General features: G+C 32.7%; 4 protein-coding genes across 4 annotated transcripts; 2 read left to right on the plus strand and 2 right to left on the minus strand.

The window, feature by feature from the left end:
- Window positions 1-375: 375 nt before the first annotated feature.
- LOC132721191 (uncharacterized) lies at window positions 376-4638 on the minus strand. The gene is made up of 2 exons (XM_060705450.1): window positions 4519-4638; window positions 376-3818 (listed from the first exon to the last, which is right to left on the minus strand). The coding sequence occupies exon 2, from the start codon at window positions 3815-3817 to the stop codon at window positions 1712-1714; it is 2106 nt and encodes a 701-aa protein (XP_060561433.1). The 5' UTR covers window position 3818; window positions 4519-4638; the 3' UTR covers window positions 376-1711.
- Window positions 4639-8675: 4037 nt separating this feature from the next.
- Window positions 8676-10459, plus strand: LOC132721187 (turripeptide Pal9.2-like). Its single transcript, XM_060705446.1, has 4 exons — window positions 8676-8812; window positions 9493-9591; window positions 9844-9993; window positions 10258-10459. Exons 1-4 carry the CDS (start codon window positions 8779-8781, stop codon window positions 10347-10349), a joined length of 375 nt encoding a protein of 124 aa, XP_060561429.1. The 5' UTR covers window positions 8676-8778; the 3' UTR covers window positions 10350-10459.
- A 9650-nt stretch (window positions 10460-20109) lies between these two features.
- LOC132721192 (N-acetylglucosamine-6-sulfatase-like) lies at window positions 20110-37681 on the minus strand. Its single transcript, XM_060705451.1, has 12 exons — window positions 37495-37681; window positions 36843-36902; window positions 36099-36302; window positions 34547-34612; window positions 33850-33948; window positions 33229-33402; window positions 32511-32593; window positions 31452-31570; window positions 30001-30104; window positions 25927-26136; window positions 23561-23671; window positions 20110-22546 (listed from the first exon to the last, which is right to left on the minus strand). Exons 1-12 carry the CDS (start codon window positions 37648-37650, stop codon window positions 22394-22396), a joined length of 1539 nt encoding a protein of 512 aa, XP_060561434.1. The 5' UTR covers window positions 37651-37681; the 3' UTR covers window positions 20110-22393.
- A 2174-nt stretch (window positions 37682-39855) lies between these two features.
- Window positions 39856-54584, plus strand: LOC132721193 (low molecular weight phosphotyrosine protein phosphatase-like). The gene is made up of 6 exons (XM_060705452.1): window positions 39856-39986; window positions 43586-43659; window positions 46508-46624; window positions 48022-48083; window positions 49015-49114; window positions 54407-54584. The coding sequence occupies exons 1-6, from the start codon at window positions 39947-39949 to the stop codon at window positions 54488-54490; spliced, it is 477 nt and encodes a 158-aa protein (XP_060561435.1). The 5' UTR covers window positions 39856-39946; the 3' UTR covers window positions 54491-54584.
- Window positions 54585-72089: the final 17505 nt, after the last annotated feature.

Here is a 72089-nt window from a genome sequence, read left to right on the forward strand (position 1 = left end):
GCAATGTATGGTTCGAGTTAAATACACAGGAATATAATTACAAAGTATTTGAAGGATTAACCGTGATTATTACACTGCGCTGCAAGAAATATTGATACATATTGCCATTCTAACGTGCTAATAATTCAGAGCTGCATCAGTACTAAGGGTGTAGTACTTAAGTACCAGTACTTGGCAAAATATGCAGTATCAGTACCAGTACTAGATTTTAGCTCGGTACTGCAGTACCAGTACTTTCTTTGGGAAGTAATTAAGTATCAGTACCATTATTTTTATATATTCATCAAAGTTTGAATAAATACACAGTTTCAAACAATAATTGCAAATATTATTCAGTAATGAAATAAAATCATAATTTACTTTAAAGTTAACATAACATTTTTACAACTTTATTGTTTTAACATACTTTTTACAAACAATATTTACAACATATATTCATGTCATATCTTATTGTTAAGTAACCAGTCAACTGTAATACAATGCAATTATCTTTATTTAAAACACAACAGTCTTTTGTTGCCTTTCACACCTCTGTTCAATTTATACCAAAGTAAATAACAACTTTTTATGGTGCTAACAATATCACTTGAAATAGGATTATTTAGAATAGAAGCAATTAACTAGTTATTATTTTGCTCTTTTACTAGTAAATACATTTTTAGTAATAAAATATTTTAATAAGGATATTTTAGGATAAAGAGTTATTGAGTCTGTGTATCTCAATTTAATTTTTACTTAAAGTCTTTGGTGTTTTTTATGATAAATACTATGTTAACATTTGATGGAATATTGCAGCAATTATCTATAGATTTTATAACTTACTTTTTCACAAAAAAAAAAAATAATGTAATTGACACCTTTATTTTATGAGAAAAATTGAAGCTTTTTTTTATCAAAACCAAAAGTACTGCTTAGTAATGCAGTAGCAGTACCAGTAGTAGCAAAATTTTGTGATAGTAATTCAGTATCAGTACCAGTACTTGCAAAATCGCTGCAGTAAGTACTGTTGTACCAGTACCAGTAATGCAGCTCTGCGTGCTATTGACGCCATATGGCATAAAACATGCCCTCCTTTTAGCTCATTTGTGCTCAGACTGAACTTTGTCATCGCCAATTTTTACAGTTTGACAAAATAATGATAAACAGCACAAGTAACGTGATACATTGGATGTTAAAAATTCATTAATTATTAAAATTTTCATTATAGTGCAAGATCAGGCTGTATTAGAAGTAAAAACTATTCTCGCTAAAATTAAATTGCATCCCTACTTCTAAGTCGTGCTGATGTGCTGCAATATTACAATGGCCAAGGCATGTTCATGCCAGTTTAAAAAAAATGTCACACATACATGTAGAACAATTTAATTTAATTTAAATCCCAGACACCAAGTTTTGTATTTTTACTGACTCTCCACAAATGAAATAGACGTTTTTATTAATGTAACGAAAAACTTAACAAAAATTTAAAATATGTTTTCATGAGCAATGTGGTGCTTAAATTTTTAATGTCTAAATGTAAAATTAGATAATCAAAGTCATTAAAGTTGGATTAATTCTTTCAATTTAAGATTAATGGCATTCCAAAATAATATTGTTATAAAAATAAATGATGACAGGTCTTTTTTTGACATTTGAATCAGTTTGATACACACAAACAGTATACGATCATTGTAAACAAGCCATAAATATACTGCCTAATTTTGTCTTCATTTTATTGGTTAACCACTAAGCCAGAAAGGAGCTTACATATATGGATATATGCTGCATTGTTTCTTGCCCTTTGTTGCAGAGAAAGCAGGTAGCAGTTAAATGCTTTTTGTGGTCTGTTTTCTTGTTCCATACATTGTCCTAAAATGTTGAGAGCTGTTTCTCTATGTTTAAGATTTTTATCAGTTTCTATGGTTCTTATAAGTTTACTAAGCGCTTGTTGTTGAGCTTGATGCCTTTGTAGATGACTGTAGATCTTGTATTGTAGGAAGTACAGGAAAGGTAGAGAATCAACTACAGCCCAGTCCATCCAACAGTCTTTATACTCAAGTCTGTGTATCATGTCACCTTGTGTAGATCTGAACATTTCATATTGTAGTTCATGAGGAACACAGTTGATCTCTTTTTGTATGAATCTGACACACATTGCTGTAATATGTTTGATACAGTCCTCATTTTGTTCACTACATACTCTCATAAATTCTGCTGTTACAGAAGGTTTAACCTTTATCCAGCATCTACAGAGAGGTAAAACAGGAAGAGAGATATATTGTTGCTCAGTGTTTCTCAGAATTAGTTCAGCTTTCTCCATATCTCCTGTACTGTAGAACACTGAAGCCAATTTAAGTTTGCTTGATGCAATATCTGAGTTTAAACCAGCTGATAGGCAGATCAGTTCTTGATGTGACACTTGATTATTTTCAGCAATGCTTGATGATGCTAGGATAGATCCATATGTTGTAAAAAGAAATGGTGCAAGAAACTTGAATGCAATATGTTCTAATCTATTACCATTATCACTGAAGTTCATCAATTTAACTATATGATGCTTCATTGTTCTAATGTTTTCGTTGTGTAAATGTTTTAAAATAAGCATGTGCTCTACACTTATTATGGTTGCAATATCTATATATACCCAAGTGAAAACTTCTTCATATATTTCAAAAGAAGAAGGAAAATAGTATGCTCCATGTGGTACCCTGTACAGTTTAACTTGAAGTCTATGGCCGAGATCATCAATATCAATACTAAGTAACTGTTGTCTATCATTCTGTATAAGTTCACAAATATTTTTTAAAAGTTCATTTTTTGTCTCTGTCACTGTAAATTGCCCTGCCATCAAATTATTTTCAGGTATAATGAAATGTGAACAACTATCATTCTGTATGCAGCTGTGTAATTCCAATAAGCAGAATGTTAAACATGTCAATAAATTGTAATCTTTCCATATACTTGGTTCTCTCTTTTTTATACAATGTAATAGGACTGTTTTACACATAAAACTTGATACATTGACCTCATCTTGAGAATTAAGGAAGGACTTAAGAATCATTTTCAGTAACACATAGCACCTTATTTGTGTTATATTTAGATTATTCATTAGACATCTCTCTGCCAATATTGAAGATATTCTCCATTCCAGTTCAGGATATTCACTGACCTTACTTCCTGTTGGAACAACAAAACAATCAGTACTAGCTGCATATCTTATCATCTTTTGTGTTGGCCATCTGCCAATTCCTTGTCTCTCTGACAAACCTGATGCTGATTGAGGCCATGATTTACATGGAAAAGCAAATACTCTATCTAAATCACATAATCCAGGTTGTCCTTGTTGAGCAATAGATGGTCCATGCTGAACTGCACCCACAAGAAAATTATTAATCATTGTGTTTTTATACAATATTCTTCCTCTTCTATCAGTAAAATGGTGTACATTATGATTGACAGTGGCAGGCAGAGGTTCATCATCTTTGAGCAGTTGCAAGAAACAATAGCCGGGGGTAGTGTTCTCATCCTGTATCATGAGGTAGTTAAACTTGCCGTGTTCCCACTCTGACCAGTCTTGTATTATATTGTAATTATGCCGACAGTTTAGCACATCCGTGTCTGAATCAAGTCCTTTAGTAGTTGTTCCTTCACTCTGACTCCCTAGAAAATAGTTAGTTTCCTTTTGATCGGTTAATCTGGACGTGATATTACCCATAGTCTCTCTCAGCATGAAATGTCTTCTCCTTCTCATCACTATATTTTCATTGACACCAATGTCGTGTAAAGCCTCTGATAACATCAGTGATAGGTTTTCGCTGTAGTCAGGTTCTTGAAACATTCTGTAATATATTAGTAAAAGAGAACATCGTTCAATACAGCTTACAAATTAATTTTATAACATACTTCTATGTGTTAGTTATTTGTACTTAATGTCCTAGAACAGAACTGAACAGGAGAGCCAACCCTGACATTATAAAAAGATATGATAAATAAGTTGGCTCGATAGATATCAATTTATCAAAAATATTGTATATTTTTTTCGCTAATTGGTTGTGGTATTTTTCTTCTATTATGTAATTTTTAATATTTGTTTTTCTGAATTTTGATATAAGAGACTGATACTTAAGTTAATATAAATTAAACACTCATTAAATATTCATGTCACACTTTCTAACCTGATTAATCCAATATAAATGTGAAATATTATATATAAAATAAAGTTTTAAACTTACTTTAAATATTGAATTTAATAGTACTGTATATCATAGAAATAATCAATATATATATATACAGCACATACAGTATTTATTGTGAAAAAAAGATAATATAAAAATTTATTATGTATATTTTCATGTTATTGAAATACAAAATTAAAATTTACAAATATATGTAATTTTCTTTTTAGATTGATGAAGGGAGACACAAAAATTAAAAAAAAGCTCAGTCTGAAATATTGCCTTAACTATACTTTCTTACATAATTCATTCTACCTGTATATAAATGTGAAGATGTATGGATATAATTAAGTTTTAAACTTACTTTGAATGCTGTATTTAATACTGTAGTACAAGAAAAACGGTTACTTTCCTTTTGACCAGGTAGATGGAATTTTTCTATTTTTACTTCCTCTTTTGGTTTTGAATAAAATGAAAGGGAAATAATTCACTTCCTCTTACAGTTATCTCAGTGATCTCCCCTTACAGGATTGCGTAAGGATTTAGCTCAATACAGGATTGGAGCAGTACCTCTAGACGCTTGCAGAAATCATGATCACAAAATAGACAAATATCGTTTTTTTCGCTGATTTTAACATTTTTCATGCATTATCATACATATAAAATCAGTGTGAAAAGATGAATTAGACCTATTAACGTTCATTCCGTTGCGTAAAAAAGCTAGATTTTGGCATTTTACGATTCAAGCGCCTTGTCCGGTATATACCGGAATACGGTATTTAGTGTGGTGCTCCAATCCTTTATTTAGTCTCACTCATTGCGTAACCGGTGCGCGGAGTTTGTTGTGAAAAATGTCCGTAAATTATATCAATGTAATGAAGGACCTTATTTACAAGGATCTGAAACTCCCAATTTTATTGTCGAGCAACTTTGCCGGCGCCAAGTGTAAAAGCCCGTTTACATCGTTTACTTAACAAATCAAAGCACAGAAGGCGCTGAATTTGTTTGGGTCGCAGAATGTAAGAAAGGTGCATGTTGTGAGATTATATGTTTAGTGCCACCAATGCTTTCCAGCGTTTTAATTGTAGTAAATTGGCTATAAGACTAATTGCAACACTGATATTCAATCCAATGTTTATTTGACTTTAACAATTTAAAAAAATGAGTTACCTTTACTGGGATTTGAACTCCAGACCTCTCGCTTCCTAAGCGAGCCCGAAAACCCTTCAGCCACGGTTAAATTTATATGTGAACGGCCTGAAGAAAACCATATTATTCTAAATTAGGGCTTGTAACGACTTTTAACTGTTGTTTAACACAGATGTAAATAATCCTGAAGCTTACTATAAGCATGTATATTTATAAAGAATCAAAGGGCTACAAGTTCTTTGGTATTTTCTGATCTTTGCAATCTAAATCGTACTGTATATCTGTATGCATTTTCCTGTATAAGTTTATTTTTATGTATTATAATTCATTTTGTAAGGCACATACGGAATTCTGCATAACTAGAGTTGCATCAAAAAATCATTTATGTACTTTTTTTACGACAGCCACACTTTATCCTTGTAAATCATGGCTACTTCCTTAACAAAAACAATTAAAAAAAGAATTTAACAATCCTCGACTGGGATTCGAACTCGAGACCTCTCACTCACTAAGCGAGCGCGTTACCACTGTACCACGGAGAAGTTATACACTTTATCAAGTCATTCTAAATTTAGAACTTCCATTGCATTCAGGTTTGTAATCCTTATTAATTTCGAGGTATTTTGTTCAGGGTAAACCTGTTGTTTAAAATTGAAGTAAATATTTTAGCGAAAATCCTCTCGCCCAAACAGTCCGACATGTAGAATCTATATATTCCACTACTCGGTTTGTGTAGTATTCGGTAATCTACATGGCTAAAAATAGTATTTTCATTGATAAAATCATATTCATCCGCGTAATTTGTGATTGTGCATTTATTGACAATTCTATAAGCCAACACTATTGTTTAACTTTAAATGCGTTGTAATTTGTTGGATACTTGTAACATAATAAAATATTTCTTTCTTTTAAATCGCTAGTTTTAAGCTGTTTTGAGAACTACTTGTTGTTAGGTTTGTCATAAACTTCTGTGTCAGAGATTGAATGTCCGCTTTGTATTTAGTTATTTTCGATCAGAAAATACCAGAAAACAATATTAGAAATCTTCGACCATTCGGGAATAACTTTGCTTAAAAATCGATGCGCCTGTCTTTGACCATCTTTACGCAGTGATCTCCCCTGAATTTTTCGGCTTTAGTGTACATACAAAAGGGAAGTAACCGCTTCAAAAAAGTGGACTACTTTCGGCATTTGCAATTAAGAACATTAGACTCTGAAATTTCGCTACCATTATTTGTTTGGTCTGACGACCCAAACAAATAAAAACTTATAGTTTTTCCATTTATAATCAGATTTTCGAAATTTAAAGTTTATTTTGAAGCAAAATACTTGTTTAATACAAATATCTATTCTATTTTTTAAAACTACAACCCATCTGTCCGAAACGACAATTAAAAAAAATAACGAGGCGAAATCCCGGTATATTTGCATTGTTTATATAAAAGACTGGAACGTACTTGTAATTTATTATTACAGTAACATCATAAGTTCAATTTCAAAATACAATAAAGGAAGCACAGACAATCAAAGCTGCAATATTTCATGTTTATTGAGTTATTTAGTGGTATTTATTGACACACCATTATTTTAATTTAACGGACTTTACAATTCGCCAAATATGTAGAATAAATTTGTTTGATTTTTTTTTGAAAAAATAATAGTGATGAGATATTTCATATTGTCATATTCATAGAATATTCAACTGCTATTCATTATTTTTTTATTTTCTTAAATCAGTTTTCAAATGCCGGCGCAGTGAACTATTGAGTTATTTTGTGGTATTTATTGTCATGGGTAATATTACGGACTTTACAATTTGCCAAAAATGTGGAATAAATTTGTTTAAATTATTGGTAAAAAAAATAGTGATGAGATATTTCATATTGTCATATTCATAGAATATTCAACTTCTATTCATTATTATTTTTATTTTATTTTTTAAATCAGTTTTCAAATGCCGGCGCAGTGAACTTTAGACAATCATCGTTGCAGTGAATAACTCTCCTGTGACTGTCTCGATTCCGGCTTTTTTAATGTCACTCGTTAATTTTAATTATTATCAGTAGACCTTTTTATTTTGAATGCCAGAAAAAGCTATTTCAGATATATTTTCAATGTAATAGTTGCACACGATAATAATCTTTACAGTTTTAGCCAGTATTATGCGAAATAAAAGTAATTGTTGATTATTTATATTATCATATGAAGGGGTAACAAGTGATAATTTACAGGTGACAAGTGATAATTGAAACACTTAACTTAGAAACTTTCATTACTAGGTTACATGTGACAATTGTTACACTTAATTTTCATATACAAATACTTTTTTCCATACATCTTTGCCTTTGAATGTACATTGAATTTTGCCGTGGTATGTGTAATAAGAGAATGCCTGAAGAGGATACATGTATATGTAAATACAATACAATCTTTTTTCTTTATATTATTGATGAAATTGAACATGCGCAACTGTATCTGTATCGAGTCATTTCATTGTGAAATAATGAAAATAAACATATGACAAACTATCATTTGACGTGAATTCTTAAGGATAAATATGTAAATAATTTTTTTCAAAATAAAAAATATAAGAAACTATTTATCGGATATACCTACCGTATGCAGCTTTCGCGACCATAGACACTTGGTTTCGGGATAAAAGCTTGTAGAACTCAAATTTGATTGAATGTAACTCTAACACCGTCATTTTTCCGTTGTTACTAAAATGTCATTTTCCGATATTACTAAAAACATTTTAGTAACATCGGGAAATTAACGGTTTTAGAATCGAGACATCTACTTAAAAAGCAGTTACATTCAATCAATTTTTAGTTCTACAAACATCTCAAAAGGGCTTTTATCCCTAAAACCAAGTGCATATGTTTGCGGCTCCGTAAAAATGGTATTGCACGGCCGGGCATATATTTTGACGTGATGTCATTTGCGTTATAAAAATAGCGTGTAGATGCGCTAAATGTTAGCGTTATACTATAGAGGCGTCATTGAAAAATGTTTCTTTTTCTCTTCAATTTTTATCTTGGAACCCACCAGATTTATGCAATGATTATAAAGTTTCTTGCTTAGTGAAACAACGGCTTGCCCCGGATAGGGTTCGACCCCTCGCGGTAGCAATCCTTAGATTACTTGTCGGACGCGTTAACCGCGACACGTTAACAAACTGTTATTTCAATCGTTAAATAACGTTGAAACAAGACAAGGACCAGGGTCACTTAAAGTTTAATTGAACTATACATGTATATATAATAATATATAATAATCCAAGCTGAGCCTGACCGATTTTTCGTGTGACTTTTTTCATGTATAATTTCCCACTCATGACTGTTCTTCCTTTCATATTTATAAAGACAGAAGCGGAAAATCGTGACAGGGTCACGTGGGCTTAATAAAGATAAGACATGTAATTGTGATATTAAATAGAGAGCGTCAAGTATCATTAGATCTTGACAAGTTTAACATGAGAGTGTTTGTTCTACTTTGTATTGTACAAGGTTTGTACGTATTTTTGTCTCTAATCACGGATTTATATTACAATATAATGTACATGTAATGTAAATCCGTGCTCTAATGTACACATTATTCTAGAGTATGACTAAACGTTTTGCTAGGATAACAATAGTTTAGCTTTACTTTTTTTGTGCATTTGAAATGTGCTTTCAAGGACATCTTCATCAGACATGACTAGATTTTGTCTTAGAAAAAAGGTCCTCCTTGGGAGAAAGTGTGTAAACGGCCGAATATCTCAGTCTGTACAGCCGCGGTTCGGTATTCCGATTGTCCCGGGTGTGTTGTACTTTCGGTTTCTACAAACATAATAATAAATATAGAAATTATGTATTGTTAGCTTTTGTAGCTATGAATTCACTCATTTTAGGTGGACTATTACAACAAATATTTGAAATAAACTTGTCAACAACTTCCAGCATTAAATTACTATTTGTTTACATGATTATTTTCTTAGCGTAGGTTAGACCGAAATACCGCATCCGTTCTGTGTATTCATACTATTGTGTTCGAGGTCCGTGTGACGGATATAAAAGTTACAGGGGTAACGCATATACTATAATACTTATTCAATTTTTGTTTGTTTAAAGACCACTAACAGAAATCTTTAAACCTATTGTCCTTTGACATTCAATCTAATGTATTTTTCATAATCTTATTCTACCAGGAAGTCTAGGGGCAGCCCTTGTTGGACAAAGAGCCGTATGTTCTGACTTTTGTCCTGAGAATTACGCTCCTGTTTGTGGGTCGAATGGAAAAACTTACTGTGAGTTATTTTTACTATCATTGTCTTGGGAAAAATTAAAAATGTTTATACAGTACAGTTACGTGCAGTGTTGAAATAAGGAAAAATATAATTTAAGAAATAACAACCAACTCCAACTTTAATCAAGGTATCACTTTCATTGTTCTGACATTTCTCTTTCTTTACAATCAGTTCTACACAGGGGAATTCTTGATAAGTTTTCAACATTCATCTAAATGTTATTTGCGCTTTTTATCTTTGATGTCATTTCAGCCAATCATTGTTTCTTAAATGCCGCCCATTGTCATGACAACACAATTACGTATGTGAGTGACGGAGCGTGTGGAGCTACAAGTAAATGTCCGCCAGTGATGTGCTTATCGTTGTACGATCCTGTTTGTGGGTCAGACGGGAAAACTTACAGTAAGTTATTTAAGCTGAACGTGGTATAACATACAAAACTAATCAAAATAAGTCACCTTTCGTTAGATTATTAAGCAGCTCCTTAACAAAAACAATTCAAATTACGTGTGTAGTTAAAAACATATCTCATGGGCTTTAAAGAAGTTATTAAAGCGAAATTACCCACCTTAGCCTACAAGACCGCAAAGCTCCTAAACTTTGGTTGCTTTAACCATGTTATCTTAAATTTACAAAAAATATCACTTCTTTTGTATCTGTTTTCAGGTAACTCGTGTGTGTTTAACGGCGCCAACTGTCACGGAGACTTAACGGTTGCCCATCATGGTGCATGCAACGGAGCACTTGTTGCCAGCTAAGCAGCTATATGTTATTATATATGTTATGGTTCATGCTCCTGGATAAAAACGATTACATAATGATATGAATTGAATTTGAATTGTGGTATTAAAAACCATTCTTTACCGAACTGTTTATGTTATACCGGTATATATTGTTGTCAATCAGTTATGAAGTTTGACGTTTCAAAATCAAGGAGTAGAATTTCAAGTAAGGAGGAGTACACTTTGTGTTCCATTCTTATCATAGTTTGCAGGAATATTTGAAATGCGTTGTGTATATTGTCAATTGACACATGCATATATATTTTAATTAGTGGCCACAACTCAATTTCAACATGATTAGCATGTGACAAGTAAATGTTTAATATTGAATTCTAACCAACAGTGTATTTTCGCATGGTTTGCACGTTCAACAAAAGTTTAGGAGGTTATTTAAATACATGTGATTTTAAACATGGCTGGGTTGCATTTTGATTTGAGAGAGGAGGAAAGAGCTGATTGCAAAATTCCTTGGTTATTGGGTAAATGCGCGTCAGAAATAAAAGCTGGTCTAGATTTAGTTTATGGAGAAAATGGCCTTCCATTGTCAGGTGGGTGTCAATGTTTAAGGAAGGTAGTACTAATGTTAAGGATGATCCCCGCCCTGGGTGGTTAGTTTACGCTACCTCTGAAAAAGACATCAGCACTGTCAAAGCCATGTCGATGAGGATGCAAGATATAAAGTTGAGGAGATAAGTGGCAAATCGGGCTTTAATGTATCATACGTGTTTTGCATCTTGAAAGAAAAGTTATGAAAAGTGTGCGCCCATTGGATCCTGCATTTGCTAACTTCTGACCAGAAAAGGATGCGGGTTGAAAAAGCCTCGGCCTATTGACAAGGTTCAAAGATCGAAACCTAGACACCTGGGAATGAAACACGGAACGAAACTGGCTTGTTTTTTCTTTGAGCTCGACGATAATCTCAGCAACAAATGGTGGTGAAGGTGAAAACAGCGATCGCCCAGTTGTTGCTCGACGTAGCAGGAGCGTTAAAACAGTTGTGTACACTCTATTTTCGACAGTGATGGAATAGTGGACCGTGTCGCAGTGCCTGAGAGAGGTAGTGTCCCACTGTTGTAGTTAATCAATACATTACAAAGAACCCAATGTCGAAGGTGAGCAGGATCAAATTACTCCATGATAATGCACCTGTGCACCAGTCAGCCTTGGTTCAAGTTTATTTAGTGGAGCAGAGAATTGAGCTTTTGCTACATCTCGCCTATAGTCTTGACCTCACCTTGGACTTTTGGGTGAATCCATACATCAAATCTTGCACTAAAACAGACTTTAAACTGGATTTTGCCATTCATGTTCATAAAACTTTGCAACATATTTTACTTTGTCTTCAGAAATTTCGCACATTCAAGGTAAATATGCTTAGTGTTATCATTTCCGTCTTTTATTATAATAGTCCTTAAAACATAGACCTGGAAGTGTTATTGCAAAGTGTTCATCATTTAGCATTGTGAGCTGTGTTGTCATATGAATTCTGGCCTACTTTCACTTTGGACCTACTTAGTAAAAACAAAAATGGCTGACGATGCTGAATCGCTTTAAGTGATGAAAATTATTTCAAGCAATGCTATACATGTATTAAATTGGGATTACACTCATGTTATGTACGAGAGATTCTCTTCACCTGTTTGATAACAGGAATATTTTTTTTTGTTAAGCAAACAAACATTATATTAAAACAAAGACCTTTCCTTGTAAAGGTAATGGAAATGTAGCACAATAATTAAATACCTCTAACTTTCACAACTTTGCCAGGGTCAATAGCACCATTTGATTACACAATTAAACAAATCAATTGCTGGCAAACATGTATAAAATAAAGATATAAACATGCACAATGCAAATTTTGCATGATTTATTATTTTCAGTGTCTTAATCAATGGCAATGAAACAATTTAAAACTAATAATATGTATAATATATAAAACAAACATGGCATAATATCCCTATATCACACATCTGAGAATTTCTACAAATTACTAAATTACGTCAGAGACAGGACAAATTTTGTCCTCTTGTCGAGGGCATAAATTTGTTATTTTTTACAGAAAGAACACACCATTACCCATCTACAGGTATATGTGCTTTGCTCATGTTTTATTTTTAAATTTATGAAAGTTTCTGTAATCACATGACGGCCAATTTCATCTTTTACCTAGTTCAACAGTTGAGCATTTTCATCTGAGAACATAACACAATGACAAAAACAATAATTTTTAGCTTCAGTGACCTTGACCTTGATCAAAATGACCTTAAACCCCATTGACCCCAGGAAAAAGCCCATTTAAAATACACATACCATTATGAGTCAGTATATTGTACAACCTCATCAAAGTCAAGTGGGTACTATCTACAGTGGAGTTGAACTCTTATTAAAATACCTTAAACCCCACCCAAAGGTACAAGGACATACATAAAACAATTTTATTTAATTCACACTTAAAACAGAAAATTAACAAGAGGGCCATGATGGCCCTGAGGTCGCTCACCTGTATATAGCCCCCCCCCCCCGGGCCAATTTTTACCCAAGGGCTTTTATTTGAACAGACTTGGTAGACACCCATAAGAAGATGTTTCATGCTAAACATCTAAGTTCTAGCTCATTGAGTTTTTTAAAAGAAGATTTTTTAAGTTTTTACTATACACATATAGTTAAAAACAATGACACCCCTGGGGCAGGGCCAGTTTTGATCCCTGGGCTTTTATTTGAACAAACTTTGTAGATATTTACTTAAAAATATTTCATGTATAATATCTAAACTCAAGCTATTTGGGTTTTTTCAAAGAAGATTTTTAAGTTTTTGCCATACACATAAAAGGAAAATCAATGACCCCCGGGGCGGGCCAGTTTTGACCCCAGGGCTTTTATTTGAACATTCTTGGTAGACACCCATTAGAACATGTTTCATGCTAAATTAAATATCTTAGCTCTAGCTCTTTGAGTTCTTTAAAAGAAGATTTTTTAAGTTTTTACTATATGCATATAGGGAAAATCAATGACCCCCTGGGGCGGGGCCAATTTTGACCCCAGGGCTTTCATTTAAACAAACTTGGTAGACACTCATAAGAAGATGTTTCATGCTAAATATCTTAGCTCTAGCTCTTTGGGTTCTTTAAAAGAAGATTTTTTAAGTTTTTACTATATGCATATAGGGAAAATCTATGACCCCCTGGGACAGGGCCAATTTTGACCCAAGGGCTTTTATTTGTACAAACTTGGTAGACATTCATAAGAGGATGTTTCATGTCAAATATCTAAGCTCTAGCTCTTACGGTTCTTTAAAAGAAGATTTTTTAAGTTTTTACTATATGCATATAGGGAAAATCGATGACCCCCCGGGGCGGGGCCAATTTTGACCCCAGGGCTTTTAGTTGAACAAACTTGGTAGACACTCACTAGAAGATATTTCATGTCAAATATCTTAGCTCTAGCTCTTTGGGTTCTTTAAAAGAAGATTTTTTAAGTTTTTACTATTATGCATATAGGGAAAATCTATGACCCCCTGGGGCAGGGCCAATTTTGACCTCAGGGCTTTTATTTAAACAAACTTGGTAGAAACTCATTAGAACATGTTTCATGCTAAATATCTTAGCTCTTACTCTTTGGGTTCTTTAAAAGAAGATTTTTTTAAGTTTTTACTATATGCATATAGGGAAAATCAATGACACCCTGGGGCGGGGCCAATTTTGACCCCAGGGCTTTTATTTGAACAAACTTGGTAGACATTCACTAGAAGATGTTTCATGCCAAATATCTAAGCTCTAGCTTTTACAGTTCTTTAAAAGAAGATTTTTTTAAAGTTTTTACTATATGCATATAGGGAAAATCAATGACCCCCCCCCCCGGGGCGGGGCCAATTTTGACCCCAGGGCTTTTATTTTGAACAAACTTGGTAGACACTCACTAGAAGATGTTTCATGCCAAATATCTTAGCTCTAGCTCTTTGGGTTCTTTAAAAGAAGATTTTTTGAGTTTTTACTATATGCATACAGGGGAAATCAATGACCCCCTGGGGCCGGGCCAATTTTGACCCTAGGGCTTTTATTTGAACAAACTTGGTAGACATTCACTAGAAGATGTTTCATGCTTAATATCTAAGCTGTAGCTCTTACGGTTCTTTAAAAGAAGATTTTTTAAGTTTTTACTATATGCATAAAGGGGAAATCAATGACACCCCCGGGGCGGGGCCAATTTTGACCCCAGGGCTTTTATTTGAACAAACTTGGTAGACACTCACTAGAAGATGTTTCATGCCAAATATCTTAGCTCTAGCTCTTTGTGTTCTTTAAAAGGAGATTTTTTAAGTTTTTTACAATATGCATATAGGGAAAATCAATGACCCCCCCCCCCCCCCCCCCCGGGGCGGGGCCAATTTTGACCCCAGGGCTTTTATTTGAACAAACTTGCTAAACACTCATTAGAAGATGTTTCATGCTAAATATCTTAGCTCTAGCTCTTTGGGTTCTTTAAAAGAAGATTTTTTAAGTTTTTACAATATGCATATAGGGAAAATCTATGACCCCCTGGGGCCGGGTCAATTTTGACCCCAGGGCTTTTATTTGAATAAACTTGGTAGGCATTCACTAGAAGATGTTTCATGCCAAATATCTAAGCTCTAGCTCTTATGGTTCTTTAAAAGAAGATTTTTTAAGTTTTTACTATATGCATATAGGGAAAATCAATGACACCCCCAGGGTGGGGCCAATTTTGACCACAGAGCTTTAATTTGAACAAACTTGGTAAACACTCACTAGAAGATGTTTCATGCTTAATATCTTAGCTCTAGCTCTTTGGGTTCTTTAAAAGAAGATTTTTTAAGTTTTTACTATATGCATATAGGGAAAATCAATGACCACCTGGGGCGGGGCCAATTTTGACCCCAGGGCTTTTATTTGAACAAACTTGGTAGACATTCACTAGAAGATGTTTCATGCTTAATATCTTAGCTCTAGCTCTTACTGTCTTTAAAAGAAGATTTTTTAAGGTTTTACTATATGCATATAGGGAAAATCAATGACACCCCGGGGCGGGGCCAATTTTGACCCTAGGGCTTTTATTTGAACAAACTTGGTAGACACTGACTAGAAGATGTTTCATGCCAAATATCTTAGCTCTAGCTCTTTGGGTTCTTTAAATGAAGATTTTTTAAGTTTTTACTATATGCATATGGGGAAAATCAATGACCCCCTGGGGCGGGGCCAATTTTGACCCCAGGGCTTTTATTTGAACAAACTTGGTAGACACTCACTAGAAGATGTTTCATGCCAAATATCTAAGCTCTAGCTCTTAGGGTTGTTTAAAAGAAGATATTTAAAGATTTTTCTTTCGGTTGCCATGGCAACCAGAGTTCTGCATGGAATTAAATTCTTTGAACAATTTTTAAAGGTGACCACCAAAGGAACATTCCTGTGAAGTTTGGATGAAATTGGCTCAGTGGTTTATGAGGAGATGTCATTTAAAGCAAAAGTTTACGGACGGACAGACGACGGATGGACGGACGCCGGACGAAAAGCGATCACAAAAGCTCACCCTGTCACTTTGTGACAGGTGAGCTAAAAAGACAACATTTTTTTTCCATCAAAATTCTAAGTGTAAGGGAGGTAATACTGATAATTTTTGTGCTAGAGTTGTAAACCTTGTCACATATGATGTGGTTGATGACTAGAAACTTATATTTAAAGTTTGAAGTAAACACCTTAAGAAATAAAGAACTGATAGTGAAAAAGCTGAAATTTTTTGAAATTCAGGCTTTTTGTTGCCATAGCAACCAGAATTTTCAACATAGGAAGAAAAGAAAAAGATGTGCATAATCTCCAGACTGCCATCTACCCATATTTCAAGTTTCATAAAAATATTTTCAATACTTTTTGAGTTATCACTGGATCCAGTTTATGTGTTAAAATCTGCCATATTTTCAGACTATTTGTTGCCATAGCAACCAGAATTTTCAACATAGGAAGAAAAAAAAGACGTGCATAATCTCCATACTGCCATCTATCCATATATCAAGTTTCATAAAAATATTTTCAGTACTTTTTGCGTTATCCCGGGATCCAGTTTTGTGGACGGACTGACTGATGGACTGACAGACAGACAGACGGACGGAGGGTTAACTTTAAGTCCCCTCCGGTTAAACCAGTAGGGGACTTCGGTTAAACCGGTAGGGGACTAATAAATTACAAGCAAGAAACAGTTTCTTAATTTACATGTATATATTTATATCAGACATGTATAAACATTTTGTTATTATGAAAACCCTTATCTTCTTACTGTTCCCATTGTAATAGCCAAAAAGGTTAAGTGAACAATGGTTATATATTGTTAAACTATGGGTAGGAGTGAAACTCAAATTCTCTGATATAATGTTAAATGAGCAGCGCCATGACAAAAACCATGTATTGCTTTTGTGACCAGCATGGATCCAGACCAGCCTCATATCCGCACAGTCTGATCAGGATCCATGCTGTTTGCTTACAGACCCTAAAACAAGTAGAGAAACTGATAGCGAACAGTATGGATCCTGATCAGACTGCATGGATGCACAGGCTGGTCTGGATCCATGCTGGTTGCAAACACATTATGTTGGTTTTGTCATGGCGCGGCTCAAATTAAGTTGAAATCACCAATCATCACCTGACATTTGTATTCATGATCTTGTCATATTGTTCTAGTGATGTATTCTCTATTGTTCCAAGTTCCACAATGCCTGCACTGTTAACCTGAGTCATGAAGATACACATTTAAGTTATAAAAAAATCATAGAAAATATTTATGATTTATAAAAATCATAGAAATTATTTTATGATTTATACAAACAAGAGGGCCATGATGGCCCTGAGGTCGCTCACCTGTATATAGCCCCCCCCCCCCGGCCCAATTTTTACCCAAGGGCTTTTATTTGTTTATTTGAACAGAACTTGGTAGACACCCAATAAGAAGATGTTTCATGCAAAACATCTAAGTTCTAGCTCATTGGGTTTTTTAAAAGAAGATTTTTTAAGTTTTTACTATACACATAGAGTAAAAAAACAATGACACCCCTCGGGCAGGGCCAGTTTTGACCCCTGGGCTTTTATTTGAACAAACTTTGTAGATATTTACTTAAAGATGTTGCATGCTTAATATCTAAACTCTAGTTATTTGGGTTTTTTCAAAGAAGATTTTTAAGTTTTTGCTATGTATATAAGGAAAATCAATGACCCCCGGGGCGGGGCCAGTTTTGACCCCAGGGCTTTTATTTGAACATACTTGGTAGACACCCATTAGAACATGTCTCATGCTAAATATCTTAGCTCTAGCTCTTTGGGTTCTTTAAAAGAAGATTTTATAAGTTTTTTACTATATCCATATAAGGAAAATCAATGACCCCTGGGGAGGGGCCAATTTGGACCCCAGGGGTTTTATTTGAACAAACTTGGTAGACATTCACTAGAAGATGTTTCATGCCAAATATATAAGCTTTAGCTCTTACAGTTCTTTAAAAGAAGATTTTTTAAGTTTTTTTACTATATGCATATAGGGAAAATCAATGACCCCCTGGGGCGGGGCCAATTTTGACCCCAGGGCTTTTATTTGAACAAACTTGGTAGACATTTACTAGAAGATGTTTTATGCAAATATCTAAGCTCTAGCTCTTACGGTTCTTTAAAAGAAGATTTTTTAAGTTTAAACTATATGCATATAGGGAAAATCAATTACCCCCCAGGGCGGGGCCAATTTTGACCCCAGGGCTTTTATTTGAACAAACTTGGTAGACATTCACTAGAAGATGTTTCATGCCAAATATCTAAGCTCTAGCTCTTTGGGTTCTTTAAAAGAAAGATTTTTTAAGTTTTTTACTTTATGCATATAGGGAAAATCAATGACCCCCTGGGGCGGGGCCAATTTTGACCCCAGGGCTTTTATTTGAACAAACTTGGTAGACATTCACTAGAAGATGTTTCATGCCAAATATCTAAGCTCTAGCTCTTACAGTTCTTTAAAGGAAGATTTTTTAAGTGTTTACTATATGCATATAGGGAAAATCAATGACCCCCCGGGGCGGGGCCAATTTTGACCCCAGGGCTTTTATTTGAACAAACTTGGTAGACACTCACTAGAAGATGTTCCATGCCAAAAATCTTAGCTCTAGCTCTTACAGTTCTTTAAAAGAAGATCTTTTAAGTTTTTACTATATGCATATAGGGAAAATCAATGACCCCCCGGGGGCGGGGCCAATTTTGACCCCAGGGCTTTTATTTGAACAAACTTGGTAGACACTCATTAGAAGATGTTTCATGCCAAATATCTAAGCTCTAGCTCTTAGGGTTGTTTAAAAGAAGATATTTAAAGATTTTTCTTTCGGTTGCCATGGCAACCAGAGTTCTGCATGGAATTAAATTCTTTGAACAATTTTTAAAGGTGACCACCAAAGGAACATTCCTGTGAAGTTTGGATGAAATTGGCTCAGTGGTTTATGAGGAGATGTCATTTAAAGCAAAAGTTTACGGACGGACGACGGACGGACGACGGACGGACGGACGGACGGACGCCGGACGAAAAGCGATCACAAAAGCTCACCCTGTCACTTTGTGACAGGTGAGCTAAAAACTATGTATAATTGCGAAGTTTCAAATTCTCAGCCGATACTTAAAACATATTTAAAAAAAATACAAATATGAAGTATTTTATAAAGATTATATCTTAACCAGAAATTTAAAAAGAAAACTGCATACAAATTAAAATACTAGTAAAATGAACAAAAATAAAATGATACTGATTGTACCAGTGAATAATGAATAAAACATTTAAATAACATAAATATTGATAACAAATATCTGACAACATCTTCCCTGGAATGTTCTCACATCTTTATATTAAAAAGAATAAAGAAAGAACTATAGGATAAAAGTGCTAAATGTTGAAAATTGGGAAATATTTCTGATGTCTTTTCATCACCAATTATCTTTGGTTAATTATCAATTAAAATTAACATAAAGTGGTGTGATATATACATGATGATGTATTGATTATATCTTATCACACAGTATAGGTGATAAAAAAATTAAATAAAGCAATATACATGTACTAGGGTCATTTTGAAATTCATATAAAAACCACAATAATATTAGTGTGATTCTTATAACAATTTCATTTTCACTAAAAAAGCAACAAGTTTCACATTCCCTTCTTTTACTGTCTCTTTAAGTTTTGTTTGTATCATGAAACTCATGATTTTTGTTACAACTATAGACATAGGAAGTGTAACTTCTAAGAATTGCATATGGAGTGACTATTACATGTCTATTTGATTTTCAATATTGTTTTGTTTTGTTATATGGAACACATATCTCAAGGTAAGCAGATCTTAAAGGACCATCATGCCTAAGCAATGCTTTACTTTTAATTTCTTAAAACCCTTTTACTTTAGGTGTCCTGTTATGTTTTCCAAAAAATTAGATATTGGCCAATTATCTGAACCTTCTTTTGCTTCTGTTGCTTTTGGCAATTAGTACAGATGTAGTAATTAAGTATTCTGTATTAAAGTCAAAATACTACTTTGTTTATGTATTGCTACTTTTATGACAAATATTTTCACATTCAAAATTTTATATATTTTCTCCCCGGATAAGCATTCTAACATCCTCTAAAATCATTTAAATGTGACATAACTAATGTGTTAACTTTTATAAAAAAAGAAACAAGAAGGGCCATGATGGCCCTGAGGTCGCTCACCTGTATATAGCCCCCCCCCCCCCCCCCGGGCCAATTTTTTACCCAAGGGCTTTTATTTGTTTATTTGAACAGACTTGGTAGACACCCATAAGAAGATGTTTCATGCTAAACATCTAAGTTCTAGCTCATTGGGTTTTTTAAAAGAAGATTTTTTAAGTTTTTACTATACACATATAGTTAAAAACAATGACACCCCTGGGGCAGGGCCAGTTTTGACCCCCGGGCTTTTATTTGAACAAACTTTGTAGACACTCATTAGAAGATGTTTCATGCTTAATATCTAAACTCTAGCTATTTGAGTTTTTTCAAAGACGATTTTTAAGTCTTTGCTATACACATATAAGGAAAATCAATGACCCCCCCCCCCCCCGGACGGGGCCAGTTTTGACCCCAGGGCTTTTATTTGACCATACTTGGTAGACACCCATTAGAACATGTTTCATGCTAAATATCTTAGCTCTAGCTCTTTGAGTTCTTTAAAAGAAGATTTTTTAAGTTTTTACTATATGCATATAGGGAAAATCAATGACCCCCGGGGGCGGGGCCAATTTTGACCCCAGGGATTTATTTGAACAAACTTGGAAGACATTCACTAGAAGATGTTTCATGCCAAATATCTAAGCTCTAGCTCTTACGGTTCTTTAAAAGAAGATTTTTTAAGTTTTTACTTTATGCATATAGGGAAAATCAATGACCCCCCGGGGCAGGGCCAATTTTGACCCCAGGGCTTTTATTTGAACAAACTTGGTAGACACTCACTAGAAGATGTTTCATGCCAAATATCTTAGCTCTAGCTCTTTGGGTTCTTTAAAAGAAGATTTTTTAAGTTTTTACTATATGCATATAGGGAAAATCAATGACCCCCTGGGGCGGGGCCAATTTTGACCCCAAGGCTTTTATTTGAACAAACTTGGTAGACACTCACTAGAAGATGTTTCATGCCAAATATCTAAGCTCTAGCTCTTAGGGTTGTTTAAAAGAAGATATTTTAAGATTTTTCTTTCGGTTGCCATGGCAACCAGAGTTCTGCATGGAATTAAATTCTTTGAACAATTTTTAAAGGTGACCACCAAAGGAACATTCCTGTGAAGTTTGGATGAAATTGGCTCAGTGGTTTATGAGGAGATGTCATTTAAAGCAAAAGTTTACGGACGACGGACGGACGACGGACGGACGCCGGACGAAAAGCGATCACAAAAGCTCATCCTGTCACTTTGTGACAGGTGAGCTAAAAAACTTACTAGTTTCTGAGGCATAATGTGCCTTTAAGTATTAACTTCTGACTAAATTGTTCGTTCACATATAGTTTTTAATTTTTAAATTGAAAATGTGAGCACAAATGAACCTCATATAATATCTTTAAAGAAGAAGAAAGCTAAACATTCTGCACGATGTAAACATGTATAGAACGTAAGATCAAACATTCCATAATGAATAAAAACTAAAACAGTAATTAATCAAACACATCTTATGTATGTCCAACTATTTAACAACTAAAATACATAAATTGGCTTATAAAAGTATAACTATTCACTACTATGTTTTAAAATAGTAAAAACTATTCACCACTTAACTGAGTATTGCTGTATAAAAGCTATTAACATTTAAATTATTTTTCAGAACAGAATGCTGTACATTTTTAGACACTTTTATGACCCTTAACTTGCAGGAACTCAAAGTGATCAGCGTTTCCACTAGAAAAGAGCCAGACCAGGCAGTACATCCATGTAGTCTGACCAGGCTTTATACCACTGGTAACTAAATCTTCGTACTTTGATATAATCTCTTAAACTTTAAATGAACTGCTCTCAATGCAAAGCAGGGATAATTTAGCAGGTTAAGAGTTGAAGAAATATTCCATTTTTCTTACCTGTTTCTGACAGAAAAGTAAAACATATTTATCTTGACACATAGGTTAAAATAAACAAAATAATGTATATGCTAAAATGTGCTTATTAAAACACATACAAGTATTATCTCATCATGTAAAATAACCTATACACATATAATTATAAACAAATTGTATATGTCAAATTTCAACCCTTTGGATCCTAGCAATTTTTCATATCTAAAATTAACTAACATTAACAAATGAGTACAGCAAATGAAAAAAGACTTAACATGTATGTATTATGCAGTATATACCAACTGAAAAGTTTTGACCCTCGAAACTTTGATTAAATATTTGATATTTGATTCAATATTGAAACATGACCACTCCAAAAAATGTTTGACACTAATGGAATGATAACAAATAAGTATAAAAGGTTTCTAATTGCACACAGAATTTATAGCTAGGTTGGAACACTATGACATCTGTCTCCTTCACATGTAGATAGGAACTGTAACTGTTTCTCAAACAATGCTATAGTCTTTGGATCTGTTGTTTGGTATAAATTAGTTAATTCTGCTGGATCAGCTTTTAAATCGTAAATCTCAACAGAATTCTGAAATACAAATAATATCGTTACATCTTAGTAGTAAATGCTTTTATAATACTGCATGTCTGTAATGATGCTTTTCATTGGATAATCATGATGTTTTTATTATTAGTTATAAAGTTTTTTGACAAGTTATATAGCCCTATATAAAGGCCTGTTTGGAAATATAAGCCGAGTCGCTATGCAAGGGTTATATTGCAAACAACCGTAAATATACAACAATTTAACCTGTCAGGAATATCTACCACAAATTTATAATACGGCAAACTTCCTTTTTTTTTGAGAAAAAAAGTGAGATTTCTTTCAAAATTGACAGCAGCTGCGTATATATATCAAACAATATAAACATCACGATTATCCAATGAAAAGTGATGTTACAAATGTTCAGTATTATAAAGATTAATATACACCTATGAAGAAAACGCACATTTTCTCTTTAAAAAAAAGATGCTTGCTGAATTATAAATTCATTATAAATATTTCGGAAAGGTTATATGACTGTTTATAAACAGTGGTTTGTAATATAATCTGAACTGCCTATACAACTGCTTATATGAGGCCATATAACCTGTTAAAAATCTTTGTAACTGATAATATATGTTTACATCCAATATACTGTAAATGAAGTCCAAAGTGTAGAAAATATATTCAATAATAGTGTCCAACATGTTATAAATATTGTCAAATATGCAATAACACAATATAAACAATATCTAACACCAACAAACTACAAAAAGAGTCCATTACGTTCAAAATGTAATCCAATATGTTACAACACACTATAAATAGTGTTAACACGTACTAAAAATCCTTCCAAAATGTGTAACATATATGTAATGCACACTGTAAAATCCAACATACATAAAGAGTCCAACATGTTCAAAATGCAATTCAATATGTTACAACACATTAAAAATAGAGTCTGATAAGTTATAAATAGAGTTATACTCAAAGAGCTTTAAGTAGAAACAAACAAACATTCGAAAATACTTAAAAATAAGAAGACCACAAGTCACTCACCTGTGAATCAATAAATTCACAATATTTCATGTTCCTTGTTTGACTTATTTGTACTATACAGGCAAATGTATTATTCATAGAGTCCTCACAAACACAATGCTGATCGCAATTCTGTAAATAAATTATATAGTATTTTAGTACATAATTCATTTTTGCTATGTTTTAACAAAAAAAAAGCTGAAATTAGAAGTCGCTGACCGCATTTTCAAGTAATCCATCACACTGTCGGAGTCACAGGCCATTTATGGTAAAAACATATTTCATACATAAACAAGAGGGCCATGATGGCCCTGAGGTCGCTCACCTGTATATAGGCCCCCCCAACCAACACCCCCCCCCCACCCCAACGTTGCAGGGCCAATTTAACCTAAGGGCTTTTATTTGCACAAACTTGGTAGACACCCATAAGAAGATGTTTCATGCTAAACATCTAAGCTCTAGCTCATTGGGCTTTTTAAAAGAAGATTTTTTTTAAAGTTTTTACTAAACACATATAGTTAAAAACAATGACACCCCTGAGGCCGACCAGTTTTGACCCCAGGGCTTTTATTTGAACAAACTTTGTAGACACTTACTAGAAGATGTTTCATGCTTAATATCTAAACTCTAGCTATTTGGGTTTTTTCAAAGAAGATTTTAAGTTTTTGCTATACACATATAAAGAAAATCAATGACACCCGGGGCGGGGCCAATTTTGACCCCAGGTCTTTTATTTGAACAAACTTTGTAGACACTTATTAGAACATGTTTCATGCTAAATATCTTAGCTCTAACTCTTTTGGTTCTTTAAAAGAAGATTTTTTAAGTTTTTACTATATGCATATAGGGAAAATCAATGACCCCTAGGGCGGGGCCAATTTTGACCCCAGGGCTTTTATTTGAAAAAACTTGGTAGACACCTATTAGAACATGTTTGATGCTCAATATCTTAGCCATAGCTCTTTGAGTTCTTTAAAAGAAGATTTTTTAAGTTTTTGCTATATGCATATAGGGAAAATCAATGACCCCTCGGGGCGGGGCCAATTTTGACCCCAGGGCTTTTATTTGAACAAACTTTGTAGACACTTATTAGAACATGTTTCATGCTAAATATCTTAGCTCTAACTCTTTTGGTTCTTTAAAAGAAGATTTTTTAAGTTTTTACTATATGCATATAGGGAAAATCAATGACCCCTGGGGCGGGGCCAATTTTGACCCCAGGGCTTTTATTTGAAAAAACTTGGTAGACACCTATTAGAACATGTTTGATGCTCAATATCTTAGCCATAGCTCTTTGAGTTCTTTAAAAGAAGATTTTTTAAGTTTTTACTATATGCATATAGGGAAAATCAATGACCCCTCGGGGCGGGCCAATTTTGACCCCAGGCTTTTATTTAAACAAACTTGGTAGACACTTATTAGAACATGTTTCATGCTAAATATCTTAGCTCTAACTCTTTTGGTTCTTTAAAAGAAGATTTTTAAGTTTTTTACTATATGCATATAGGGAAATCAATGAACCCCTGGGGCTGGGCCAATTTTGACCCCAGGGCTTTTATTTGAAAAAACTTGGTAGACACCTATTAGAACATGTTTGATGCTCAATATCTTAGCCATAGCTCTTTGAGTTCTTTAAAAGAAGATTTTTTAAGTTTTTACTATATGCATATAGGGAAAATCAATGACCCCCGGGGCGGGGCCAATTTTGACCCCAGGGCTTTTATTTGAACAAACTTGGTAGACACCCATTAGAACATGTTTCATGCTAAATATCTTAGCTCTAGCTCTTTGGGTTCTTTAAAAGAAGATTTTTTAAGTTTTTACTATATGCATATAGGGAAAATCAATGACCCCCCCGGGGCGGGGCCAATTTTGACCCCAGGGCTTTTATTTGAACAAACTTGGTAAACACTCACTAGAAGATGTTTCATGCCAAATATCTAAGCTCTAGCTCTTATGGTTTTTTTAAAGAAGATATTTAAAGTTTTTTCTTTCGGTTGCCATGGCAACCAGAGTTCTGCATGGAATTAAATTCTTTGAACAATTTTTAAAGGTGACCACCAATGGAACATTCCTGTGAAGTTTGGATGAAATTGGCTTAGTGGTTTATGAGGAGATGTCATTTAAAGTAAAAGTTTACGGACGGACGACGGACGGACGCCGGACGAAAAGCGATCACAAAAGCTCACCCTGTCACTTTGTGACAGGTGAGCTAAAAAACAAAAAATTTTGTCAAAAGGTATGTTGTTACTAAGTATGTCAAAGATCTAGCTTGTAAAATAAAAATTTGCTACTTAAAACTGTCTGCAAACATACAGGCTGACAGGGGAAAAAACAATATGAATAAAGAGCATACAAATATAATTATCATTCTAAAATGACCTTACATTCATGTTTTGCCCAGTGTACTGTGGACAGCCTTTGATAGTATCAGAATATTCTCCTGTATGCTCCACTAGGAATGTTCCTCGTACAGGTTTTGTACCATTGTCTTGTGGATGAAGTATGTCTTTAAAGCTAACACCATCAGCTCCTGGCATAAACCCTCCCATAAGACTTAGAAATGTGGGTGCTAGGTCAATGTTCAGTACAGCCTCCTGTGTAATAAAAGCAATAATCAACATTCATTATTACTTGCAGTATAAACAGAATAAAGAGATAACAAAACACAGTGTATTTATAACTAAAATAGCTTTTAATTGTGTTTACTATGTACAATGCGTGATTTCAAAATCACTTTTGACTGAATATGTCTATAGCAATTTGTTTTCAATCACTGATGCCAAAGGAAAATTTAGAATTTTTTGTTAAGATGTATTTTTGGGCGAGATACATGTATTTAGTATTGGCACAAAATCAACAAGGCCTAGTTGATTTACCAGTTTCCTGGTGTATAACTTTATTATTTACTGGTATACAACTTTATTATTTACTTGTCTATAACTTTATTATTTACTTGTCTACAACTTTATTATTTACTGGTATACAACTTTACTATTCACTTGTATACAACTTTATTATCTACTGGTATACAACTTTATTATTTACTGGTATACAACTTTATTATTTACTTGTATACAACTTTATTATTTACTTGTATACAACTTTATTATCTACTGGTATACAACTTTATTATTTACTGGTATACAACTTTACTATTCACTTGTATACAACGTTATTATTTACTTGTATACAACTTTATTATTTACTTGTATACAACTTTATTATCTACTGGTATACAACTTTATTATTTACTGGTATACAACTTTACTATTCACTTGTATACAACGTTATTATTTACTTGTATACAACTTTACTATTTACTTGTATACAACTTTACTATTTACTTGTATACAACTGTATTATTTACTGGTATACAACTTTATCATTTACTGGTATACAACTTTATTATTTACTGGTATACAACTTTATTATTTACTGGTATACAACTTTATTATCTACTGGTATACAACTTTATTATCTACTGGTATACAACTTTATTATTTACTGGTATACAACTTTATCATTTACTGGTATACAACTTTATTATTTACTGGTATATTGCTGTATTATTTACTGGTACAAAACTGTTTTATTATTTATTGGTTTATATTCTGCTAAATATACAGCTTGTGTTGTCACTGACAAATATGACCAGACAAGAAAGAACATCTTTATTGCAAATAAGTGTAATTCTGTATGATGTTAATATCAAAACATTTTGAAAAGATTGTTGAAATAACATTTTGGTACATGTGTATGTAACAAAATGGTCATAATAAGACTACTATGATCTCAGACTGGCGTGGCTGTTTTGTGTTTTACATGATCATTGGATCATACATCTTAAGCATTCCTGTGGATCAAGATACTTGTATAATAACCTTAGAGCAATACCTGTACCTAATAAAAACATAACAATTTTAGTATTAAAGGAATAGGAATGGATGGATTGATGTCTGTCTAATATAAATATTTATCATTTAAAAAGAGGTACCATGACAGTTTTACTGTTGACATCAATCCTATAAGTGAGAAATTCGTGTTTTAAGACACTATTTTTTACTTGAAAAATAAGTTCATCGGCGCCGCCATTTTGGCGTTCTGTCATTCTCGCGAGACAGACGAGACCGAGATTGTGACGTGTTACACCCACTTCCGGTATAGGTGTACACGCTGGTACAACTGAAATATATATTGATGAAGAACTTATTAACCTTATTGCGTACATTATATATTATTTATGAAAATATCATATAGAACTGAATTGCTTTAATTAATTAATTGAAGACGCCGCGACATCAATTATCATTTGTCCGATTTTCAAGCTTGCTGATGATCCCACCACATGATTAAAGCAATGACTGCTTAATTTTCAAAGATAAACCATCAATTTAATTTGGGTACTATGAGAAACTTCTTCAAATTGACGATTTATCCTTTTATTTTGTAGACAAGCTGTTCGAATTGGGTACATCGCCGGTCATGTATCTTTTTTTCAGCGTAAAATATCAACTAAATGCAGAGATCTGCTGAGGACGCGATTTTCAGTCATTGACGCTAAAAATGAGAATGGCGCAGGAAAATCAGCAGCCAGACTAATATCGTATGAAAACAAAACTGTCCGTTAGGTTATTTAGGTACCCAGTCAAAACTGGTACCAACAGCAACAGGTTGCCATTTCCCTTGTAAAAACGCGTATTCTCAGGTTTATCCAGTTCTCTATAGCTTTTTTCCACGTTATCTACTTACCCAATTCCTTTCCCACACAGATACGCATTTCTACTACCGTAAATTTAATCCAATAAAACAAAAAATCATCTACTTAATATTTAAAATGATTATTGGTAACTGAAAAAAAATGTGTTGCTATTTTATGACATGCTGTAATTTACAGTATAATTTGACTTAATTACCCCTAAGGTCATTCAGTTCACTGATGAAGCGTAAAAAATAGATGTCTATTTCGTCATTAGAATATTTGACAAGGGTGATTAACCAATCAGGGCAACATTGTGCATGATCAAAAGGTCTGTCGGCACAGAGGCATACAAGGAGCAATAAAAATCGTCAGTACACAGTGTGACAGGAACATTTGGTGCAAATTAGGAACAATTAAAGTGGACAATGCACAGTATTAGACATAAGTAGTAAGAACCAGCAATTGTGTGAATAAATTATGCAAATTAGATTTTTGAGCAGCCAATAAAAATGTTTTGCCTGCAGTTAATATTAGGCTACGATTACGATGCGCAACTTCATAGGTTGACAGATATATTTTAACAATTTACTTTTCAAAAGAATTGCTTATATTTTTGAAATATCTACGTCAATTATAACATATGTTCACACCTTTTAATTTGAAAGTCAGAATCAAACTGCAAAAAATTAATTACATGTACTATTATATATAAGAACACGTTTTAGTAGGATTTTTATAATAATGATAATTATCGCCGTTCAATAATTAACAGCCAATTATTCGTTGGCAAGCAGCGTTTGTTTATTTAATTGCATTATTTGATTGTGAAACTTTGTTAAATAATAACATGTGTATTTATTGAATCTCTGAAATATTGTTTAATTACATTAAGATGAGACTTTAATGAACATAGTATTGTCTTCTCCAAATCCCTCCAGAGGCGTGCACGTCGCGGAGAAGGCACACGGCAGGCCAAGGTCAAGTCATCTTAAGTACCAGGGTTGATTGGTTGACCTGTTGTGACTAACTCTGGAGGGTTGGCGCTAATGAGAGCCGTTTTTGTTATCGTCAGTATGGAACATGATGCCTGGCCAGTATTGTCGTACTCCTCTACCACCAACGAACGAAGAATGGGAATATCAGGAAGACTCAGCTTGAAAAAGACGTCCCCGATGCGACTACCTTAGTGGACCGGCACAGATGCTGAATTCTCGGACATATGGTTATTCCGGCGCCGAGTATAAAAAAACTTAAAACTGACTGGCATAGTATTGTTTGGAGTAACGAGCATCACTGGCCTGAAGTGGTGCGATCGGTAGACGTTGATTTTTTTTTTTGGTTTCTTTATTTTTTATTATTTTTATTTTTTGGATATTGTTACGTATTTTGAACCATAAAAAATCTCCTCTACACCTCCTGTGAAAATTAAATTGTCTGGTCAATACTTTATTATATTAATATTTCCCTACGATTCAACTAGATTTATCATAAATCTAAAGATGTGTGGGGAAATGACATCACGCGCACCTGTTTTTATACGGCCAATACACAAACATGGCCGCGCTTACTGATTTGTAGAAATCGGTGATTTAGCGATTTAAATTTTGTTATCATTCGTTTAATATTATTATTTGGCGGCAGAAAATTTGCAGATTTATTATTTATACTATTCTTTTTCTGAAATCAAGTTTTTATTCTAACCTTGTCTTTCCATTTAAGTCACACTTCTGTAGTAAAGTGAAATAAAGTTTAATCTTACATCAGAAAATGTTCCATTCTTTATCCCAGGCCCTCTAACCATCAGCGGCACACGGATATCAAAATCATACAGTTGTCTTTTATCATATGGTAAACCGAACTGACCTGAAATAAACAAATCAAGTCAAAATTTCCTTTATTACACACACTTCATGTTAACAAGAATAAAATCTGATGTGGTAAGTAAAAAGTTCAATGTTAGTAGAGGCACAGTTAAAAAATTGACTTTGAACATGTACTTGAACATTAGGGGTGTGGATCGTTGGATAAGTGACGATCCGATCCGAACCACGATTCAGCACTTACGATTCACAAATCGAACCACAAATCTTTTGTTATCAAGACACCCATAAAAACATGTACATAAGTTATAAAAACATGTTTATTTAAAAAAAAAACAATACTAAACATTAAACATATAAAATATAAACTAGGTTTATGCTTTTATTCTTTGGATGAGTATTTTTGTTTTGTTTTTTGAAACCAATTACTTCCTAGCTCAGCATCATGATATACATGGTCTTTAACCGGTAAATTGTATTTAGGTAAACTTCATATAATATTTACTCAAATCGTATTTTATCGATTTTAAAAGTGTGAGAAACAGTCAATGTATATAAAAAAGATTAGATCGCGATCCACGATCTGTGGGCTTACGAATATTCAAACTCGATTTTTCACTTTAATTCGTGATTATCCGAGTACTCGGATACTCGCCCCAGCCCTATTGAACATATACAATGCATATACAATTATAATGATAAAAATAATTTGTAAAATGTATTTGTTCACAATAGATTAAAATTTTCAAAATGAGAAAAATAATTTGAAAGAATAAATTCTTAAATGTGAAATTGATTTTAAAAATCTAGCCAAAATAATTGTGAAATGATGTTGCAGACAAAATGTTACAACATTGGTAGAACTTCATAATACTCATAATAAGCATTACAATATGTAAAAACTAAAGGTGGTGAATTAAAACGTTACAAAAGCTTACTAAGGATCCATCAGTATGTACAGAAAAATAAATTTTTCATGGGTATCTTATGTTTATGAAATTCTATTGTTTGATTTTAAGCAGGGATGCCATTGGGTCACTTTTCTTTGAAAAACGGAATATCCGTTAACTAAACTGATACTCGAGTTCACTGTAGAAAAAAGTATCAGTATCATTGAGAGCCTTGTTCTATTTTTTAACTCAAGCCATTCTAAAACAAAGACTCAACTAAGTTATTCTGACAAAATAAAACACAAATACATCTATGCTTTACGCTAAGTAAAATATGTATTTTTCTCTAGTGTTTTCATTAAAGAGACAATGGTAAAATAAATTATTCATGTCAACTGCTGAAGAATCATCTTTATTCCTAATATCTTTGAAAATTCTTCCATTTTTTTCCCTTTGGATGTGTTTAATAACTTAAGAACATTTCAAATTCAAGTACGTACCTAAGTGATAGCCATTGTCAGATGAAAAGAATATATATGTGTTATCTAGAATCCCATTAGAATCAAGTGTATCTAATATATCTTCTACCATGTCATCTACAGACAGCAATGTTCGCCATCTGGGGAAAAAGAAAAAAAACACATACACTAGTAATGTCCATTCATCAGCTATGACTGCGGCATAATTACATATCCTTAAAAAGTATAGAATCATACATTATAATGAATATAATTATATAAAAAAGTATTTACTATTATAACTAATGGTTTCCACAACCTATGATCGAGAAAACTGATGTTCTTGATCAGACAAGTATTTCATGCATCACTGTGACCCTGACCTTCAGTCCTCAAAACCAATAGGCCTCATCTACTAGTCAAAATAAAGTTCAACAACGAATCAGAGGACTGTAAGTCAAAGCATTCCATACTAATTTGACGGACAGGCTTTTTTGGTCAAGACTCTAGTGAACTCTGAACTCGGACCTCAAAATCATTAGGGTTCATCTACTAGTGATGACTTGCCTCTACATAAAATTTTATTACTGTAGGCTAAAGTGTTCCCTAGTTATTGGTCAGACAAGCTTTCAGTGGTTAAGGCAACAGTGACCCTTGACCTTCTGACCTCTTAATCAATAGAGGTCATCTAGTTTAGTTTAATCATATTTTATTGCTTTTTTATTTCCTGCTATACAAAAATTCATACAATATCACATGCAAACATAAGACAAAACATTAACTAATGAATTTACAGTATTTATATGATAGAGGTCATGTCCTTGTAGGCCAAAGTTTTCTCTAGATGTTTGTTGGACAAGTTTAAACCCTGAACATGCTGAATATTTTAAATGGACTTTCCCCCTTTCCATTTGTGGACTGTTGCACTGACGTGCAGGCTGGCCTGGTTCTATACTGGTGGCAAAGGCTGAATGCTTTCGGTTCCAGCACTTTAAGGGTTAAGTGATCAAAGTCTTCATGGCCTTGAACTTTGACCTACATGTAAACACCAATTTTTATATTAAAGGTGGTTGATTGGTCAGGTTGGTGACATAATTTTACCTGTTTCTGAAAATTTCATCAGAATTCTTGACTGAATCATCCGGCATCGGTACAATAGCTTGCTCTATCAGCCAGTGTTTATTCTGAAAATCATAAGTATCAAATTATTATAAATTCATGTAGTATCTACATGTACATAGTATACATTTTAGTTAAAGTAACAAAATATTTGATTACTGTTGTAAAATCTTCAGCAAATCTTTATTTTCCTAAGGCAATGCATAGAATATCAGATAATTATACTGAATATATCAAGGATTTAATAGTATATTTATATTCAATGTTTAATAAACAGACATGAACATATTAATCTTCTAAGAGCTCAGATTTCTTTCATTACAGGAAGGTATTTGGCTGGCAAGCCATCATTCTGATGCCTGCTTTTGCCAGAAATAATGCACTGAGAGGCACCTGATGTGTTCCAAAGTTGCTTTGGCAGTAAAGTAAAACTGCCTTTACAGTGTATGTTTGACTAACTAAATTCAAAACTTCATCTTTTAAATCATAACACAGCCTTTTCAGCATAGTATTAAAATTGTTATTTCTTCTTAGTGTGTACAATATAATAACAGCAACAATAATATTCCATATAATATTTATTACATGTGTGATGACTTCTTGTTAAATATTGTCTAAGATGACTGTTTAAAACAAACAACTGCAACGATAATATTCAGTATCATGTTTATTACTTGTGGGATGAGAAAATAATATCTACCTTTGCTTTAACGTTGTAACTGCCATTTCTTGGCGCTGTCATGTTACTGAAGCTGGAGTTATGTTGTGGAGCAGGAGTAAAGGGGCTATGACAAGCCGGGGTTGATAACATCATAAAGAATGGACTATTTGACCATTTATGTCTTCCATCAAGAAACTGTCGAGCCCTTTTATGCTGAAACAGGCAAGAATTTTATCAATTTACATTATTAAGTAAATATCTATATTTACCAAACAAGCTTTAATTGAAAACAATAAATAATGAATTTTTTATCCCCAAAAGTTAAACACTTATTCCAACATTTATAGTCTGTAGGGTTAGATTTAGCTCCAGGTTTAATTTTAAATGATCCCATGTCCCTCTGATATCTACCTGTACAATAACTAAAATCCCATGATAGCTAGAACATAGAGCTTTTAAGTTACGTATATAATAAATGGAAACATTAAAGCTGTCACTTACATTGGACAACTACACAAATAACTTCCACCAAAAAACCCGCAAAACACGGCTAACACTCATGCTTTTAAGTTGAACATGAAATAAAATGGAGAAAAATTAAACTGACTGCACTCTTACTCATTTGAAATAAACATACATGCACTGACGGACATCACTTACAATTACAGAAGTAAGATAGTCCTGTGGGTACTGGTCACCGTGTTTTTCTCGTTTTCCATTTACTGACAATGAATAATTATAATATACAGAATTTCCCACCTGAAAATATAGAAATTAGTACCATTATTTTCAATAACTCTTAAAATGCAACTTAAATACTAGTAAACTTATGTCAAAGTATAAAGCCAGGTCAGTGGTGTTCTTTTTTGTCTATATATAACTTCTTTTTTACTTAGAAAAGACTATACCACACACATTCTATTTTCTTTTTTTTCTGAATTACAGAAGCTTAATATGGTGTTATACCTTCTAAAGCTGACACTACATCTTACATGTTTACAGAAGCTTAATATGGTGTTATACCTTCTAAAGCTGAGACTACATCTCACATATAAATATTTTAAACATTCATTTTTTTCCCTTTAATAAAACTGGATCTTAACTTTCCATTAATGTGTAATCTTAATTTAGTTAAAGATAATAATCTAAGCTTAATTGTGGAAAAAGTAACTTTATATCAATCACTATCTAATCATTTCCTTGGAACAGTACACATGTCATATGAGAAAATATAGACCTGGCAAATAAAAGATCCAATCATTATCCAATGTATCTTGGTTGAAATATGGACACATTCATCATTAAGCCCCCACTACCCAAAATATGTGACCTTTTACTAGTACTTATTAATACATACCAATCCATACCAATTGTCCCAGCCTGGTGGTACATGTTCCACACCACCCGCTGCTTTTTTACCATACTGAAATAACATTACAGTCAATGTCTAAATAATTACTGATTGTGAAAATAGTATACATCCAAAGCAGGTCTTATCAGGTGTTTTAAGCAAAATGTACTTATTTGATAAAATTGGCACTTAACCCTTTACCTCATATAAACGCGAAACAACGCACTTTCAACAGGCCTTTTTTTAGGCCTGAAATAGTGAAAAATGTCCTATTTGGGCCCCAAACACATGTTTTTATTTGACAAATGTTGCTAAAAAAAGTGAGTACTTTTTCGGCGCCGCCCCCCCCCATCAAAAGATACATCGGGGGTTGCCAGAAGGGGGATGTGCCCCCTTCTGTTTGAGGGGTTTGAAGGGGGGCTGAGTCCCCCTCATCACCAATAAAATTTTGGAGTTGTGAGAGGCTAAAAATGACCCCAGGTCGATCATAAGGTAACGTGTACCCAACGCTGAAAAGCCTTTGACTCTATCTCAATCCCTTGAGAAGTTGTAGCACTTTGAAATAAATTTTGATGGAAAAAATCGAGGCAAAATAGTGATTTTTGGCAATTTAGAGATGTCCCTTCGTTACCATGGTAACAGGAAATTTAAGACTGAGCATGTCGTTACAAAGGCAATGGTCCAGCCAACATTTGTGCCAAGTTTGATTAGTATTGAAGCATTTTTCATAGTTTCATAGCAGTTTGAACTTGTATCAGGAGGCTTTTCAGTGAAAACGGCCATTTTTCACAATATGCTCATGAGGGAAAGGGGTCAAAATAAGGTCAAATATATCAATATCATTAACCTTTATCCTGCTGAAGGTGAAAATGATTTGACTTTGCCACCAGTATAGAGCCAGGCCAGCCTGCACGTCCAGGCTCTCTACTGCTGGCTGACCAAATTAAATTCTCACCTTGATATACCTAAAATTGATAATGGACTGTTCCAAAATGGAAATTGGAAAGGCCCATTTTAGAAATTCAGCAGGTTAAGGGTTAAAGAGTCTCATGCATGTTACCCTATAAATAGTACAGACTGAAATACAGTGCAACCTGTGCAGGTTGGCCTTCTATACAGATATATCCTCCTTACAACTGTGAACAAATCTTCTCTCAAAGGGTGTTGGTATGCAGACATTTTACTATATATATCTAATTAACCATTTATTATATAATCATTAAAAATAGGAGAATAAAAACACAATGCTCCTGTTCAGTCAGTCAATAAATAACTTTTGGTAAAATGTCCGAGACAAAAATAAATGCTTTTTGTTTTTTTGGTTTCTTTTACGCCTTTTCCCAACAGTATTTCAGTCATATAGGCGGGTAGTTTCTTAACCATCGTTCCTGGAGAGTTACACCATTACTAGACTACCTTCCTCCATGCTAAACTACCAAAGCATCTCACGGGGATCGAACCCACACCAGAGAGGTAACTGGATTAGAAGTCATCGACTCTAACCCCTCGACCATGGAGGCGGTTAAATAAATGCTTAAATGTTAAAACATAGAAATACCTGATTTAAATATTTTCCCGCAAAGAATGTTTCATATCCATGTGACTTCAGATATGTTGGGAATGCATTAGTTTCCTGCGTCTTTTGCCAGGCTGGACTACTACAGTTACCACTGATTGAGTTGTTCAATGCATTATGATTGTGCACATACCGTCCTGTAAATATACTTGATCTGCTTGGACAACATAGAGGACTTGTTGTAAACTGTAATATAAATATTTCTACTTTATTTCAAATATTTAATATAGATACGGCCAAAATCACTCTAAATCTTACTCTGCCAGTTTTGTACAAAGAACTTACCCTGACTTAAATTCAATACTATTCTTCATTCGCGCAGTCTGATCAGGATCCATGCTGTTCGCTTACCAACCCTATTACAAGTAGAGAAACTGATAGCGAACAGCATGGATCCTGATCAGACTGCACGGACTCATTATGTTGGTTCTGTCATAACGCTGCTCAATTATACAGTATATATGCATTATGATTTGTACATTAACTCTATTTAGCACTCTGATAAGGATACATGGCTTTTTTATGACCCTTAAGGGTACTAAAAAAAGCCAAAATTAGTGCACAGCTGAGCTGAAAAACAGGACCTGAACTTGTAAAGTTATGTAAATTTTACTCCTATTAAATCATATTTGATGTGCAATATATAATGTCCAGTAATGATCTATAAAAAAAATGAGTACCATCAATGTTAAACTGTGACTGAGAGACTATACGAAGCTAACTTACCATGTTATTAAAAATTATTCCTTGATCACCAACCAATTTCTTTGTTTTTGCCATTGGGATCTTAAAGAAAGAATGTATAGAAATGATATATAGTTTAATATAATATAGAATTATTTCTATAAAACATTGACTTGTCGGTCCACAAAGAAGTCAAATGGTACTGACTACTGAAGTACTGATCAACAATATATATAGATATATATATGATTCATGTAGAGTCAAGAGTTTCTAGATTATAAATATAACCCATTACCTGCTAAGAGCCATGCATCTATTCCTGATAAAAAATATCTAAAAAAAATAGGGTAAAAGTGACATTCACATGTTCCCTTTTAGTTCATCAATATATTCAGATTCAAATTATTTACATAAAGGGATGCATATACCTGTGAAGATGTTAAGTTGTTTAAGGGGGATAATTCAGTGTACACTAACCTATTTGAACAGACCTAGTTACTTCCCTTAGTCCAACAAAAATAATCAAACCCTTTATCTTTCGTTCGTTTGCAGATTAAAAACCTAAATTTTGTTTTATTTGAATTCTTAACATGAGCAGTAATGCAACGTTCGGGAAAGCAGGTGAAAAGACCAACCCATTTAGGCTATGAAGATCATGTTGGAATTCCGATGAAAATAACTCATGAATACACACCTGTCCTCCCATTGTCACATCTTGATCATCTGTCAGAATAAATATTATGTTGGGATTATCAACTGCATGTGCAACAGATATAAGAAAAAACATATAAAAGACCATCATTGTTATAGCTGTGTAGGTATTTCTATTTCTGTTGTTTACTTCGGCCATTTTGAATGGTCACATGAGCGAGAATTGATATGAAATGAACTATTTTCCCGAAATGGGAACCTTTGCTCATGGACTCCTTGTAAAGCAGTGATCTTTGCTAATTGTGGAAAGTTATTCACAAAAAATAATTACAAGTTTGTTTTTAATATGATATTATCGATGAGTTTCCGACGTTATTTGTAGTGAAAAAGTGGACAACCTTGCTTCATTCAAATAAAGATTCAAATAATCGGTTGGATGTTTAATTTTAATATGATTAAGAAATTTATAAAAACATCTTCTGGACATAATAAGTACAGCGTCCCAGATATTTATACTCACGAACATATTGTTTTTAGCTGTCCTGCTACAAAAATTTTGAAAAATAAAACTAGATAGTCGGAAACTTATATACAGTACATGTACAGTACATGTATACGTATAAGTCTTTAGTATAAGTCTTTAGTTAAGTAAATAATTAAACAATTGAACTTTCAAAACTGTTTTTATATTTGGATTCTGCACCGATATTTCACCATGTGGTTTATTAAGTTGACGGGATGTATTTGATGCAAGTTAGGTGATGACAAATACAGTTTAGTTCACACTAAAGGTTACACAAAGTGGACTAGTACTTAGTGCACTACTAGTCAAAGGTAAAACCGTTAAAACTTTTCTTCACCTAAACTTTTTTGTTTTCGGAACGATGTAATGAAAATGTTGCTGAAAATTTTGAGTGACTCCTAACTTACATATTAACATTATTTTATTATTTCTTATGTCCTATATGAAAGACCCTGCTTTCAACAACCATTTTTATAGGTTTTAATTTGGGAAATTTCAATAAACGTATAAAATTTGGAAACTGATACATACTTTACACTTCTTGCAGATGAAAATTAATGTGCATTTAAACGTAGTTTTTACAGATAGCTAGACAATTTAAACATAACTTGGAAATCTTCACACGCTTTGGGAATTTGTATGTTTTAAAAATTCGGTATACCAGGATAATACCAATTTTTGACCCCTAGTTTATGGAAAAAAATAACTTACTTCTGTTTGTATGATTGTTCATATTCAATTTAACTTTCGAACGGTGTATACTATAAAGGGGTCAAATCTACATCCATTAAACTTTGATTGCTATTTTTAGGCATGAGGGACATATTTCAATGGAGTATTATTGTTTGGCAATATTGACCTGAGACGGGGCGTCCTTGGCCGAGTGGTTAAGGTCGTTAACTTCAAACCATTTGCCTCTCACTGCTGTAATTGGGCTCGAATCCCGACAGGGACTTTGGATTCTTTCATGTGAGGAAACTATCTAGCTAGCTTACGGAACGTCGGTAGTTATACTGAGGTACGCATTCGTGTCTGAAATAATATATGTAGAAGGGCACCTGAGGTCTTTCTCCACCAGTAAAGCTGGAACGTCGTCATATGACATATACTGTGTCGGTGTGACGTAAAACCCAATCAAACAAACAAGCAAACAATTGACCTGAGACTTTTTAAAAAAATATTCAATGACCTTTTGTCGGTTACTGTCGGAATCCGAAGTAAATTATACGGATTTTAAAGTATGGCATAACTGTATGTTAATGATTTTCTTTTCATATTATATTTTGCGAAACTTGGCTACTAAGTTTTTGTGCATGCCAATCACTCATTGCGAGACTGTTCAAATTGAATTTATGAAAATTTGCATATTCATGTACAATGTACATATAGTGTATATATATCAAGTTTTGTTTGTTTTTTTTTTCAATAAAAGACACACGAATTTAAAGGGATAATTCATCAACTAATGCTGCATGTAATTAAAAAAAATAATTAAAGAAATATGAAAAAAAAGTTTGTTGATGATTTGAACTTGCAACTTTGCTATTGTTATGCTACCATATACTTACCACCAGGCCATCGGGACGTTGATATGAAATTTAGTATCGAGAACATTCTTATCATTCAAAATCAGTTAGAAAATCGTAATTACTAACGGAAACTAACGAAAAAGCATCCCAAAACAAATGAGTCTCAGGTCCCTTTACCTACATGTATCTGGTTATAGATACAGTTGTTCAATAGGATCAGTGAACAAAGTCAGACAGTACATTGTCATGTTGAAGCATTCATACACATCATACATGTAACAAATTATAAAATAAAAAAGTATATAAAACTTATTTAAGACATTTAGTAAAATTTAATTTAATCGTGTATTTCGACACCCTACTCTATCCGGATTTTACATTCTCATTTCGTGAAATAAAAAACGGTGTGCAATTAAATCAAGTTGTTTGTATTTTTAACCAAAATGGCATCAAAGAAGAAATCTGTGTTATTCATTTGTTTGGGTATTGACAACTTACAATATTTATCCATATGTATTGTTTTACTCACAATTTTTAAAATTCACTTTGCTTTTTCCGTTGTAACTTCTCATTTTATCGCTAATAGATAGCGTGAATGATATATATTTCGGATGTAGCCTATATTCGGATAATAAGAAGTATGCTTAAAAATCGTTACTTTTTTCTGTTTTAAAGGAGTCATCCGGTATTTCATGCACTTCTTCCGTTTTCACTCTAAACACTCGAAAATTATCATTAGTACTGGCCTTTAATTTCCACGTATTAATTTTTTAAAATTGATTGATTTCCTTTCAAATATATATATTAAAGGAAGTGGCTAGCCGTACGGCTAGCCAAAAGTTCTAGCCGTACGTGAGTCACGTACGACTAGCCAGGACTCGCTGTATTGTCTAGCCTAGTCCTAATTATAAGACCTATACGTAACCTATTTCATATTTATCATTCATTAATCTGATATTTTACATTTTTCATTTTCCATGTTACGTTAGGTCTTAACAGATCTTTGCAAAATCGTGTAGCAAAAAAATTGACATTAGACATCGATTTAGATCTAATGCATTTTAACAATTAAAACAGCGTGTATTTACATAAATTTTGAACTATTTATGAACAAAACTAAAAATTAAATACCTTTCAACAAAATAATTGAACTGTCACACCCGAAAAGTCATGATTAAATCCTCTCATTTAATTAAATTCAATGTACAGCAGATATACAAATGGCCGCCATACAGTGCGCGAAATCTGATTGGCTAATTCAAATGCAAGCGTTTAAATGACCTCAGAAGTTTCTAACGGAATATTTTTTCAACGAAATAATTGCCCATGCACCGTCAGTGTGTTCGAAAATATTTTTCCGTTCAAAAAATTGGAATTAATCTGTAAAACGCTTTACTAAACCAGTATGGCCGATGAGCGAAATAGATTGATATTTATATTTTATTTTTAATTAATAAGTACTTTGTTTGAAACTTTTTGTTAATGATAGACCATGCAATTGAAAGAACAGAAGATAAGCTTTTGAATAAAGCTTGAAAGGCAAGTCAACAGACATTTTTTTAATTTTTCAAAATGCTACGCGTTTTTGATCAATAACTATTAGACGTCAGGCTTGACCAACATAAAACTATAACAAGCCTGTAACGTCTAATCTATTGGACTATGTCTAGCCGTACGGCACTTTTCAAAATTATATAGAAGTCGACCATGCATATGTTATTTTGTGCCTCATGATAATGATTTGTTGTTTTATTTGACTGAAAGATGTTTTTTTGTTAATTAAGCACATGGATCGAATAAATAATGATCGGAGTGAAATAAATAAATACATAGAACATTGAAAAAAAACGGTGAAAAGCAAAAATAATTGTATAATTTCAAGTACAGTAGATAAATATCGAACATAAAAGCACAAACCATTAATTTAATAAGCCTTAAATAAAGCCTACCCAGGGACTGACAATAACATTTTATAATGCGTTTCACGGAACATGCAAACTTTCCTTAATGATGGACAAACTTCTATACCGTCGGTAATTGACGCAAATATCAGAGCCTAACATTGATTTTTTTTTTCCATTTTAAAGGTGTCGAAAATTAAACTTTATGAAACAAAAAAGGATTATTATCAAAATTTTGTAAACTATTTCAATTGATGTTATTTAACTGCGACCTAACGCTATTTTTTCTCGGTGTCTTGAAATGATAAAGATCGATATTCGTACTTCTTTTACTGTAGCCAACAAGGCGATTAATCTCTATTTAAAGTAAATATACGAAGACAATTACTATTTCATGGTTAAAATCCTCGCTTAAAGTCATGAAAAAACATATATGTATAATTTCGACTTTTATATAAATTTGAAAAGTGCCGTACGGCTAGACAATACAGTGTGTCCTGGCTAGTCATACATGACTCACGTACGGCTAGAACTTTTGGCTAGCCGTACGGGCCCGTACGGCTAGCCACTTCCTATATTAAATTCAGTATTCAGTCGCCATATAATTATGGCCATAATTTATAGTCTATAGCCGGGCAAGTCAAAGTGCGGGACCGCGAACCTTTGACTTCTCGTAATATGAAATTTGACAAAGGCTATGAACAAGGAAGTCTGTTAAAAAAAAATTGTTCAGTTTTCAATATTTAATGTGTCATTGTTTATTTCATACACTGATTAAGTTTTCACCTGGAACACTAGATGATTGATATGAAAAACGCAAAGCCTCAAAGCTAGTTCGATTTACTTTAACCGTGAAATAGTATCAAATATAATTGTTCATTTTTATTTTACATTTTCCGTTTTTAAAACTGTCATTCGGTATTTTAGACACTGCTTCCGTTTATTCTGGTTCCCTGTCCTATTATAGGTCCCACAGAAGACGCAGGACACCAGTCTACGCTTCCGTTTTCAATCAGAATACCTCCGCTTTTATTGTTATCTTGTTATTCGAAAAGTTGCGATGTGTCAATTCAGTACTTCGGATGAAAGTTTGCAAATCCATAACTATCTAGCAGGTACTCGCGTTACTGTAAAGCTACCTTTGCGAGCAGGCCCTTTGGGCCAGCTCTTCGAGCTCGCTATTACACTATATTAATCCGAAAAGTTGTGATTGTTCCGTATTGGATTACCCTGAAGGATATCCTGAAATGGAAACCTACCGGAAGTTGATATTGACTCAGCATCTATTTCTGTTTATTCTATATTTTATGAATAAATAACTTAAATTGCGTATAAAGGTTATTATTTCGACTGTAATTTATCATAAGTTGTACAGTATACTTGAATCAATAAATATTTTGCGTAATGATTCTTGATGCTCCAAAAATTATAAGACAATGAACCAAAATACATGTAACCTCAAATGAAGAGCAGGCAAACTTATTATCCATAATTTTGATGCACTTCTGGCAAACTTTTTCAAAACCATCACTTTTGAAGATACAGTCCAACCCCAATTATTCAAATTGCCGGGGACTGAAAATTTACTTCGAATAATCGATGGGTTCGAATAATCGAAATCTACTGCACTTTAGCCAATCATAGCAAAACTACTGGTTACAACACACTGATTTCCAGCAATCATTCGAGAAAAATAAATATTCAAGAAAAGATGCGTAAAAGTATGTTTTATTGGTACTGAGTATTGAAGACATAAATATTCTACATTATGTATCGTTTCGAAGACTTGAAAATGGCAGTGTTCTCACAACAGTATTTACAGCTAAACTCTGCTATTTTTGATAAGGGTAAAGGCTCTCATGTAGCGTTACAATTAATGAAGAAGAAAAAATCTAGAACTAGAATATGACTGTCTACAGTCTTCCTGAAAAGGTTTTATTGCTGGAACTGCTTTTGACTTCAAGATAGAGACTGTTCCAATGCCTTATTATTCTTGTTTACTTTGTTTTTAATTTCTTGCAATCTTTTAGTTTATACGGTTAAAAATCATTAAAATTAATGTCACCAATAGAACTGGACAAAAGTGGTCTTAGTTTCAGGGTGATCTGATTAGTGGTTTTCAATTCAAGGCATATATTGTTTCTGCTGTTATTACAATTCCACTATGCTTTTTTATTACAGGAAATATTTGTAGATCTCCAATTGCAGAGGCAGTATTTCTACGTTTGCTCAACGAAAGAAGTCTGAAGGATGAGGTTAGTGGAGTGAACAGTTTTCTTGCTTTATTTGTGCAATGTATTTTGAATTAAGCTAAGTCAGACTGCTAGCTGGCTTGACTGTATATACTGTTGCCACAGGATTGTCATTATTAAAATCAGTATTGAAGAAGTTTAATAAAACTTTTAAACTATAGTCTTAAAGGCAGATTATGTCTCAGAAATGATTATTTTTTCCTTTAAAAAGGCAAACAGAGTTTTGTAATGTTTAAATAGGGCATGTAAGATGCTTCTCAAGTGAAGAAATTAGTGCTAAATGTGAAATTATTTCTCTTGAAAGTAGCAAAATGTAAACAAAGTAGTGTGTGACATTAAATGAAAATACATCTTACTAAAATCCATGTAACTGTACTAATTGCCAAAAAAGCAACCAAAGCAAATAATGGTACAGTTGATTGTCCAGTGAGTAACTTTTTGGAAACTTTTACAGGACACCAATTGACAAAAGATTAAAAGCTTCTGAGAAATAAAAATAGAAGCATTCTTTGAGCATAATGGGCATTTAATTATTTTCATATCTTGTTGTTACTTTCTAAATTTCACTTTTGTTTGTATTAAAAAGTTTATTCTTTTTAATAACGAATTAAGTTAAACAAACTTGTAAAGTGTTAGGTGACAAAAAGATATAGAAATCAGCTCTGTATTACATTTGTATTAAGACAGCAGTAACCAAACCATGCTGAATTTGTTATGTCAGGATTTACTTCAAACTTGGAATAGTTGTTCCTGATATATTCACCCTTACAGCATATAAGTAAATTACATAATTATTAACTCTAGTGTATCAAGAATTATTCCTCCATTGAACCTTAGTATCCTTTAACCCTTTCCCCCATGAGCATATTGTGAAAAATGGCCATTTTCACTGAAAAGCCTCCTCTTACAAGTTCAAACTGCTATGAAACTATGAAAAATGCTTCAATACTAATCAAACTTCATATTATTTAAGAGGGGACATCTCAAAATTGCCAAAAATCACTTTTTTGCCTCGATTTTTTCCATCAAAATTTATTTCAAAGTGCTGCAACTTCTCAAGGGATTGAGATAGAGTCAAAGGCTTTTCAGCGTTGGTTACACGTTACCTTATGATCAACCTGGGGTCATTTTAAGCCTCTCACAAGTCCAAAATTTTCTTGGCGATGAGGGGGAGTCCGCCCCCCTTCAAAGCCCCCAAACAGAAGGGGGCACATCCCCCTTCTGGCAACCCCCTGATGTATTATTTGGACGGGGGACGGCGCCGAAAAAATGGTCACTTTTTTTAACAACATTTCTCAAACGAAAAACAGTGTTTGGGGTTTAAATAGGACATTTATTCACTGTTTGGGGCCTCAAAAGGGGGGGGGCAAAAAGCCGTCGAAACACGCTTATATAAGGGAAAAGGTTAACAAAAAATGATGAAAAACCTTGGAATCACCCAAAATCTAGTTTTTCCATGTTAACATGTGGTCTTTTACCTAATTTTGGTGAAAAATTGTTGTTTTGTAACATTTATATTTTTTTAGTTAACAAAAAATGATGAAAAACCTTGGAATCACCCAAAATCTAGTTTTTCCATGTTAACATGTGGTCTTTTACCTAATTTTGGTGAAAAATTGTTGTTTTGTAACATTTATATTTTTTTAGTTAACCCTTTCCCCCATGAGCATATTGTGAAAAATGGCCATTTTCACTGAAAAGCCTCCTCTTACAAGTTCAAACTGCTATGAAACTATGAAAAATGCTTCAATACTAATCAAACTTCATATTATTTAAGAGGGGACATCTCAAAATTGCCAAAAATCACTTTTTTGCCTCGATTTTTTCCATCAAAATTTATTTCAAAGTGCTGCAACTTCTCAAGGGATTGAGATAGAGTCAAAGGCTTTTCAGCGTTGGTTACACGTTACCTTATGATCAACCTGGGGTCATTTTAAGCCTCTCACAAGTCCAAAATTTTCTTGGCGATGAGGGGGAGTCCGCCCCCCTTCAAACCCCCCAAACAGAAGGGGGCACATCCCCCTTCTGGCAACCCCCTGATGTATTATTTGGACGGGGGACGGCGCCGAAAAAATGGTCACTTTTTTTTAACAACATTTCTCAAACGAAAAACAGTGTTTGGGGTCTAAATAGGACATTTATTCACTGTTTGGGGCCTCAAAAGGGGGGGGGGGGGGTAAAAAGCCGTCGAAACACGCTTATATAAGGGAAAAGGTTAAACTTTTATATATGAATATTGAATAATACTATTTTTTACAACCTCTTAACATAAAAAATGATTATGATCTATGCTATAATGGATTTTAATTAATTCCTTTTTGCTTGCTTATACTCTTACCTAAATGCATGTAGTTGAGCCTTCTGCCTCATGAGAAACTCTTGCTTTCAGTGCTCTTAAGGCATCTCTCTTAGAGATTTTTTTCCACTAGCAGCAGTGGCTTTCAAGGACTACAAGGACTGTATAGGGGGCAATATAAATGCTTTGTATCTCATCTGAGGTTTTTTTTTGGTCCTCTGGTGATTCCAATACTTTCACTGCTAAAGATACTGATTCAATTCTAGGGAAGGATGTGGTGCTGCTTTGTCTGGAAAATGTTACACTTTAGATTTTTTTCATGAACAGACACAATAAAACCAAGTCTGTGATATTTTGCATACCAATTTTGTTATAATTGCTCCTTTTTCAGAATTTTATAAATGAAACAGGAGAGTAATATTCTTTATTGATGGTTTTATTTTGTGACAATATTCCATGTTTTTGTTTTTAACTGTGCCAAACATTTTATTCTAAGACATGACATGGTTGATACAAATATTTGTTGATAATTGAAGGTTTTTGTGTTGTTTTCAGTGGGAAGTTGATAGTGCAGCCCTCGGAACATGGCATATAGGTCATGGACCTAACAACAGAACAATGAAAACTTTAAAGAAATTTGGTGTTACAGATTATAAACATAAAGCCAGAGCTGTAAGTGAAATTCCATTTTTTCCTGTTTTTAAATTGTATTCAGAAATATAAACATGTCTCCTTTGTATTTAATCAGTTCCTAAAAGTATAATGACTTTGACCTGGTGTACAACTATACATAGTCTTTGTAAAATTAAAGTGTCTATTAAACAATATTTTACCTCCTCAGACCAATTAATTACATTTCTAACAAATGTAAATGATTAAATAAATGAAACAGGGGCATTTATGACTTTGAACCATATTGCTTCTCACTATTTTGTGTTCTGAACAAAGTCACCTAGCTTCCAGAAAGTTTGAAATCTTTCATGCTAGAAAATTATCCAGGTAGCTTATAGAAGGTTGTTGGTTCTACTCAGGCGCCTGTCTGTGACAGAAATATATTCACAGAGAGTTTTATTCCTTTAGTAAAGCCATATGTATTGGTGTGGCTAAAATCTCCTACCTTCCCCTAACCTGGCACCCATAAAAACCCATCATGATCTTGATTAAACCCTTATATTGATTGACTATGATGGAATAATAGAATTTTGACATAACTTTGTTAGTGAGTGTAATATAAAGTGATTCATTTGTAAGCATTTTAAAAGTCTGATTAAATGTACTTAATCACTTTACTTATTTCCCTGCTAATGGATGATTAAATATTTTTCTTGAACACAGCTGAGAACATGTTATATTACAAGAATAAATAATTATTATTTCTTTCCCAATTTTCCACTGAACCATTTTAAGATTCAATCAAAACTAAATATTCATTTCTGAATCATTTTTTATGGAGATGCACACTTTAAAGATCATGATTTTATATCATAAATCTGATGCTCAAATGGAGATTTATCAGTATTGTAAGTTCAAAAAAGCATTATTTGTAAAGATATTACCAAATTGACATTTCATGTAAATGAAGGGAGGTAATTAGAAATTTATTTTCTATAAAGACTAAGACTAATTTTTCACTAAGAAATGAATGCATGGATTGTGTTACTTCACATTTACCTTCTTAAAGGGACTCCATTGAGGTTTAAAAGCCTAAAAACAATTTGAATTTCTTACATAAATGAGCTGGGGCACTTAAAACAGAAATATATGCAAAGATAGTTAAGAAATATACTTTGAAATAAATTGAATATTATTATGCTTTCCTTAGCTGGATTTGAGTGACAAGCGTTTAAACGCTTTTCATTTTGGGTCATGTTTTTACAAATTGAATAATTATTCTGGAATAACGAAGTGCGCGATCGATCTGAAATTTTGCACAAAGATTAGTGGTCTAAACCTACATCAAATAATACATTTATCTGGAAAAAATATTTTCAGTCCCATCATGTCAAAATACCTCAGTGGAGTCCTTTTAACCATTTACTATCTCAAATCTTTATTTTTAATACATTTAGGTTACCAGAGATGACTTCACAAGATATGATGTAATATTTGGTATGGATGATGCCAACATGGAGTAAGTATTAGACAATTGTTAGTATCTTTTTTGCTCTCTGATAGCCTGATATATGGATATATTATTTTATTCTTTAATATTATTTCTTTTATTCTTTATCATATGATGACATTGTAATCAACACAAGAACTTAAATATGATGTGGTGACCCAGTAGATACCTGTATACAAATTGAAAATTTTGCATTGCAAAATTAAAAAAAAAAAGCCAAGAAATACTCTTTTTTTTTGGTTTTATACATTACTGTTGAATGATGACCATAAATATATAACGTACATTTAGATTTGGAAAGGAATGGAAGTCATATACTGAAACTACTTTACTGATGTCATTTATGATAAGCCCTGCCAAAAAGATACACATGCACATATAACCTCTCTGATACAATGTACCTCAAGAACAAGTTTTTATAACATTTATCTTAAGTGCCCACCTGTGCCTGAAATAATGTACAGAGGGATATTTGAGCTGCGTCAAGACAAAACCAACGTAATGCGTTTGCGACCAGCATGGATCGAGACCAGCCTGCCCATCCACGCAGTCTGATCAGGATCCATGCTGTTCGCTATCAGTTTCTCTACTAGTGATATGGTTTGTAAGCAAACAGCATGGATGTGCAGGCTGGTCTGGATCCATGCTGGTCGTAAACTCATTACGTTGGTTTTGGCATGACGCGGCTCATTTGTGGATTTCTACTACCAGTCAAGCTGGAAAGTTACCATATGTCCATAACTGTATCGGTGTGACTTAAAATCCAACAAAAATTGAACAGTTACACTTGTAAAAGGACAATTAAAAGCTTGAAGCTATCCTGCAGGTCTGTGCTTATTCAACAATCCCTAGTGCCTTGATTATTTTGTTAATTTTATTTGAAACATAGTGATTCATATTTGTAGGCTGTCACATATTCATGTGATTCTTTTTTCCATAGGGAACTTGAAGAAAGAAAGCCAACAAACTGTTCTGCCAAGTTAAAAATGTTAGGAGAATATGATCCTAAAGGAGAACGTATTATTAGGGATCCGTATTTTGTAAGTATTTCTTTTACAATTCCAAAATAGCTTGAGTAGAATATAAAGTAACTCACAATATAATATATGAAAACTGTAACATCACATTGCTATTTCCTTATTTTGAATATCACAAATTCTCAAAATAATGCATTTTGAATGCTACATATCATCAAATCACTTGGAAGAAATGGTGAAATTTTTTATGTTGTTGTAACTTGAATTTATATATTATCACCAAATCTTCTTTGCATCATATTGTGTCTCAGATAAAAAAAATTAGGTTAGTAATATGTTTGTTGGTATGTTTCTATATTGTTATTTCTAGAATTCAGGAGTATTCAGTGAATTAAATCTTTTGAACGTTTTTTTATGTTTTCAAATGTGAAATTTATTTTGAAGATGAATTTGATTTATGTGTACCAAAGCTTGAAGTTTTAATGTTATATAAAATAGAGAAAAACAGAATCATTAAAGAAAGCCCAACACGGCAAATTTGAAAATGTTGCAGGCTCGGTTTGATTGAGCCTGTTCATGGACGGTACTGGAAAGTGCAAGTTACCGTCCAAGCCCCCCTAGCACCAGCTTAAGCAGAATTCAACATTTAACACAAACTGGTACAATTTGAAATTTTGAAACATCCGCAGGTGAGTTCATGTGACGGTTATCATGGAACCTTCAGTGTGACATGCAAGTGCCATTCCATGAAAAGCGGCATATGGTTCCCAAGTAAAAAAATGCGTGTGCCCTAAACAAGAAAACAATGGGCGGAACTAAATAATTGGAATTTTGAAAGGGAATCTGAGGTTATGAAGATTTGCCAGGATAGATTACATATTAGAAAACTTAATGGTTGTACATGCTAAAATTAAATGTCCTAGTCCTTGCAGTTCTAAGACTTAAAGATTTTTTTTAGAGATTTTACTATATATAATAGACCCCTAGAGTGGGACAAATTTTGTACATAAATTGACCTCAGAGTGGGCTTGGAGGACAAATATAAAACCGTGGTTAAGAACCACTAAAGAATTCTACATTTCATATATCAAGGTTATATGGGTTTTGACACGAAGATTATTTCAATTTATTTATTTAAAATACTTATATGTAGAAGAAGTTTTTTTATTCCAGGGGCATAATTTGAGCAAAGTAGGTGAAGAACTTCTAAGCCTTGGTACTTTTCAAGTAACAAGGCTCTATGCTGTATGATTACTGATAAGATTTTGAAAGAGTTTTACATGAGTCTATGTTAAGATGATGGCCTGCCGGACATAGCTTCTAAGTTATGCTACTTACCAAATATCTAAGCAGTTGTTCATTCTGATTTGCACATTATCATTTTAAAAGATTTTTCTTTAGGTTGCCAATGTTTGACTTCTGATTACTTTGAATGTGACCTACTTGTGCTACTTATGCATTAAATATTTATACTTTTTCTAGAATTGGATCTTATGTGAATGATCTATGGCCATCATGCCCTTTCATGATATGAAAAATATTGCTTCCAGTATGATCTGCGTAGGACGTAAATTAAACAAAATGTTAACAAATTATTGCCAGAAAATGAATGAGAGGGAAATGAAAATGAATACAATCTCATGATTTTAACTTGGCTTACAGCTTTCACCCAGACATTTTATGAAAGGTTGGAGTCAGTTTTATTAAAAAATTGGACGAAAAGAATACTATCAGTGTATAAATCAATGATTACTGGACGATTTTATACAAAATTTTGACACTTGTGAGACATATTTGTATTCTCGATGAATTGTTGGGGAACGTTCTTTCAAAGTTTGTATTTGAAAAAGGAACGCATTCAATAAATATCAATGAGCGATGCTGGAATGAATATGGCATCTCTTAAGTAAATAATGCTTTCAAACACAACACCACCTTAAATGATTAATTGAACGATTTCCTGATACAGCGATTTGAGATCGTGATTCATGAGTTATTTGAGTTAATAATTCATATTTAAGTGTCATTTATTCAGAATTAGAGACACAGTTTCATTATTCATGTAATTTCTTGGTTTTGAATTCTGTTTTACGATGTATATTTGTAATAAAATTAGAGAATATTAAGATTTTTTGAGATGCATGTATTCTTTATAAAGCTTCAATTCCATTTTACAGACCTCTGTTGATGAACGATACACGAATTTGTTAAAATTTATACAATTTTTATCTTTTTAAAATTATCAACTGTTCGATTATTCTTAAACTTTATGTAAATATGGTACATTGTATTTAAGTTTTTCTTTTATCGGAATCTCATAAAATAATTTTTTATTTTTGAAAATTGTGACCTACTTGTGCTACTTATGCATTAAATATTTATACTTTTTCTAGAATTGGATCTTATGTGAATGATCTATGGCCATCATGCCCTTTCATGATATGAAAAATATTGCTTCCAGTTTGATCTGCGTAGGACGTAAATTAAACAAAATGTTAACAAATTATTGCCAGAAAATAAATGAGAGGGAAATGAAAATGAATACAATCTCATGATTTTAACTTGGCTTACAGCTTTCACCCAGACATTTTATGAAAGGTTGGAGTCAGTTTTATTAAAAAATTGGACGAAAAGAATACTATCAGTGTATAAATCAATGATTACTGGACGATTTTATACAAAATTTTGACACTTGTGAGACATATTTGTATTCTCGATGAATTGTTGGGGAACGTTCTTTCAAAGTTTGTATTTGAAAAAGGAACGCATTCATAAATATCAATGAGCGATGCTGGAATGAATATGGCATCTCTTAAGTAAATAATGCTTTCAAACACAACACCACCTTAAAATGATTAATTCAACGATTTCCTGATACAGCGATTTGAGATCGTGATTCATGAGTTATTTGAGTTAATAATTCATATTTAAGTGTCATTTATTCAGAATTAGAGACACAGTTTCATTATTCATGTAATTTCTTGGTTTTGAATTCTGTTTTACGATGTATATTTGTAATAAAATTAGAGAATATTAAGATTTTTTGAGATGCATGTATTCTTTATAAAGCTTCAATTCCATTTTACAGACCTCTGTTGATGAACGATACACGAATTTGTTAAAATTTATACAATTTTTATCTTTTTAAAATTATCAACTGTTCGATTATTCTTAAACTTTATGTAAATATGGTACATTGTATTTAAGTTTTTCTTTTATCGGAATCTCATAAAATAATTTTTTATTTGAAAATTGATTGTTTTCACACATTGTTTCTTTTGTAAAAAAAAGAAAACTACACAAGTAACTACTTTTACGACTGTGTCAGCACACCTGTTTCTCTATGTTTATCTTTGGTATTCAATATGTGTATTCATAGGAAATGTTTATAATGCATCTCAATTAATGACCCTTTTTATCCCCCGCCGATGGAATCGGGAGGGGGATATAGTTTTGGCGTTGTCCGTCCGTCCGTCTTTCCGTCCGTCCGCACTCACTGGAGAGTAATTATGTGGCTAGAGGGACAATAGGTAACTGTTCTTTCTCTTTGATGTCATTCATTCCGTAATGCTTTTATGTGGCTATTTTCTTTTGTGTGGCTAAAAAGAACAATAGAGAGAACAATAGAGTAGCCACATAATTACTGTCCTGTGAGAACTTCCGTCCTTCCGTCCGTCCATCCATCCGTCCGTCCGAATTTCGTTTCCGGACTAGTTCTCTGCAACTACTGTCTGGAATTCAACGGAACTTTATGGGAATCATCAATATCAAGAGGAGATGCGCATATCGTCGGCTTGTTCCAGTCCGACACTTTAACTCAGAGTTATGGCCCTTGATTAGTTATGTAGTATGCATATAGAGAAAAAATCGTTTCCGCGCTTCTTCTCTGCAACTACTGGCTGGAATTCAACGAAACTGTATGGGAACCTTCAATATCAAGAGGGGATGCGCATATCTTCGGCTTGTTGGGGTCCGACACTTTAACTCAGAGTTATGGCCCTTGATTAGTTATGCAGTATGCATATAGAGTAAATATCGTTTCCGCTCCACTTTTCTGCAACTACTGGCTGGAATTCAACGAAACTTTATGGGAACCTTAAAAACCAAGAGGAGATGCGCATATCGTCACCTTGTTCCGGTCAGACACTTTAACTCAGAGTTATGGCTTTTGATTAGTTATGCAGTATGCATATAGAGCAAAAATCATTTCCGCACTACTTCTCTACAACTATTGGCTGGAATTCAACAAAACTTTATTGGAACCTTCAATACCAAGAGAAGATGCGCATACCATTGCCTTGTTGGGGTCAGACATTTTAACTCAGAGTTATGGCCCTTGATTAGTTATGCAGTAAGCATATAGAAAAATATTTGTTTCTGCGCTACTTCTCTGCAACTACTGGCTGGAATTCAATGAAACTTTATTGGAACCTTCAATACCAAGAGGAGACGGGCATATCGTAGCCTTGTTCGGGTCAGACATTTTAACTTAGAGTTATGGCCCTTGATAACTTATGCAGTATTCCACCAGAGCAATAATCGTTTCTGTGCTACTTCTTTGTAACTACTGGCTGGAATTCAATGAAACTTTATGGGATACGAAGAGGAGATGTGCATATAGTCGCCTTGTTCCGGTCAGACACTTATAACTCAGATTTATGGCCCTTGATTAGTAATAAAGTATGCATACATCTCATTGGCATTTCCAGATATTACTGTTTAACACAGAGTTAAGGCTCTGTTATTGCCCTGAATATTTATCAAGTTCAAAGAATATTACTGTTTATGCCATGATAAATGTATAAATAAAGCCTTATGTCTTCAGTTGTTGTGTTAGTAATAACCAGTACTCGGCGGGGATATAAATTCAACGAATTTGCTTGTTAAGCAGACATCTTTCAGTCTCTTTACAAAGGTATTTAAAAGATACTTCACAAGAAATTTCTTTTCAATTGTGGGTGAGGGGTTGCCTATAAGTTTTGAGGCGTAATAATTGCAGCCACCGTTTACCCCTGCGTTATCGTAAGAGGTTGCTAAATGAGTTTGAATTACTGAAGTCTATACGACTCTTAGCTGCAACAGGTGAGGTGGTTGTGATCCCTGGTGTTGTTTAAAGTTGTAACACCCGAAGTTAGCCAACCTCATCTTTATGTTTTTGATGTCAAGTGACCTTTAATTGTGTTTGTGCGCCTTATAACCAAACCAAAAAAAAACAACAACAAAAAACAATAAATTTCTTCACTTTTTGTTGTAGTTTATCTAAGGTATGTTTGACTTCAGAACTTTGGTTAATCAGTCTAGTCAGTGTCAGTCACATATGTTTATAATAAATCATTATAATGCTATATATTTCAGGATGACGAGAGGGATTTAGGAGGATTTGATACAGTTTATGAACAGTGTGTACGATGTTGTACAAATTTCCTGGATCAGTCTTAAGATGCACATTACCGTTGACAGACTAAAAGAACATTTCCTGTGTTTGAAGAATGAAACATTGTCCCCCTATATAAGATTTTTAAATATAAAAGATCTTTGCTTGCTTACTCTAATTTATCTCGCAATTCCCATTACCACGTCCGCTTAGTAAATTGACCAGATTAGAAGAAAATATAGCGGGTAGTCATCACTGATGGTGACTAAAAAGTATGGTGTATTTACTTGATTATACAATGAAGTTGAAAAATAAAGAAAGGACATCTCCATCATGATTTAAACAAAATTAATCTTGTGACACTTGTGATGTGTTGATTAAAGATCGTTTGCTTATATTTCAAAAATGTTGTATATTTCAGCAAAGATATCACTTAAGATCACCTCATTATGCTCTATACATTTTTACAGCAAATATGTCGCTACCAATTTATACACTGTTTTAAGAACCATATATCTTATACCTGATTTGATGCATTATTATCAAGTGCTATGTAAATCTTTTGTGTGATTATTTTGTATTAAGGGCAACAACGGAGAGCGCCGTTTGCGGAAAGAAGCCCACACCTAATACAGTTTAAATTATAGCTTTACTTACCAGAAGTGATGGGGTCAATATTATCAGTGACCCAGTTTATGCCAAGAAAAACAGACATGTCTTAATTGTTTTGGCTGTTTCCGCAAAATTTAGTTGGCAAAACTTATTTCGTTGCAGTTACCAATATAGCAAACATCTAGTTTGTAAACAGTTCTGTATGAAGTTTTAGATAAGTTTTCATGACTGAAGCAATCTATTTATTGGAGAAATGTTAGATTTATCTAAATATCCTTGAACATTCTCGGAGCAATATTGAAAGGAAATACACGCAACATATCATTTTTAGTGCTGTTAGATATAAAGGTGCTTTATGTATTTAAATGTATTTTCTTATTGTTATGTTTTGTTGCGAAAAGCAATCGTCTTCCTTTTTTGTATTGTATAAGCATAATTGTTCTTGCGAATTAAAAGAAATTTAGCTTGTATTCCGATGTTGTTAAATATATGTGATCTAAATTTATGTACACCAAATACATTCGAATAAATGTCGATGTACTTATTTGAAAAACATGTTTTCGTTGTTTCTTCATTCGACCACTAGTCTACAAGGAAGCCATTCAGTTATCTGTTTAATGTAGTTGGTTCTTCATAGCTACCCGGTTCTGCATGACTTCCTTCGTTGATATGATGTTGAAACTTTGCAAAGTTACGTGTGAACTGGATTGTTTTGGTCTTCAAAGTGATTGCATGTACCATAAAACATCGAGATCGTTTATCATTACCATTAAAAAGATATTTTATTTTACCAAAATGACCATTTAACCGGTCTCTTCTAGTCGAAAAAGCCTGAAGATTATAAACTGATATCTAGATTTTTTTAACCACCATACGAACAATATAACATTGTAGCTTGCTCCTTTATTCAAGTTTCACAAGTTTGATATTAATGAATGACTTTAGATGCAACACAACAATGATTCACTGGAATAATAATATTCATTATATTTGTATACCAACTGGAACTCACCATATTGTTCATCGAGAAGGAAAGGTTGTACATTGTAGTTTGATTTTTTTTTTCGGATTTAGAAGTATTCAATGAATGAAATCCCTCTTTGGTAGAATAAATAACTTTTTATTGATTTAACAAAAAAAGTCCGACGATTTTTCTAAATCAATAAAAACTATAACTTCAAACTTTGTATGATGTACTAAAGTTTACGAGTGTATGACTTAAGTTGTTGATTGTTTGATTTTGTGTTTATAAACTTTATATTATTGTTTTTTTCCTATGTTTTGATTTTTAGTAAATGATGGCGCCACGATGAAGTTACCTTTGCTTTGTCAAATCCATATCGAGAACAAAATATTTATCATTAATTTCTCAAAAAGACAAAAAAGTTATTGACAAGTTATTCTGTTTGGATTTGGGGAAAAACATTTAAAAAACATCTTATTTTAATGAAAAATGAAGCTTCCAGCCTGATCTTCCCAGGATGTTAAACAAATTCAACAAAATGTTAACAGATTATTGCCAGGAAATAAATGGGAGGGAAATGAAAATGACAAAGATCTCATGATTTTAACATGGCTTTACAGCTTTCTCCAAGACAATTTATGAAAATTTGGAGTCGGTGTTAATAAAATTAAAATAAGTGAATAAATCGATGCTTACAAGACGATTCTGTTCAATATGATGGCGTTTATGAGACGGATTTTTTCTGAATATATTTGTTGCAATGACATATCATTATAAAGTTTGTATGTTGAAAATGATGTTGCATATCATGAAAAGACAATTGAGAGAATGCTGGCAGGATGGTATATGGCATTCTTTCAGTAAATAATACATTATAAACACTTTATAAATTCAAAGATTTCCAGATACGGCGTTTTGTGATCGTGATTCATGACATACTTGAGTCAAATTTATATCAGAACTTAAAATGCTGGACCGTAATAATTGATTTTTCTGCTTAGAATTTAGAACAGTCCATTTGAAGTAAATGGGTGTTCAATATCAGATACAAAAAGCTACCAGCAGCACAAAAGTTTGTGTGTCTTTTTATTTAGTATTTTAATTATTTATTCTCATTTTTAGCCTCTTTTCAATAGCGTAGTGAGGCGTAGGATGGTCAATGTAATAGCTTATTGTTCGGAGTTTCTCTGTGATGCTTCTTTACGGGCCAGGGGTTATATGTCGCGCTAAGTACTTCGCAATTAATGTTTTCATCTATCTTACGGAAGGTCGTTTGTTCTGATAGGTTGCCTGTAAATGTCGAAAATATTTTATGGTGTCTTCCTGACATTGTAAACTGAACAAACAAGAAATGGCTGTCACGATGTTGACGTATCTGTCAAGTCATGATTCAGACAGTAAAGTAAATATTGAGACAATACTTAGGCGTATTTTGGTATATATGACGAATGAACGTAATTTATTTATAGAGATGATGGCAAACAAATGTTGTTTATGGCAGTCTTTTTAAAACCTGATTCCGATATTCTATTAATGTGTTTCTCTCAAAAGGTATATTTATATATCGGTAAACTACATTGATTCTTTCGAATAGAACCTTTGATATAGACTTAGCAAGACATTTGAGAGAAATTTTTTCAAGGTGTTAGAAGTCCTTATTTGGGATTTGTCATGATTGGTTAATATTTTTTTTATTTCTGTTCATAATATTTTTTTCCGATGTATTTTTTTATTGTGTCTGCAAAATAGTTCATAATTACAATATAATAAACCAAAAGAGGAAATTGCAGCACTACATGTATTTGCATTTCGAAATGATCATTTGTATTCAAAATATATTCCAAATGACGTAAAATAACCAAACTGTTAGCAAGTTATTACCAACGAATTAATGAGTTGGAAATGAAAATGAAAAACGATCTACACCATTTTTATTTGTCTTTTAGTTCTTTTCCAGACATTTTTGAAAGGTTGGAGTCAGTGTTATTAAAATTGAGGTAAAGAGAACAATAATCACTGTATAGAAATCGATGATTACTGGACGATTTTTATACAAAGAATTAATGACTTTTGGCTAGATGTATTTGGGTAGTCACGATGATTGTTCTAGAATTCATTTAAAAGTTTGGCTTATTAAAAGAAAACAATTCATGAATAGCAATAGCGATTTCTGAAAAGGCATTCTTAAGTAAATAAAACAGCGATTTGAGATCTGATTCGTTATTAATATATTCTTTTTTAATTATTCATATATGTCACGTGTCATTGTATTTTACTTTTGGGACACAGTTTTTCATTTTACAATGATATTCCGATTGTATGATTAAAAAGTATGACACAAATGTACAAACTAATAAGTACGACAGTGACTTTTTGATATGGTTTTAGATCAGATTTAATTTTCTCAAGCAAGTGGAGCTTTGGTATTCAAATTTGATGTTAAATGTATTTTCTCCAAGTTTGTGTGCACTAAAATAAAATTTGTTAATGATTTATGAATGAAAAAAATGTCAATGTACTTTTTTGGGGAAAAAAATTTTTTTTTTTTTTTTCTTACCACTAGAAATAATTTTTTCTTTTGATATAAGGAACCCCTTTATCTATTTATCGGTTTTAAAAAGGAGTTGATTCTTTTTGGGTGCCCCGATTTCTTCCCCGGGAAAAGCCGAATAAAAAAATTTTTCCTCCAAAAGTAAAACCGGCAGTGTGTGTAACCTAAGAATCGCCTCTTTTCTCACAAATCTTAAAAGTTTAAAGCTTTTATGACATATAATTGCTTCAAACATTGATGTTTTGTAATCACAAGAAACATTACAAAAGAAAGCCATCAAACTGTCTATCATTATACTATCATATACTTAAAATGACCGAGCCAATGGTCAGTGGTGGCTTTATACGGTCAAAAACTGGTTGATAATGATTTATTGACATTATCGTGTCCATTATAGATTAGGCTTTTTGGCATTAATAAAAACATTGTGTTTACAACTTCGCTATCGTATAATGTCTTGTTAAGTTTTTTATTTTGCCACTATATTGTATGTGCAAGTATGATGAAACACAAAGATAAAAAGAACAATGAAGATGTGAAATCATTAAAATGACATCATCCTAATGTTAGTGTGTTCCATTGTTATCATTTGGCAAGTTACTGTCCCATTGTGATAGGAAAACCACTTCTGGCACAAAATTAATTTTCAGTTATTATTATTTATTTTTTAAGGTGGGAGGGGTTGGTAACCATTTGAAGAAGTGATACAGTCAAATTTTCAAGATGAAGCCTGAATACTTCTATGGAACTTTTATAAAGTTATAAGATATAATTTGCTAAGTGTGAGGGCACTGAAATGCAGAAGTCATCGTTAAAGTTATTTTTTCAGATAAGAGAAACGTCCTTGAATAATGAGACTTGACATTGTTTATTTTACATTACGCATAATAAAATTGTTTTTGATAAACATGTACATTTGTAACCAAGGACATTGTTAGTTACAAAACATTCAGCTGAATAAGATAACTAATTATTGGTTAAAAGAGCAGCAGATACAAAATTTAAGGACAAGATTGGTAAATTTTTCGCTTTCGCTTAAACGTTTGTAGGAATAAAGTTGGCATGGGACTGTTTACAAAACTTTACATTGAACAAATATTGTAAGAAACAAACATTTACAGTTTAAAAATCGCTACCACAGTTTGTTGTAGGGTAACTATGACGTACAAGAAAATAAGAAGAACAAAAATATTATTTGTTTTTGTTCCTTAATCAAAATACTTTTAATTCAAATAACCTTTTAGAAGGAAATGGTTTAATGTTTATAACACATTTTTTGATAAAGATAGCTCTTAAAATAAAAAAGAAAAAACTAGTTATATTTTAAGATATTTTTTATAGCAGTTAAAGAAGCAGAATAAATGCACCTTCGTTCAATAATCATTATTTGAAATTCGTAAGGACCATTTGTGTGCTTCTTAAATAATTATTTTCTTTTGGTCTATTTGCTATGACGTTGAAACTGAAAAGTTACGGCGAAATAATGAATTGCAAACTAGATTGTTTTAGTCTACAAAGAGATTTCATGTACAATGTACACGCTCAACAATTAGGTCAAATTGGCATAAATTGCCGGAGTTTATCACCTTTATTCAACAGGCGGCTAGTAAGGGTAAGTCAGCTATACAACATACAAAATGAATTAGATTGACCGTAAAGAATATTTTACATAAAACATTGAGATTGTTTATCATTACAATTAAAAAGACATTTCTTTTTTACCTAAATGACCAATCAATCGGTCCCTTCACCTCGAATAAATCTGAAGATTATTAACTGAGCACCATCACCGCCTTACCTTTCTATGCGAATAATTAACATTGTGGCTTGTTCCTTTATTCAAGTATCACACATTTACTGTTAATGAATGACTTTAAGATGCAATGCATCAATGATTCACAGGAAAATAATCTTCATTTTTCGTATATTTTATGCATTACCAAACTTATTGCATCATATTGTTCATCAAGAGGGAAAGGTTGTAGTTTTTCCTTTCTCAGATTTTGAAGTGTTCGGCGGATAAAATCCATCTTTTGTAGAATAAATACCTTTTGAAGGCCATTAGTTTGAAAAATATTTTTAAAAAGAATCTAATTTGTATGTTCCAAAGTCCGAGGTTTCTTTTTAAATGATTAAGGACATTACTAAAAATAAATAAAAACTATAACATCAAACTTTGTATGATGTATGACTGAAGATTTTGTTAGTTTAGTTTTGTGTTTATTTTCTTTGTCTTTTCCCTATGTTTTGATTTTGAGTTTTGAAAGGGGCCCGTTATTTTTTCCTAAACGTACAATTTTTCTCGGAAAAAAAATTTGGAAAAAAAAAATTTTTTTTAATTAAAAATGTCTTATATTTTAGGAGTTAATTGGGAAAAAATTCCTGAAAAAAATTTTGGTTGGGGGAATGTCAAAAATTTATGATTTTTTTGGGGTTTAATTTTCCCCGACCAAAGAAAAAAGGATTGGGAATAAAATTAAATTTTTTGAAAAAAATGAGGTGAAATTATGCAAATTTAAAACCATGGCGGGTTCCAATATTTTTAGGGTTTTTTGTTTTTATCTAAAAAAATGATTGCATTCATGAAAAGCAATGAGAAATAGTGGAGTGAATATGGCATTCTTTTAGTAAATAATACATTAATTTATAAATACTTTATAAAATACAAAGATTTCTAGATACGGTGTTTTGTGATCGTGATTCATAAGATAATAGAGTTAATTTTACATCAGGAACTTAAAATGCTGAACTGTATTCATTGAGTTTTCTGTTTAAAATTTGGAACAGTCCATTTGAATTAATTTTGGTGTTCAATATCAGATACAAAAGGCTACCATCAGCACAGAGTTTGGTGTCTTCATTTATATTACTTCTATTTATCACTTTCAATGGCTACGGAGCAGAATGGTCAAGGTACAGTGAGGTAGCTTATTTCGATTCTTATTTGCTTCCTTACGGCCAGGGGTTAATGTCGCGCTAAGTACTTCGTAATTAATGTTTCCATCTATCTTACGGAAGGACATTTGTTCTGCTCGGTTGCCCGTAAATGTCGAAAATATTTCATGGAGATGAGGGTGTCTTCCTGAAATTTTAAACTGAACAAACAAGGAATGACTGTCACGATGATTCTATCTGTCTGTCCTGATTCAGACAGTAAGGTAAATATTGAGACATTACAAATGTATTTGATTCAGGCGTATTTTGGTATATATGATGAATGAACGTAATTTATTTATAGAGATGAAAGCAAACAAATGTTGTTTTATGGAAGTCATTTTAAAACCTTATTCCGATATTCTATGAATGTGTTTCTCTCAAAAGGTATATTTATATATCGGTAAATTTCATTGATTCTTTTGAATAGAACCTTTGATATAGACTTGGCAAGACATATGAGAGAAATTTTTTCAAGGTGATAGACGTCTTTATTTGGGATGTCATACGCATAATTGTTTTATGTTAATAATATTTTTTCCGATGTATTTTTTATTGTGTCTGCAAAATAGTTCATGATTACAATATAATGCATCATCTTAAAAAAAATAAAAGAGATAATCGAGCACTATTTGCATTTTGAAATGATCATTTGTATTCAAAATATATTCGTACTAATGTAAATTAACCACTCTGTTAGCAAGTTATTGCCAGCGAATTAATGAGTGGGAAATGAAAATGAAAAACGATCTACACCATTTTTATTTGTCTTGTAGTTCTTTTCCAGACATTTTTTGATAGGTTGGAGTCAGTTATATTAAAATTGAGGTAAAGAGAACAAAATCACTGTATAAATTGATGATAACTGGACGATTTTATACAAAATTATGGCATTTGCGAGACGTATTTGCAGTCTCAATTAGTTGTTCTGGAACATTTATTCAAAGTTTGTATTTGAAAGGAATACATACATGAATAGCAATGAGTAATTGTGGAAAAAATAAGGTATTTCTTAAGTACATAATACAGGGATTTGTGATTAGGATTTATAATATATCTTTTTAGCTCACCTGTCACAAAGTGACAGGGTGAGCTTTTGTGATCGCTTTTCGTCCGGCGTCCGTCCGTCCGTCCGTCCGTAAACTTTTACTTTAAATGACATCTCCTCATAAACCACTAAGCCAATTTCATCCAAACTTCACAGGAATGTTCCTTTGGTGGTCACCTTTAACAATTGTTCAAAGAATTTAATTCCATGCAAAACTCTGGTTGCCATGGCAACCGAAAGAAAAAACTTTAAATATCTTCTTTTAAAAAACCATAAGAGCTAGAGCTTAGATATTTGGTATGAAACATCTTCTAATGAGTGTCTACCAAGTTTGTTCAAATAAAAGCCCTGGGGTCAAAATTGGCCCCGCCCCAGGGGGTCATTGATTTTCCCTATATGCATATAGTAAAAACTTAAAAAATCTTCTTTTAAAGAACCCAAAGAGCTAGAGCTAAGATATGTAGCATGAAACATGTTCTAATGGGTGTAACCAAGTTTGTTCAAATAAAAGCCTTGGGGTCAAAATTGGCCCCGCCCCGGGGGGTCATTGATTTTCCCTATATGCATATAGTAAAAACTTAAAAAAAATTCTTTTAAAGAACTCAAAGAGCTATGGCTAAGATATTGAGCATCAAACATGTTCTAATAGGTGTCTACCAAGTTTGTTCAAATAAAAGCCCTGGGGTCAAAATTGGCCCTGCCCCAGGGGGTCATTGATTTTCCATATATGCATATAGTAAAAACTTTCAAAATCTTCTTTTAAAGAACCTAAAGAGTTAGAGCTAAGATATTTAGCATGTAACATCTTCTAATAAGTGTCTACCAAGTTTGTTCAAATAAAAGCCCTGGGGTCAAAATTGGCTCTGCCCCGGGGGTCATTGATTTTCCATATATGCATATAGTAAAAACTTAAAAAATCTTCTTTTAAAGAACTCAAAGAGCTATGGCTAAGATATTTAGCATCAAACATGTTCTAATAGGTGTCTACCAAGTTTGTTCAAATAAAAGCCCTGGGGTCAAAATTGGCACTGCCCCGGGGGTCATTGATTTTCCTTATATGTGTATAGCAATATGTTTTGATTTTGAGTAAATGATTGCGCCACGAAATTACGTTTGCTTTGCCAAAATCGAGAACGAAACATTCATCACTAATTCTCAAGAAGAAAAAAAATTATTTACAAGTTATTTTGTTTGGATTTGGAAAAGAAAAACAATTTAAAAAAACATCTTATTTTAATGAAAAATGATGCTTCCAGCCTGATCTTCTCAGGATGTTAATTGAACAAATTCAACAAAATGTTAACAAATTATTGTCAGGAAATAAATGGGAGGGAAATGAAAATGACAAAGATCTCATGATTTTAACATGGCTTTACAGCTTTCTCCAAGACAATTTATGAAAATTTGGAGTCGGTGTTAATAAAATTAAAATTAGTGAATAAATCGATGCTTACAAGACGATACTGTTCAATATGACACCGTTTGTGAGACGGATTTGTATTCTGAACATATTGATGCAGACATTCATTCAAAGTTTGTATTTGAAAATGATTGCATTCATGAATAATAATGAGAAATGCCGGAATGAATATGGCATTTTTTTTTTCTGTAAATAATACATTATAAATACTTTATAAATTCAAAGATTTCCAGATACGGCGTTTTGTGATCGTGATTCATAACATACTGAAGTTAATTTTATATCAGGAACTTAAAATGCTGAACTGTTATAATAGATTTTTCTGCTTAGAATTTGGATCAGTCCATTTGAAGTAAATGGGTGTTCAATATCAGATACAAAAAGCTACCATCAGCACAGAGTTTGGTGTCTTTATTCATATAAATTCTATTTACCTCTTTCAATGGCTGCGTAGCAGAATGGTCAAGGTAGCTTATTTCGATTTTTATTTGCTTCTTTACAGCCATGGATTAATGTCGCGCTAAGTACTTAATGTTACCATCTATCTTACGGAACCTCGTTTGTTCTGCTCGGTTGCTCGTAAATGTCGAAAATATTTCATTGAGATGAGGGTGTCTTCCTGAAATTTTAAACTGAACAAACAAGGAAGAATTGTCACGATGATTCTATCTGTCAAGTCATGATTCAGACAGTAAGGTAAATATTGAGACTTTACAAATGTATTTGATTCAGGCGTATTTTGGTATATATGATGAATGAACGTAAATTTATTTATAGAGATGAAAGCAAACAATTTGTTATGGAAGTCATTTTAAAACCTTATTCCGATATTCCATGAATGTGTTTCTTTCAAAAGGTATATTAATATATCAGTAAATGTCATTGATTCTTTTAAATAGAACCTTTGATATAGACTTGGCAAGACATGTGAGAGAATTTTTTTCAAGGTGTTTGAAGTCCTTATTTGGGATGTCATACGCATAATTGGTTAATATTTTTGTTTCTGTTTATATTATTTTTTCCGATGTATTTTTCATTGTGTCTGCAAAATAGTTCATAATTACAATATAATGCATCATCTTAAAAACATAAAAAAGAGGAAATTGCAGCACTATTTGCATTTCGAAATGATCATTTGTATTCAAAATATATTCCAAATGATGTAAATTAACCAAACTGTTAGCAAGTTATTACCAACGAATTAATGAGTTGGAAATGAAAATGAAAAACGATCTACACCATTTTTATTTGTCTTTTAGTTCTTTTCCAGACATTTTTGAAAGGTTGGAGTCAGTGTTATAAAAAGTGAGGTAAAGAGAACAAAATCACTGTATAAATCGATGATTACTGGACGATTTTATACAAAATTATGACATTTGCTAGATGTATTTGTAGTCACGATGAGTTGTTCTAGAACATTCATTTAAAGTTTGTATTTGAAAAGAAATACATTTATGAATAGCAATGAGCGATTCTGGAAATAAAAAGGCATTCCTTAAGTTAATAATACAGCGATTTGAGATCATGATTGTATATAATATATCTTTTTTAATTATTCATATATGTCACGTGTCATGTATTTTACTTGAGACACAGTTTCATTTTACATGATATTCCGATTGTATAGATTAAAAGTATGACAACAAATGTACATACTATATCAGTACGATAGTGACCTTTATGATATGGTTTAGATCAGATTTAATTTTCACATGCAAGTTAGCTTGTATAAATGCACTAATTTGAAAACATGTCTCCGATTCTTTATTTAAATGCACTAATTTGAAAACATGTCTCCGATTCTTCATTCGTCCACTAGACATTTATTCTTTGACATAAGGACGCTTACTCCATTTATCGGTTTAAGGTAGTTGGTTCTTCTTGGGTGCCCGATTCTTCCTGACATAATGCACGAATATGAGATCTTCCTTCAACAGTAAACCCGGCAGTGTGTTTAACCTAAGAATCGCCTCTTTTCTCACAATTCTTAAAAGTTCAAAGCTATTCTGACATATAATTGCGTCAAACATTATTAATGTTTTGCAATCACAAGAAACATTACAAAAGAAAGCCATCAAACTGTTCTATCGATAACTTAAAATGGTCGAGCCAATGGTCAATGGTGGTTTTATACGGTCAAATACTAGTTGACAGTGATAAATTGACATTATCGTGTCCATTATAGATTAGTCTTATTGGCTTTAACAAAAACATTCTGTTTACAACTTTGCTATCGTTAAATGTCTTGTTAAGTTTTTTTGGGGGGAATGAAAATTGGTGAGTGTGAGTGAGAGCACTGAATGCAGAAGTTATCATTAAAGTTTCTTTTTTCAGATTTCAGTCAGCTATACAACATACAAAATGAATTAGATTGACCGTAAGAAATATTTTACATAAAGCATTGAGATCGTTTATCATTACTATTAAAATTACTAAAATGACCAATCAATCGGTCCTTCCGAATAATCCTGAAGATTATTAACTGATCACCATCACCGCTTTACCTTTCCATACGAACAATTAACATTGTGGCATGTTCCATTATTCAAGTACCACAAATTAACCGTTAATGAATGACTTTAAGATGCAATGCATCAATGATTCATCGGAAAATAATGTTCATTTTTCGTATATTTTATGCATTACCAAACTTATTGCATCATATTGATCATCGAGACGGAAAGGTTGTAGTTTTTTCTTTTTCAGATCGGATAAAATCCATTTTTTGTAGAATAAATACCTTTTAAAGGCCATTAGTTTGAAAATATTTTTAAAACGAATCTTATTTGTATGTTCCAAAGTTTATGAAAATTTAGAGTCGGTGTTAATAAAATTAAAATAAGTGAATAAATCAATGCTTACAATACGAGATTTGTATTCTGAATATATTGTTGCAAACATTCATTCAAAAGTTGTATTTCGAAATGATTGCATTCATGAATATCAATGAGAAATGCCGGAATGAATATGGCATTTTTTCTGTAAATAATACATTATAAATACTTTATAAATTCAAAGATTTCCAGATACAGCGTTTTGTGATCGTGATTCATGACATACTGAAGTTAATTTTATATCTGGAACTTAAAATGCTGAACTGTTATAATAGATTTTGATTTTTCTGCTTAGAATTTGGAACAGCAGCACAGGGTTTGGTGTCTTTATTTATATTTATTCTATTTACCACTTTCAATGGCTACGTAGCAGAATGGTCAAGGTAGCTTATTTCGATTCTTATTTGCTTCTTTACGGTCCGGGGTTAATTGTCGCGTTAAGTACTCTGTATTCTTTGTTGTAATTAATGTTAACATCTATCTTGCGGAGGGTCGTTTGTTCTGCTCGGTTGCCTGTAAATGTCCAAAATATTTCATGGAGATGAGCTAGCGATCTTCATTTCTAAGTATCTTTCTGAAATTTTAAACCGAACAAACAAGGCATGACTGTCACGACGGGTCTATCTGTCAAGTCATGATTCAGGCAGTAAGGTAAAATTGAGACATTGTTTGATTCAGGCGTATTTTGGTTGATATATGATGAATGAGTGTATTTTATTGATAGAGATGAAAGCAAACAAATGATGCTTTATGGAAGTCTTTTTAAAACCTTATTCCGATATTTTATATATCTGTAATGGATTACACGAATTGTCTAGGAAAGAACCTTTGATATAGCCTTGGCATGATATATAAGCCTGGTGTGTGGCGTGCTTTTTTTAACTGATGTCATACGCATTTAAAATAGGTTAAGATGTTTTTCATTTCTATTTTGTAATATTTTTACCATTTTTACTATTTCTGCTAAAAGGTTTATAATTACAATATAGTGCATACTTTTAAAAAGATAAAAGAGAAAATTGCAGCACTATTTGCATATTTAAATGTATCTGTATTCAAAATATATTCGTAATGATGTAAATAAACCACTCTGTTATTGCCAGCGAATTAATAAGTGGGAAATGAAAATGAAAAACGATCTAGACCATTTTTTATTTGTCTTTTAGTTTTTGTCCACACATGATTTGAAAGGTTGGAGTCAGTGGTATTAAAATTGTAAAGAGATCAAAATCACTGTATAAATCTATGATTACTGGACGATTTTATACAAAATAATGACATTAGCGAGACGTTTTTAGAGTTGTTCTGGAACATTCGCTCAAAACTTGTATTTGAAAAGGAATACATTCATGAATAGCAATGAGCGATTCTGGAAAGAATAAGGCATTTCTTAAGTAAATAATACAGCCATTTGTGATCATTATTTATAAGTATATTTTTTATTATTCATATATGTCACGTGTCACGTTATTTCTTTGAGACAAAGTTTCATTTTACATGACATTCCGATTGTATTTCAATATTTGTATAGGTTAAAAGTATGAAGTTACAAGTGAAAATTCTGTAAAGAAACTTTTTTTTTCATTTTATCCACTCATGGGTTGAGTAAGTGATGTCTTAGTAATTACCTGAACCAATAAATGAACATACTGTATCAATACGACAGTGACCTTTATGAAATGGTTTAGATCAGATTTAATTTTTACAAGCAGGTTAGCTTGTATTCCAATGTTGTTAAATGTATTTTCTCCACATTTGTGTTCACCAAATACATTGTGAATGTAATGAATGAATAAATTTCAATGGCTTATTTGAAAACATGTCTTCGTTTCTTCATTCGTCCACTAGACTTTTATTCTTTGACATAAGGACGCTTAATCCATTTATCGGTTTAAGGTAGTTGGTTCTTCTTTAGTGCCATAACGCACGAATATGAGATATTCCTCCAACAGTTAACCCGACAGTGTGTGTGTGTGTGTCACATATGAGAGCTTCCTTCAACAGTGAAGCCGGCAATTTAATGTGTGTAACCAAAGAATCGATCGCCTCTTTTCTCACAATTCTTAAACGGCGAAATAATGAACTAGATTGTTTTAGTCTACAAAGAGATTGCATGTACCATGTGCATGCTCAACAATTAGGTCAATGTGGCATAAATTGCCGGAGTGTATCAGTAAGTGTAAGTCAGCTATACAACATACAAAATGAATTAGATTGACGGTAAAGAATAGTTTACATAAAACATAGAGATCTTTTATCATAACAATTTAAACGATATTTCTTTTTTACCAAAATGAACAATTAATCCTTCACCTCGAATAAGTCTGAAGATTATCAACTGATCACGATCACCGCCTTACCTTTCCATGCAAACAATTAACATTGCGGCTTGTTCCTTTATTCAAGTATCACAAAGTCACTGTTAATGAATGACTTTAAGATGTAATGCATCAATGATTTACAGGAAAATAATCTTCAGTTTCCGTATATTTTACGCATTACCAAACTTATTGCGAAATATTGTTCATCGAGAAGGAAAGGTTGTAGTTTTTTTCTATTTCAGATTTAGAAGTGTTCGGCGGATAAAATCCATCTTTTGTAGAATAAAACTTTTCAAAGGCCATTTGTTTGAAAAATATTTTTAAAAAGAATCTTGTTTGTATTTTCAAGAGTCTGAGGTTTCTTTTTAGATGATTTAGGACATTACTAGAAATAAATAACAACCAGAACTTCAACTTTGTATGATGTATTGTCGCGTGCCGGCAGTACAGGGCTTTAGCAGGAGTTGTTTGTTGATCTATTTTTGGTAGCGCTTTCTTTTGCAATCTTATAGGGACGTTACTGTACTAATGGTTCGAATTAATAAGGTAAAGACTTTGAAGATGAGTCCTCTACTAGCAGTTGAAACAGATATGTATATTAAAAATGTAGAACAAATCAGATGTAACACTTCAGCAAAATTTATTTTGTGTATAGATAAATTAATGTCAACACACAATATAATATATAAGTTATTATATATAGCAGCAACTGTCACAATTATTCACAGTAAAATGATGAGCAATGTTCATTTGTAATTAAATACACACAGAGTTCAGTTATTTAGATGTTATTACAACTTATGAGTTTGTTAACTTATGATACTTATGAATAATTTACTTTATGCTTGAATGAATATGGCATTCTTTCTGTAAATAATACATTATAAATACTTTATAAATTCAAAGGTTTCCAGATACGGCGTTTTGTGATCGTGATTTGTGACATACTGAAGTTAATTTTATATCTGGAACTGCTGAACGGTTATAATAGATTTTCTGCTTAGAATTTGGATCAGCCCATTTGAAGTAAATGGGTGTTCAATATCAGATACAAAAAGCTACCTGCAGCACAGAGTTTAGTGTCTTTATTTATATTAATTCTATTTACCTCTTTCAATGACTACGTAGCAGAATGTTCAAGGTAGCTTTTTTCGATTCTTATTTGCTTCTCTACGGCCATGGATTAATGTCGCGCTAAGTTCTTCGCAATTAATGTTACCATCTATCTTACGGAACCTCGTTTGTTCTGCTCGGTTGCTCGTAAATGTCGAAAATATTTCATGGAGATGAGGGTGTCTTCCTGAAATTTAAAACAAGGAATGACTGTCACGATGATTCTATCTGTCAAGTCATGATTCAGACAGTAAGGTAAATATTGAGACAATACAAATGTATTTGATTTAGGCGTATTTTGGTATATATGACGATTGAACGTAATTTATTTATAGAGATGAAAGTAAACAAATGTTCTTTTATGGAAGTCTTTTTAAAACCTTATTCCGATATTCTATGCATGTGTTTATCTCAAAAGGTATATTTAAATTGGTTAATTACATTAATTCTTTTGAATAGAACCTTTGATATAGACTTGGCAAGACATGTGAGAGAGGGTAACTGTGACGTACAAGAGAATAAGAAGAACTACAATATTATTTGTGTTTGTTCCTTAGTCAAAATACTTTTAAATCAAGTACCTTTTTAGAAGGAACTGTTTTAATGTTTATAACACATGTTTTGATAAAGATAGCTATTAAAACAAAGAAAAACACTGGCTTTATTTTAAGATACTTTTTAGCAGTTTTAGTTACAGAATAAATATATTAACTGATCACTATCATCGCCTTACCTTTCCATGCGAACAATGAACATTGCGGCTTGTTTCTTTATTCAAGTATTACACATTCACCGTTAATGAATGACTTCAAGATACAATGCATCAATCGGAAAATAATGTTCATATTTCGTATATTTTATGCATTACCAAACTTATTGCATCATATTGAACCTCAAAAGGGAAGGGTTGTAGTTTGATATTTTTTCTTTTTCAGATTAAGAAGTGTTAGGCGGATAAAATCCATCTTTTGTAGAATAAATACCTTTTAAAGGCCATTAGTTTGAAAACGATTTTTAAAAAGAATCTAATTTGTATGTTCCAAAGTCTTTTGTTTCTTTTTAAATGATTAAGGACATTACTAAAAATAAATAAAAACCATAACATCAAACTTTGCATGATGCACTAAAATTTATGAGTTTGTTTAGTTTTGTGTTTATTTTGTTGTCATTTTTGAGTAAATGATTGCGCCACGAAGTTACCTTTGTTTTGCCAAAATCGAGAACGAAACATTCATCACTAACTCTCAAAAAGAGGAAAAAAGTAATTGACAAGTTATTTTGTTTGGATTGGAAAAGAAAAAACATTTTAAAAAACCGTCTTATTTTAATGAAAAATGATGCTTAGAGCCTGATCTTCTCGGGATGTTAATTGAACAAAATGTTAACAAATTATTGTCAGGAAATAAATGGGAGGGAAATGAAAATGACAAAGATCTCATGATTTTAACATGGCTTTACAGCTTTCTCCAAGACAATTTATGAAAATTTGGAGTCGGTGTTAATAAAATTAAAATAAGTGAATAAATCGATGCTTACAAGACGATTCTGTTCAATATGATGGCGTTTATGAGACGGATTTGTATTCTGAATATATTGTTGCAGACATTCATTTAAAGTTTGTATTTGAAAATGATTGCATTCATGAATATCAATGAGAAATGCCGGAATGAATATGGCATTCTTTCTGTAAATAATACATTATAAATACTTTATAAATTCAAAGATTTCCAGATACGGCGTTTTGTGATCGTGATTCATGACATACTGAAGTTAATTTTATATCAGGAACTTAAAATGCTGAACGGTTATAATAGATTTTTCTGCTTAGAATTTGGATCAGTCCATTTGAAGTAAATGGGGGTTCAAT

Source organism: Ruditapes philippinarum, unplaced genomic scaffold (genome assembly GCF_026571515.1).
Source record: "Ruditapes philippinarum isolate M1 unplaced genomic scaffold, ASM2657151v2 ctg2101_1_1_1_1, whole genome shotgun sequence".
Taxonomy (NCBI): domain Eukaryota; kingdom Metazoa; phylum Mollusca; class Bivalvia; order Venerida; family Veneridae; genus Ruditapes; species Ruditapes philippinarum.

Bases quoted from the DNA above. Each gene is read 5' to 3' on its own strand.
- LOC132721187 (XM_060705446.1), top strand. From the start codon at position 8,779: ATGAGAGTGTTTGTTCTACTTTGTATTGTACAAG. The intron at 8,813-9,492 runs GTTTGTACGTAT...TTATTCTACCAG, and splicing joins TCTACTTTGTATTGTACAAG to GAAGTCTAGGGGCAGCCCTT. The intron at 9,994-10,257 runs GTAAGTTATTTA...ATCTGTTTTCAG, and splicing joins GTCAGACGGGAAAACTTACA to GTAACTCGTGTGTGTTTAAC.
- LOC132721191 (XM_060705450.1), bottom strand. From the start codon at position 3,817: ATGTTTCAAGAACCTGACTACAGCGAAAACCTATCACTGATGTTATCA.
- LOC132721192 (XM_060705451.1), bottom strand. From the start codon at position 37,650: ATGGCCGAAGTAAACAACAGAAATAGAAATACCTACACAGCTATAACA. The intron at 33,949-34,546 runs GTATGTATTAAT...CTATATTTTCAG, and splicing joins GGGACAATTGGTATGGATTG to GTGGGAAATTCTGTATATTA. The intron at 32,594-33,228 runs GTAGATATTATT...TATGATTTTCAG, and splicing joins GTTACAACGTTAAAGCAAAG to AATAAACACTGGCTGATAGA.
- LOC132721193 (XM_060705452.1), top strand. From the start codon at position 39,947: ATGGCATCAAAGAAGAAATCTGTGTTATTCATTTGTTTGG. The intron at 39,987-43,585 runs GTATTGACAACT...TTTTTATTACAG, and splicing joins TGTGTTATTCATTTGTTTGG to GAAATATTTGTAGATCTCCA. The intron at 43,660-46,507 runs GTTAGTGGAGTG...TGTTGTTTTCAG, and splicing joins AAAGAAGTCTGAAGGATGAG to TGGGAAGTTGATAGTGCAGC.